Below are 72089 nucleotides of genomic sequence, written 5' to 3'. Positions count from 1 at the left end.
CCAGACTTTGATCTGCCTAACCAGGAGCCAAGAATCTTGAGATGCTAGCACCAGCAGTCGTATACAACTCAATTCCTCCACAGAATCATCTTCATAAAATACCATCTGGTCCAAATTTCCTTCCACCAGTGGCCCCAGCAGGGTATAGCGGGCACAGCCTTTGGAATCCTCCATGGGATCATAGCCTAGTTCTACTTGCCCCTGCTGCAGTTGGTACATCCCTTCTTTATGAAAGCCTGTCAGCACTACTATCCGGGTGACTTTTTGTGGCCTTTCCAAAATCACTGTCAGGTGGTTGCCTTTCAAAGGATCTAAGGTAGCATAGTACTCCTCATTCAGAATATAGGCATATTGTGGAAAAAAATTCCCTACTGTCATCATATCAGTGATGACACTGGCAAGAGGGTTGTCTGGTTCATCAAAGACCTTTTCCTTATCCACAGGAAAGCATGTGTCCTCTACCACAGAATAATTGTGCATGTGATGGAAGATGGAGGGACTGAAACGAATTGGAATGTCTTGGGCCAAAAGAAAGCGGAATTTGGAGAGAAGCAAGTCAGTAGGCGTGTCCTTAGGGAAGAGGAAGAAGAATGAGGTCAGGCGGGAGAGGTCACTTGTGTGGAAAACTTTCCCAGAGAAGCTCAAGCTGGAGAATTCCAGGATCACCCAATGTATTTCTTTCCAGGCTGATAGTGCCCAATAGATGGCGTAAACAAATTTGGGAGCAAAATGAACATCATCTCCTATCATCAGAAAGTAATCAGAGAGGTTGCTAGCAAAGTTCATGAGGAGGGCATAATCTGCTTTCTGCCTGAAATAAAGTGCTTCACAGGATGAGAAGTGATTGGTGTTATTCAGATCTTCTGGGAGAGAAGGATCATTGAGAAAACCATGGATCACGAGCAGTTTCTGGGCCTCAATATGTTGTTTGAAGAGACTTGAAATATTGGCCACTGTTTGGCTGAGCCATTCAGGGTCAGGATCTGACAGATGGACCAGCACTGTGATATACTTCAGCTCAGGTTCTGAGGATGCATGGAACAGAGACTGCAGGGTGCTCAAGAGGTCACTTCCACGAGGACGGTGCACTGAGGAAATCCCCACCGTAAGCAGTTCTGAGGGGAGATATGGGGACCTTTAGTGCTTCAGGGTGGTGAAGAGTTCCTAGATTAGAATTGTCCTTCCAGGACTTCTCTTTAATACTAATGCCTGTGACAAATTCCTATTTCCTCCCCTGGAGAGCATATGGTCCAGATAACAGGATAATGTCTGATCAGAAGTTGTGAGTCAGTTTTATTTGATCAATACTTTGGAAGTCTGTGGGAGGTGGGGTAGAGTTGACTTTATGGAGGGCAAAGCTCTCTTTGATGTGGAAAGCTGCCCCATATCAAAGGCAAATTATCTTAGCCTGGCTTGGCAAATGATCTTAGCCTGGCCTTGACCTCCAAAATTATCTCAGATATCATCAACCAGACCTGGATGAGAGGATCTCCAGGGATGTTTGTAAACCCAACCATCTTTGCAGTCTGGTACACTGGGACACAATGCCCACACTGCCCTCCTTTGCCTCTACCCAGTTCTTTTTCTAATGACTCCCTCTGACTCTTTTCCATCTTGTCTTCCTCTCTCTGGGATCCTGCCATGAAGAAGCTTCACTGGGGGATGGCTCCTTTACAGGGTCCCTATGGACTGCTCCTCCCTTTTAGTCATTCAAAGTGGAGGAAGATGGGAGGAAAATGCACTCAGGATTTTATCCAGCACCAAATTCGGTAGCATGGCTTTTCCTTGGATATCAGTGCCTTGTCCCTTTTTACCCACCTTCCCTTTCCATCATTAGAAGACCCTGTCCGGCCTTCTCCCAGTCTGACCACTCTCTCCCTTGTACTCACTCTTTTCCTGGGGAATAGTTCCAGCCAGGAATTTGTAGTTGGTGTGTTGGAGTAAAGGATAGTTTTTCCGCATTTTCTTGAAGGTCTCCAGATGTTTCTTGTTTTCAGATTTGATTTCCTCCTGAAGTAGCTGCCACACAGTTCTTCTCTTTTCCTCCTGAGGATAGGATAAGTGTTAGCTCTGAGGTTCATGTTCAAATTCTCTGTAGACAATTGCAGGGCACATTCCCCTTTTAGAACTGGCTGGGCCAAGTCCCAGGAGGCCAGTCACCAGGAAGGCAGAGTGTCTATGCTCAGTTCCCTGCTGTTCCTACCACATGTTGAGAACACTCAGTAGCTTCTAGCACAGCCCATGGGCCCTGCATTGAGGGAAGGGGGCCCCTTCAGTTTTGCATGGGATGCCTGTAGGAATGTCCTGTGCTTATGTATGATACGAATTTCCCTGCCCACATCACTTCTAATATCTCCTACCAGTATCAGGTTGGTAAGTCTTCTAATTCAGATTAGGGCTCTGCTAGTTGCTGTGATAGAAGCTGAAAATCATTGTCTGGTTCCTGTCCTCAAGGAATTTACACATGGTGCCTCAATTCTAAAGTCCTGTCTTTTACTGAATTGTATCCACCCACCCATTTCTGGATCACTTCCCCCTAGCCACCATGTGCTTTAATCTAGGTGGTCTGAAGCATTTTAGGAAAAAAGTACACTCCAAAGCCTCAGCATAAGTGGATCAAGTTGTACTTCTCTACTTGCAGCTGTTGTACACTTCAAGGAAGTTATTTCAGAGCTCTGATTCTCAGTTGCTTCATGCATGAAATGGGAAGAACATCTCCCATGTCAGGCTGTGTTGAGGGATGTGGCCAGCATCCAGGAAGTCCTCATCACATTCTGGTCAGCATAAGCCTCTAAAGATGACCTTTCCATACTTTAGATGCCCTCTCTTCTTCCTACCCCCATTCAAATCCTATCCCTATTTCAAGGTCTGTTCAATATTTATCTTTTCCCTGACATTCTCCCAATTCTTCAAGTGCCCTTTTCTCAAAATTACAGTCATTCTAGAGTGTTTCACCTAACTGGAAAAAATTCCCACCTAATGAAGAGTTGAAAAGTGGTCCAGCTCTCAAGCTCGGGTACTTACCATTGATAGACTGTACTCAACATGCTCTTGGTTATTCTCTTGGAAGATGAAGCCCAGGAAGACTAAGGATACAGCAACTATGATATATCTCCATAGAAAATGGTTCATAATGCTGGGGCCAGGAGCAGTTCTGCAAAGTAATGAGCCAGATATGGATCCTGAGTTCCTCCTACACAGAAAAGCCCAGGATGTTTTCCTCTTGCCTTGAATTCTCCCACTTCCTTTCCTTCATCCCTCCTCCTGATCATGACTACGTAATTATCTCCATAACATTTTTCCCACCTAGATTGACCCTCCCCACTACTTGTAGCCATCTATGGAAAGACAAAGGTCAAGGAGTTTCATTCCTTCACCTGCCTGGGTTTCCAGGTGAAATTGGATGATCTTCCTTCATTTCTCCACTCTTAGAGAAGAGACCCAACCGAGAGCATTTATTGCCAAGAACAGGAAATCAAGGGCTTAAGTGTTAAATATACCTTTCCCAAAGCTTCAGTCTCCAGCCACGTTCTCCTCTTGGGTTTTATTGATATATCCTTTCTTTTAACCCCCACTTACTTTTGTGCCTGAGCCTTTCCAGGATTATGTTTGGTTGATATAAGTAGTTTTGAATCAAGTCGGAGGTACAAAGAAAATGCTTGTTGGCAAGTCTGTGCCATGCCTTACTGGTAAGAAGGATGTGCATCTGAAAGTGACCAGAAGTTCTAACCATGTGGAAATCTTTACTGTATTTGAAGTGCCATATCTGTTGGAGTCTTCTTTTTCTAACAGAAAATGAGGCTTGAGTGTTTCTTAGAGAGCAGGGATTTCTCTGAAACTAAGAAAACCTTGAATGTTGAAGTATGGGTTCCCAAAGTAGCTCCTCTGAGGTAGCTGAACCTGGTCAGCCCCCCCAGGAGACCCCGCCTGACAACCATTGTTCATCCTGAATGGGGTGTGCTCACCATTGTAGCCTCACATCAAGCACCAGTTTCTGGGTGAGGTGGGGAGAAAGTTTTAAAACCAACTTTCCAGACTTTTATCTCAAATCCAGAAATTTTGAAATCAACTGTAATTTTGAATCAAGGTGACAAGGCTGGATTTTGAATAATTCTTTTCCCTATTAGAGGCCCCCATGGATGGATCCTGGAGGAGGCATTGCCTCCCTCTCCAGGCTTGTGCTGCCTGGTGTCTTAGACACCACAAATCAGTTCTCAAATCTCCCGTTTTCTCTTGGACCAGAACTTCCCAGTGTGCTCTGAAGTTTCCTGTTCTTCTGTTTTTCTGTCCTTCTTCTCCTCCCCTCTTTGAAATCTGTTCTTCCAGTTCTCTTCTTTCTTTTCTCTTTCTCTTCTAAAAAAAAATCATCACAAAGATTTAGATAGAATATATATGATTTGCAACAATTTTATCTCATTGTGTAGGTTGTCCTTTTACTTTTTTGTATTTTTCCTTTGATGCATGAAAGTTTTTAATTTTTATAAAATAAAATTTATCTGTTGCTTCTTTTATTGTTTGTGCTTTTGGGGTCATATCTAAGAATCCATTGCTAAATCCCAGGTCATGAAGATGTGTCCCTACGTTGTCTTCTAAGAGTTTTATAATTTTAGCTCTTATATTTAGGTTGTTGAACCATTTTGAGTTAATTTTTGTATATGGCATAAAGTGGGGGTCTAAGTCTAACTTCATTATTTTGCATGTGGGTATCCAGTTTTCCCAGCACTATATGTTGGAGACAGTCTCATTTGTTAAAGAGACTATTCTTTCCCCACTGCATGTACTTAGCAACATTTCAAAAATTAATTGGCCTGAAACAAGGCCATGAGGGAACACAAAGAAATGAAAATAGTTATTTAGCAAAGTGAGAATGTAAGTCTTTAAACACTAAAGTTGTTTTCTTTTGTAATGACCATATTCAGTTTTTAGGTTTATCTTGTTTGTTTTTCCAGCTGCTACTTATATGGTATCATATTACATAATTATTTTTGGATCAGAAGATTACTTTACAAAGGATAAATGTTGAATATTCTTGCCAGGTGTGAAATATAGAGAATTACTAATTCACAAATCCTAACGCAGTTGTTTTAATTTGCAGTGAAGGGAATTTGGCTACAAAGCAGGTTCTATTCCTTCAGAGGCCAGTTATGCGGAATTCAGCTGTTTAAACACCAGAGCTCCTGGCAATCAAAGAAAGCTCTGTCATGATACTCTGAGTCTAAATTCCAATGACAACACATAATTAAATATGAAAATTCCAGATCAACAGAAGATTACAAAACACACAAAGAAACAAAGTGGTGGTCCAGCAAAGGAGAAGATTGAAGTATTAGAAGCCATCAGTGAGGAGGATCAGACTGGGACATAACAGACAAAGACTAAAAAATAGTCCTAAATATGCTCAAAGAGCTAAAGGAAGCATGAACAAACAAATAAAGAAAATCAGGAAAATGATAGAGGAACACATAGAGATCATCATAGAGTGATGTAAATTATGAAAAGGAACCAGCGAGAGTGGAAGACCACAGTAACATGAATTAAAAATTTCCTAGAGGGGTTCAACAGCAGATTGGAGTGGCAGAAAAAGGAATTAGTGAACTTGAAGATAAGACAATTGAAATCATCTAGATTGGGGATTAGAAAGAGGAAAGAATGAAGTGAGCAGAACCTGAGGAATCTGTGGGACACCATCAAATGTACCAGTATTTGTACTGTGGGTGTACCCAAAGGAAAAAAAAGAGGAAGGGACAGAGAGAATATTCAAAGACTATTCCATTAACCCCATCCCTCCATTAACTTTTAGACAAGTTGATTGAACACATACACTTAACAATGCAGTTTTACAAAGACTGCTAAGAGGACTTTTCTTCATATTTTACAGAAAGGCTTAAAACTATGGAACTTCTGTTAATATTCATATCATATCACAGTCAAATCTAAACTAAATAGGTAAGTTGCAAACATGATTGGAGTTTAAAGCCTTAATGGCAATAATCAGGGCAGGAATAGAGTATTTTAAATTTACTTTACGTAACTGACTGAAGAATACATTTAAGAAATAGTAAATAAAAATTTAACATGGTATCATATGCTGGGAAGGAGGTGGTGTTCTATTTGGAGGGGTGATTGCTATGTTCAAGTAATCTCCTGTCTGGAACTTCTGTAACTGCTGTGTTCTGGATTCATCAGTTTCTGCCAGACATGGTGCTACCAATCTCTTTACTGAATACCAGGTGTCTTAAGACCAGTATAAACAATTTTGCAATTGAAAAAAAAAAAAAACAGTTGGCCTTAGATGTGTGGGTCTATTTCTGCACATTCAATTCTGTTACATTAATCTATTTTTCTGTCTTTATTAAGTTAAGATGGTTAGAGAATATCAAGAACAATTTTTTTAGCTTTAAAATGTTACATGTAATTTTGATGATGCTCAATTTATCTTTTTTTTTTCTTTTATGGTCTGATTTTTTAAATTCTGTTTAAGAAATCTTTGTATACTACAATGTTGCAAGGGTATTCTCTTATTTCCTTCTATAAGCCTTATAGAATATATAGTGTTAATTTTTACCTTTACATCTGTGATTCTTCTCAAATTAATGTTTGTGTATGAAGTGGTGCAGGGGTAGAGGTTCATTTTTTCCCACTGGTATCCAGTTGTTCCAGAACCATTTGTTCAAAAGTCTTCCTTTTACCCATTGAATTACTTTGGTACTTTGTCAGAATGAATTAACTGTGTAAGTGTGGGGCTATTTTTATTTTATTCTATTTCACTGATCTTTTTTATTACCTTTATAATGTAAAATAGTATTGTGTCTTGTTTTCCTACTCTGTGGTCATAATGATGATCTTCTATGTATTCTTCTTGCAGTTAGGTAGAGTGGAATTGAAAAAATGTTATTGTGGTTACACACACACACACATACACACACATATAATTTCCAAGTATACTACTCAGTGGTATTAGTTAAATTCATATTATTGTGCTTACATCCCACCATCCATTAATGAATCCTTTCCATCACCCCAAACAAACTCTGTACCCAGTGAGCATCATCCCATTCCCCACCACTCTGACCCTGGTGAACTGGAATCTAATATCTGTCTTTATCCATTTGTATATCCTAGTTATTTCATACAGGTGAAATCATACATTTGTCCTTTTTGTCTCCCTTATTTCACACAACATATAGTCTTCACAGTTCATCCATATAGCATGCTTCAGAACTTCATTCCTTTTTACAGATGAATAATATTCCATTGTGTATACGTACCATATTTTGTTTATCCATCCATCAGTTGATGGGCACTTTTGTTTCTACCTTTTGGAAATTGTGAATAATACTGCTATAAACATAAGTATATAAGTATGTATTTGAGTAAATTGCTTTTGCTTTATTTGGGTATATACCTAGAAGTGGGATTGCCTAGTCTTCTGGCAATTTTATACTTAGCTTTCTGAGGAACTGCCAAACTATTTTCCACAGTGACTGCACCATTCCCACCAACAATTTATGAGGGTTCAGATTTCCCTGCATCCTCGCCAAAATTTGTTATTTTCTATTTTTTCTTTCTTTTAAATAATAGCCATTCTAGTGGGTTTGAGGAGGTATCTCATGGTGTATTTGATTTGCATTTCCCTAGTGGCTAATGATGCTGAGCATCTTTTCATGTTTGTTTGGGCCACGTTTCTTTGGAGAAACATCTATTCAAATCTTTTGCCCAGTTTTGTTCCCATGGGTTGTTTGACTTTGTGTTGCTCAGTTGTAGAGGTTCTTTATTTATACCATATATTAAATCCTTATCAAAGTTATGGTTTCCAAATATTTTCTCCCATTCTGTAAGTTGTCTTTTCACTGTCTTGATAATGTTCTTTGATGCAAAAAGTTAATTTTGATGTAGTCCAGTTTATATTTTTTCTTATTCCTCATGATTTTGATGTAAAGTTTAAGAATCCATTGCCTAATACAAGGCACTGAACATATTCCTTTATGTGTTCTTTTAAGAGTTTATAGTATGTTTCTTATGTTTAGGTCATTGATTCATTTTGAGTTAGTTTTTGTATATGGTATGAGGTAGGGGTCCTCCTTCATTCTTTTGCATATGGATATCCAGTTTTCCCAGCACCATTTGAAGAGACTATTCTTTACCCATTGAAGGGATTTGCCACTCTTGTCAAAAGTCAGTTGACCATAGATGTGAGCATTTATTTCTGAACTCTCAATTCTGTTTCATTGATGTGTACTTTTGTCCTTACACTCTATTTTGTACCACTATTTTAATTAATGTAGCTTTATAATAAGTTTTGAAATTGGAAAGTGTGAGTCCTCCAACATTGTTCTTTTTCAGATGGATTGGTTATACGCAGCCCCTTGCTCTTCTTTATAAATTTGATGATTTTCTTTCCATTTCTGCAAAGAGGGATATTGGAATTTTATTGGAATTTTGTTGAACCTATAAATCACTTGGCTGGTATCGACATCTAACACTATTAAGTCTTCTAATCCATGAACACTGGATGTCTTTCTATTTGTTTAGGTCTTCTTTAATTTCTTTCACCAGTGTTTTGTAGGTTTCTGTGTACAAGTCCTTTACATTCTTGGTTAAATTTATTCCTAATATTTTACTCCTTTATTTGCCTGTGTAGATGGAATTTTCTTGATTTCCTTATTGGATTGTTCAAGCTGGTATGTAGAAACACTACTGATTTTTGTGTAGTGATCTTGTATCCGGTCACTTTACTGAATTAGTTTATTAGCTCTAGTAGCTTTTTTTTTCTTTGTAGCTTCTGTGGAATTTTCTCTATATAGGATCATGTCATCTGTGATTAAGGAAAGTTTTGATTCTTCCTTTCCAATGTAGATGCCTTTAATTTCTTTTCTCACCTAATACCTCTGGCTAAAACTTCCACTATAAAGTGAATAGCATTGGTGAAAGGGGCATTCTTATCCTGTTTCTTTTCTTTCATTTAAATTCAATTTTATTGAGATATATTCATATACCATACAGTCATCCAAAGTGTACAGTTATTCACAGTACCATTATGTAATTGTGCATTCATCACCTCAATTGATTTTTTTTAATCTTCATTTTATTGAGATATATTCATATACCACGCAGTCATACAAAACAAATCGTACTTTCGATTGTTCACAGTACGATTACATAGTTGTACATTCATCACCCAAATCAGTCCCTGACACCTTCATTAGCACACACACAAGAATAACAAGAATAATAATTAGAGTGAAAAAGAGCAATTGAAGTAAAAAAGAACACTGGGTACCTTTGTCTGTTTGTTTCCTTCCCCTATTTTTCTACTCATCCATCCATAAACTAGACGAAGTGGAGTGTGGTCCTTATGGCTTTCCCAATCCCATTGTCAGCCCTCATAAGCTACATTTTTATACAACTGTCTTCGAGATTCATGGGTTCTAGGTTGTAGTTTGATAGTTTCAGGTATCCACCACCAGCTACCCCAATTCTTTAGAACCTAAAAAGGGTTGTCTAAAGTGTGCGTAAGAGTGCCCACCAGAGTGACCTCTCGGCTCCTTTTGGATTCTCTCTGCCACTGAAGCTCATTTCATTTCCTTTCATATCCCCCTTTTGGTCAAGAAGATGTTCTCCGTCCCACGATGCCAGGTCTACATTCCTCCCCGGGAGTCATATTCCACGTTGCCAGGGAGATTCACTCCCCTGGGTGTCTGATCCCACGTAGGGGGGAGGGCAGGGATTTCACCTTTCAAGTTGGCTTAGCTAGAGAGACAGGGCCACATCTGAGCAACAAAGAGGCATTCGGGAGGAGGCTCTTAGGCACAACCATAGGGAGGCCTAGCCTCTCCTTTGCAGCAACCGTCTTCCCAAGGGTAAAACCTGTGGTAGAGGGCCCAACCCATCAAACCACCAGTCCCCTATGTCCGTGGTCATGTTAGCAACCATGGAGGTGGGGTAGGCGAATACCCCTGCATTCTCCACAGGCTCCTCAAGGGGGCACTACATCTTTTTTTTTTCTTGGTTTTTTTTTTTTTTTTAACTTTCCCTTCTTTTTTAAATCAACTGTATGAAAAAAAAGTTAAAAAGAAAACAAACATACAATAAAAGAACATTTCAAAGAGACCATAACAAGGGAGTAAGAAAAAGACAACTAACCCAAGATATCTGCTTAACTTCCAACATGTTCCTACTTTACCCCAAGAAAGTTACCTAATATAGCAACATTTCTGTGAACTTGCTCCTACTATATCCATCAGAAATTAACAGACCATAGTCATTCCTGGGCATCCCCAGAACGTTAAATAGCTTATCTGTTCTTGGATTATTGTTCCCCCTTCCTTAATTGCTCTCTACTGCTAGTTCCCCTACATTCTACATTATAAGCCATTTGTTTTACATTTTTCAAAGTTAACATTAGTGGTAGCATATAATATTTCTCTTTTTGTGCCTGGCTTATTTCGCTTAGCATTATGTCCCCAAGGTTCATCCATGTTGTCATATGTTTCACGAGATCGTTCCTTCTTACTGCCGCGTAGTATTCCATCGTGTGTATATACCACATTTTATTTATCCACTCATCTGTTGAAGGACATTTGGGTTGTTTCCATCTTTTGGCAATTGTGAATAATGCTGCTATGAACATTGGCGTGCCGATATGTGTTCGTGTCACTGCTTTCCGATCTTCCGGGTATATACCGAGAAGTGCAATCGCTGGATCGAATGGTAACTCTATATCTAGTTTTCTAAGGAACTGCCAGACTGACTTCCAGAGTGGCTGAACCATTATACAGTCCCACCAACAGTGAATAAGAGTTCCAATTTCTCCACATCCCCTCCAGCATTTGTAGTTTCCTGTTTGTTTAATGGCAGCCATTCTAACTGGTGTTAGATGGTATCTCATTGTGGTCTTAATTTGCATCTCTCTAATAGCTAGTGAAGCTGAACATTTTTTCATGTGTTTCTTGGCCATTTGTATTTCCTCTTCAGAGAACTGTCTTTTCATATCTTTTGCCCATTTTATAATTGGGCCAACTGTACTATCGTCATTGAGTTGTAGGATTTCTTTATATATGCAAGATATCAGTCTTTTGTCAGATACATGGTTTCCAAAAATTTTTTCCCATTGAGTTGGCTGCCTCTTTACCTTTTTGAGAAATTCCTTTGAGGTGCAGAAACTTCTAAGCTTGAGGAGTTCCCATTTATCTATTTTCTCTTTTGTTGCTTGTGCTTTGGGTGTAAAGTCTAGGAAGTGGCCGCCTAATACAAGGTCTTGAAGATGTTTTCCTACATTATCTTCTAGGAGTTTTATGGTACTTTCTTTTATATTGAGATCTTTGGTCCATTTTGAGTTAATTTTTGTGTAGGGGGTGAGGTAGGGGTCCTCTTTCATTCTTTTGGATATGGATATCCAACTCTCCCAGCCCCATTTGTTGAAAAGACCATTCTGACTCAGTTCAGTGACTTTGGGGGCCTTATCAAAGATCAGTCGGCCATAGATCTGAGGGTCTGTCTCCGAATTCTCAATTTGATTCCATTGATCTATATGTCTCCCTTTGTGCCAGTACCATGCTGTTTTGGCAACTGTGGCTTTATAATAAGCTTCAAAGTCAGGGAGTGTAAGTCCTCCCACTTCGTTTTTCTTTTTTAGAGTGTCTTTAGCAATTCGAGGCATCTTCCCTTTCCAAATAAATTTGATAACTAGCTTTTCCAAGTCTGCAAAGTAGGTTGTTGGAATTTTGATTGGGATTGCATTGAATCTGTAGATGAGTTTGGGTAGAATTGACATCTTAATGACATTTAGTCTTCCTATCCATGAACATGGAATATTTTTCCATCTTTTAAGGTCCCCTTCTATTTCTTTTAGTAGAGTTATGTAGTTTTCTTTGTATAGGTCTTTTACATCTTTGGTTAAGTTTATTCCTAGGTACTTGATTTTTTTAGTTGCTATTGAAAACGGTATCTTTTTCTTGAGTGTCTCTTCAGTTTGTTCATTTCTAGCATATAGAAACATTACTGACTTATGTGCATTAACCTTGTATCCCGCTACTTTGCTAAATTTGTTTATTAGCTCTAGTAGCTGTATCGTCGATTTCTCAGGGTTTTCTAGATATAAGATCATATCATCTGCAAACAATGACAGTTTCACTTCTTCTTTTCCAATTTGGATGCCTTTTATTTCTTTGTCTTGCCGGATTGCCCTGGCTAGCACTTCCAGCACAATGTTGAATAACAGTGGTGACAGCGGGCATCCTTGTCTTGTTCCTGATCTTAGAGGGAAGGCTTTCAGTCTCTCACCATTGAGTACTATGCTGGCTGTGGGTTTTTCATATATGCTCTTTATCATGTTGAGGAAGTTTCCTTCAATTCCTACCTTTTGAAGTGTTTTTATCAAAAAGGGATGTTGGATTTTGTCAAATGCTTTTCAGCATCTATTGAGATGATCAATTGATTTTTCCCTTTCGAGTTTTTAATGTGTTGTAATACATTGATTGTTTTTCTTATGTTGAACCATCCTTGCATGCCTGGAATGAACCCCACTTGGTCATGGTGTATGATTTTTTTAATGTGTCTTTGGATTCGATTTGCAAGTATTTTGTTGAGGATTTTTGCATCTATATTCATTAGGGAGATTGGCCGGTAGTTTTCCTTTTTTGTAGCATCTTTGCCTGGTTTTGGTATTAGATTGATGTTAGCTTCATAAAATGAGTTAGGTAGTGTTCCATTTTTTTCAATGTTTTGAAAGAGTTTGAGTAAGATTGGTGTCAGTTCTTTCTGGAAAGTTTGGTAGAATTCCCCTGTGAAGCCATCTGGCCCTGGGCATTTATTTGTGGGAAGATTTTTGATGACTGATTGGATCTCTTTGCTTGTGATGGGTTGGTTGAGGTCTTCTATTTCTTCTCTGGTCAGTCTAGGTTGTTCATATGTTTCCAGGAAATTGTCCATTTCTTCTACATTACCCAGTTTGTTGCCATACAGTTGTTCATAATATCCTCTTATAATTTTTTTAATTTCTTCAGGATCTGCAGTTATGTCACCTTTTTCATTCATTATTTTGTTTATATGGGTCTTCTCTCTTTTTGATTTTGTCAGTCTAGCTAGGGGCTTGTCAATCTTGTTGATCTTCTCAAAGAACCAACTTTTGGTGATATTTATCCTCTCTATTGTTTTTTTGTTCTCTATGTCATTTATTTCTGCTTTAATCCTTGTTATTTCTTTTCTTGTACTTGGTTTAGGATTGGTTTGCTGTTCATTTTCTAGCTTCTTCAGTTGATCCATTAGTTCTTTGATTTTGGCTCTTTCTTCCTTTTTAATATATGCGTTTAGTGCTATAAATTTCCCCCTTAGCACTGCTTTTGCTGCATCCCATAGGTTTTGGTATGTTGTGTTCTCATTTTCATTCGTCTCTATATATTTAGCAATTTCTCTTGCTATTTCTTCTTTAACCCACTGATTGTTTAGGAGTGTGTTGTTTAACCTCCAGGTATTTGTGAATTTTCTAAGTCTCTGATGGTTATTGACTTCTAATTGTATTCCATTGTGGTCAGAGAATGTGCTTTGAATAATTTCAATCTTTTTAAATTTATTGAGGCTTGTTTTATGTCCCAGCATATGATCTATTCTGGAGAAAGTTCCATGAGCACTAGAAAAGTATGTGTATCCTGGTGATTTGGGATGTAATGTCCTGTATATGTCTGTTAAATCTAATTCATTTATCAGATTGTTTAGGTTTTCAATTTCTTTATTGGTCTTCTGTCTGGTTGATCTATCTATAGGAGAGAGTGATGTGTTGAAGTCTCCCAGAATTATTGTGGAAACATCAATTGCTTCCTTTAGTTTTTCCAGTGTTTCTCTCATGTATTTTGTGGCACCTTGATTGGGTGCATAGACATTTACGATTGTTATTTCTACTTGCTGAATTGCCCCTTTTATTAGTATGTAGTGGCCTTCTTTGTCTCTCAAAACATCCCTGCATTTGAAGTCTATTTTATCTGAGATTAATATTGCTACACCTGCTTTCTTTTGGCTGTGGCTTGCATGAAATATTTTTTTCCATCCTTTCACTTTCAGTTTCTTTGTGTCCCTGTGTCTAAGGTGAGTCTCTTGTATGCAACATATTGATGGTTCATTTTTTTTGATCCATTCTGCGAATCTATATCTTTTAATTGGGGAGTTTAATCCATTTACATTCAACGTTAAAACCGTGAAGGCATTTCTTGAATCGGCCATCTTATCCTTTGGTTTATGTTTGCCATATTTTTCCCTCTCTCTATTAATATCCTTTATTGTACCCATACCGAATCTCTTTAGTACTGAACCTTTCTCCAAGTCTCTCTGTCCTTTCTTTGTTTCTCTGTCTGTAGGGCTCCCTTTAGTATCTCCAGTAGGGCAGGTCTCTTGTTAGCAAATTCTCTCAGCATTTGTTTGTCTGTGAAAAATTTAAGCTCTCCCTCAAATTTGAAGGAGAGCTTTGCTGGATAAAGTATTCTTGGCTGGAAATTTTTCTCACTCAGAATTTTAAATATATCGTGCCACTGCCTTCTCGCCTCCATGGTGGCTGCTGAGTAGTCACTACTTAGTCTTATGGTGTTTCCTTTGTATGTGGTGAATTGCTTTTCTCTTGCTGCTTTCAGAACTTGCTCCTTCTCTTCTGTGTTTGACAGTGTGATCAGTATATGTCTCGGAGTGGGTTTATTTGGATTTATTCTATTTGGAGTTCGCTGAGCATTTATGATTTGTGTATTTATGTTGTTTAGAAGATTTGGGAAGTTTTCCCCAACAATTTCTTTGAATACTCTTCCTAGACCTTTACCCTTTTCTTCCCCTTCTGGGACACCAATGAGTCTTATATTTGGACGTTTCATATTATCTATCATATCCCTGAGGTCCATTTTGATTTTTTCAATTTTTTTCCCCATTCTTTCTTTATGCTTTCATTTTCCATTCTGTCATCTTCCAGGTCACTGATTCGTTGTTCAACTTCCTCTAGTCTTGTACTATGAGTGTCCAGAATCTTTTTAATTTGGTCAACAGTTTCTTTAATTTCCATAAGATCATCCATTTTTTTATTTAGTCTTGCAATGTCTTCTTTATGCTCTTCTAGAGTCTTCTTGAATTCCTTCATATCCCGTACTATGGTCTCATTGTTCATCTTTAGTTCTTTGAGTAGCTGCTCTAGGTGCTGTGTCTCTTCTGGTCTTTTGATTTGGGTGCTTGGGCTTGGGTTATCCATATCGTCTGGTTTTTTCATATGCTTTATAATTTTCTGTTGTTTTTGGCCTCGTGGCATTTGCTGAACTTGATAGGGTTCTTTTAGGGTTTGTAGACCTATTGAAGTCCTTATCTCTAATTTATCAGATCTACAGCTTCGTGGAGTACACTTTCTCTAACTAACCAGCAGGTGGCGTCCACGAGCCACCTGTTCTCCACAAGCCAGCTCTCCCCTGCTTAGCCTTTTGGTTTGGTGAGTGGGGGAGTGAGTCTTGTGGGGCGAAATTGGTGTACCAAGCTTGCGTGTGTAGTTGGTGTTGCCTGCCCTGTATGTGGGGCGTGTTTCTGGGCAGTCGGGAAGGGGGGGTGGCCCTAACAATCAAATCTCCCTGATGATCCTAGAGTTTTAAAGCTGCTTCAATAGTCTAATCCTTCAGTTCAGTCCTGCCACAGTTTGTCTCTGCCACTCACCCACAAGTCTTTGTTATTGGCGTATGGCTCCTGAGACTTGCAAGTGGGCCCCTCTTCCAGGCCGTGCACCCCGGGTCCTCTGTTGAGGGATGACTGTGCTATGTCACAGGTGAGTGCCATCCCCCCAGGGCAGTTCTGGGCTGCTGGGCTGTGTAGGGAGGCTCCCAGTCTGCTCCAATGATGGCTGAATGGGGCTTTGTTAATTCACACTGCTCCACCTTCCCAGCTCTGGGACAATCAGCTGAGGTTGCAGGGAAGGCTAATGTCCACGCCCAGTTTTGTGGTGTGTGCCTGTTATTTGAAGCACTTCCGTCACACTGGGTTGTCTGGGGCAGCTCTGGGCTATGGGGCTGGCGATGGGCAGGAGTGTTTCCTGTCCACCAGGATGGTGGCTGTGAGCGGACACCCCCCTTTTCTTGGGAAGTTGTGGTGTTTAGTGAATTTTCTCAGCCACTGGATTATTGCCTTTTGTCTCAGAGCTCTCTTAGTTCTGCTCTTGACTTGACGTGCCCAAATTGCAATTCTTTGAAACTTTCTGTATTGGGCTTCTTAGAGTAATTGCTTTAGAAAAGAAAAAAGGATTAAAAAAAAAAAAAAAAAAAAAAAGGGGCCCTCCTCAGAGATCTAATGGGTTATTGAAATGCTAATAGACAAAGCAACCAGGGCCATTAAGGAAAGGTCCACAGGGCAGAGAGATCAGCTTTTCTTCGGGATTTGCATATGCACCTCAAGGCCTGAGCTCTGCCCTTCCCCTTTCTGTGTTCACCAGAACTCCAAAAATCCTCTGCTTTTATTTTGGAGTTTTTCGTGTTATTTTTTTTTTTTTCTATGCCTGTCTCCTCTCTGCTGGGCTGGCAGCTCTCAGATTCTCTGTTGTCTTGTCTCAGTCTATCTATGGTTGGAATTTGAATCAGTAGAATGAGTTTCCGAGAAGGGCAGCCACTGCAGTTCTCCCTTCTCCTTCCCGGAGCTGACGGCCCCTCCTCCCACAGGACTGAGCCTGGCAGGGAGGGGCGCGGGTCCCCTGGCCGCAAAAACTTACAGATTTCGCTGATCTCAGCAGTTCGACATTTTCATGAGTGTTGTATGAAGTATGCCCAAAGACAGATTGCTCTGTGGTGTCCAGTCCACGCAGTTCCTGGCTTTTTACCTACTTTCCTGGAGGAGTAACTAAAACTTACAGCTCACCAGTCTGCCATCTTGCCCCGCCTCGCAGTGTCTTCTTTATGCTCTTCTAGGGTCTTCTTGATTTCCTTTATCTCCTGTACTATGGTCTCATTGTTCATCTTTAGTTCTTTGAGTAGTTGCTCTAGGTGCTGTGTCTCTTCTGGTATTTTGATTTGGGTGCTTGGGCTTGGGTTATCCATATTGTCTGGTTTTTTCATATGCTTTATAATTTTCTGTTGTTTTTGGCCTCGTGGCATTTGCTGAACTTGATAGGGTTCTTTTAGGATTTGTAGACCAATTGAAGTCCTTATCTCTAATTTATCAGATCTACAGCTTCGTGGAGTACACTTTCTCTAACTAACCAGCAGGTGGCGTCCACGAGCCACCTGTTCTCCACAAGCCAGTTCTCCCATGCTTAGCCTTTTTGGTGAGTGGGGGAGTGAGTCTTGTGGGGTCCAATTGGTGTACCAAGCTTGCGTGTGTAGTTGGTGTTGCCCGCCCTGTATATGGGGCGTGCCTCTGGGCAGCCAGGGAGGGGGGGGGGTGGCTCTAACAATCAAATCTCCCTGGTGATCCCAGAGTTTCAAAGCTGCTGCAATAGTCCAATCCTTCAGTTCAGTCCTGCCACAGTTCGTCTCTGCCACTGACCCACAAGTCCTTGGTATTGGCGTATGGCTCCTGAGACTTGCAAGTGGGCCCCTCTTCCAGGCCGTGCACCCTGGGTCCTCTGTTGAGGGATGACTGTGCTATGTCACAGGTGAGCGCCGTCCCCCCAGGGCAGTTCTGGGCCTCCGGGCCGTGCAGGGAGGCCCCCAGCCCGCTGAAATGATGGCTGAATGGGGCTTTGTTAATTCACACTGCTCTACCCTCCCAACTCTGGGACAATCAGCTGAGGCTGCAGGGAAGGCTAATGTCCACGCCCAGTTTTGTGGTGTGTGCCTGTTATTTGAAGCACTTCCGTCACACTGGGTTGTCTGGGGCAGTTCTGGGCTATCGGGCTGGAGATGGGCAGGAGTGTTTCCTGTCCACCAGGATGATGGCTGTGAGCGGACACCCCCCTTTTCTTGGGAAGTTGTGGTGTTTAGTGAATTTTCTCAGCCACTGGATTATTGCGTTTTGTCTCAGAGCTCTCCTAGTTCTGCTCTTGACTTGACCTGCCCAAATAGCAAGTCTTTGAAGCTTTCTGTATTGGGCTTCTTAGAGTAATTGTTTTAGAAAAAGAAAAAAGGATTAAAAACAAACAAACAAACAAACAAACAAACAAACAAAAGGGCCCTCCTCAGAGATCTAATGGGTTATTGAAATGCTAAGAGACAAAGCAACCAGGGCCATTAAGGAAAGGTCCACAGGGCAGAGAGATCAGCTTTTCTTCAGGATTTGCATATGCGCCTCAGGGCCCTTCCCCTTTCTATGTTCACCAGAACTCCAAAAATCCTCCGCTTTTATTTTGGAGTTTTTCGTGTTGTTTTTTTTCTATGCCTATCTCCTCTCTGCTGGGCTGGCTGCTCTCAGATTCTCTGGTGTCTGGTCTCAGTCTATCTATGGTTGGAGTTTGAATCAGTAGAATGAGTTTCCGATAAGGGCTGCCACTGCAGTTCTCCCTTCTCCTTCCCGGAGCTGACAGCCCCTCCTCCCCCGGGACTGAGCCTGGCAGGGAGGGGCGCGGGTCCCCTGGCCGCAAAAACTTACAGATTTCGCTGATCTCAGCAGTTCCACGTTTTCATGAGTGTTGTATGAAGTATGCCCAAAGTCAGATTGCTCTGTGGTGTCCAGTCCCCGCAGTTCCTGGCTTTCTACCTACTTTCCTGGAGGAGTAACTAAAACATACAGCTCACCAGTCTGCCATCTTGCCCCGCCTCCCACCTCAATTGATTTTTGAATATTTTCATTACCACAAAAAAAGAATAAGAATAAAAATTACAGTAAAAAAGAATTCCTGAAACATCCCACCCCCCATCCCTCCCTATTATTCATTTACATTTTGTCCCCATTTTTCTACTCATCTCTCCATACACTGGATAAAGGGAGTGAGCCACAAGGTGTTCACCCTCACATGGTCACACAGTGTAAACTATATAGTTATGAAATCGTCTTTGAGAATCAAGGCTACTGGTTTGCAGTTTAACAGTTTCAGATATTTCCTTCTAGCTATTCCAATACACTAAAAACTAAAAAGGGACATCTACATAATACCTAAGAATAACCTCCAGCATTCCTCTTGACTCCATTTGAAATCTCTCAGCCACTAAAACTTTATTTTGTTTTATTTCTCTTCCCCCTTTTGGTCAAGACAGCTTTCTCAATCCCTCAATGCCAGGTCTAGGTTCATCCCTGGGAGTCATGTCCCACGTAGCGGGGAGGGTAGCGAGTTTACCTGCTGAGTTGGCTTAGAGAGAGAGGCCACATCTGAGCAACAAGAGAAGTTCTCTGGGGGTGACTCTTAGGCACAATTATAAGTAGGCCTAGCCTCTGATTTGCAGTAACAAGCTTCATAAGGGCAAGCCCCAAGATTGAGGGCTCAGCCTTCTAAATTGGCAGACCCAGTGCTTGTGAGAATATCAGTAGTTCCTCAGGTGGGGAAGTTAAAAATTTCCACGTTTTCCCCCAATCCCTCAAGGAGGCTTTGAAAATATATTTTTATTCTCTGCCCAAATTACTCTGGGATGCATCAGGGCTTCACACTAACCCGTACAAACTAAACAGATCTCACTCCATATTCAAAGTTCCATGTAATTATGGCGTTTGAATAAACTGACCATACAAGTTAAATAGTGTGTTACAGAAAATATAGATTTTGCACCAAATAAACATCTCTTCCTTTGATCTCACACAGAAGTTGAAGTTTTAAGACACTCAATATCGTCCTTTACACTTTAGTCTGATTTACCTTAGTTCAGCTGACCTAGTACTCCAGCTGTCCCTAAGGGAAGGAAACGGCCTCTGGCTGCTGCTTCCTTTAAGCATTGGGGAAGGGCTTTCAGACCCCGGGCTGGAAACACAGTCTCTGTCCACGTTTTCTCAGTCTCTTTGTACCTCACTGACCTGGGCCTTGAGATGTCCTCTCCTGTCCCTGGGTCTTCACACAGTGGGGGCATGTCTCACTGCTGTGAGAGATTTGATAGTCTGTGTCTGTGGTAGGAGGGGTCCCATCTGCAGATTCTGTGCCTTTCCCACACTGAAACAAGTGATGGGGGAGAGGGGCGGCTGGTCTGGGATGGATGATTCCTACCTGATATTTCTTTTCTTCCTTCAATTCAGCATTTGCAGGGTCCTTCTCCAGTCTATATCCTCCTTCAGAGTTTCAAATAATTCAGAATTGTCCTTTTTTCCATTGAATCTCTAGAGAGAAGTTTTCAGTCACTGTTTATGTTGCCATATTGATCTCTTATCTTGTTTCTGATCTTATAGGGAAGGATTTCTGTCTTTCATCATTAAGTATGATGTTATCTGTGGGTTTTTCAAAGTGGCCTTTATCATGGTGAGGGAGTTCTCTTCTATTCCTAGTTTTCTAATTGTTCTTTTTATGAAGAAGTGATGCTGAGTTTTGTCAAATGCCTTTTCTGATTCAGTTGAGAATATCTGGTGTTTTTTTTCCCTTCTTTCTATTAATGTGATTTATTACATTAACTGATTTACTTATTTTGAGCCACCCTTGCATTCTTGGGACAAATTCCATTAGGTCAAAGTGTATAACTCTTTTAATTTTTTTATTAGAGAAGTTTTTGGTTTACAGAAATATCATGCAGAAAGTACAGAATTCTCATATATCCCGCTCAAACATACACTTCTCTGTTATTAACACTTTGCATTAGTGTGTTATTTTGTTACAATTGGAGTAACAATATCATAATTATACCATTAATTGTAGTCCATAGTTTACATTAAGATTCACTGTTTGTGTTGGACAGTCCTATGGTTTTTTTTTTAAACTTATTCTGGAAACATATACAACCTAAACTTTCCCCCTTTAAACACACTCAAGTATATAATTCAGTGCTGTTAATTACATTTACAGTGCTGTGCTATCATCACTGCTATCCATTACCAAAACTTCCATCACTCCAAACAGAAACTCTGTACCAGTTAAGCATTAACTCCCCGTTCTCTACCCCCAAATTGGTCCCTGGTAACCTGTATTCTAGTTTTTTTACAACAATTTGGATATTCTAATTATTTCATATCTGTGAGATCATACAATATTTGTCCTTTTGTGTCTAGATTATTTCATTCAATATGATGTCTTCACAGTTCATTCATCTTGTTGCATGTATCAAACTCAATTCCTTTTTATGGCTAAATAATATTCCTTTGTACGTTTATACCACAGTTTATCCATTCATTATTTGATGGACACTTGGGTTGCTTCTGTCTTTTGGCAAATGTAACTAATGCCTCTATGAACATCAGTGTGCAAATATCTTTTTGAGTCCCTGCTTTCAATTCTTTTGGGATTATACCTAGAAGTGGGATTGTAATTCTATACTTAACTTTATGGAGGACACCAAACTGTTTTCCACAGTGGCCACACCATTTATAGTCCCACTGACAATGAAAGAGTGTTCCTATTTCTCCACATCCTCTCCAACATTTGTTATATTCTATTTTTTAATAGAAGCCATTGTAGTAGGTATAAAGTTGTATCTCATTGAGGTTTTGATTTGTATTTCCCTAATGACTAATGATGTTGAACAGCTTTTTGTGTGCTTTATGGCCATTTATATATGTTGAATTGTCTGTTCAAGATTTTTGCACATTTTTAAATTGGGTTGTTTATTGTTTTATTATTGAGTTGTAGAATTTTCTTGTATATTCTTGATATTAAACCCTTATTGGATACGAGGTTTCCAAATATTTCTCCCATTCTGTAAGTTATAATTTTATCTCTGTGATAAAGTCCTTGATGCACAAAAGGTTTTAATTTTGATGGTATCCAATTTATCTATTTTTTCTTTTGTTGCTTTTGGTTTAAAGTCTAAGGAAACATTTCCTACCCAAAGTCCTGAAGATGTATACCTATGTTTTCACCTACGAGGTTAAAGCTTTGGCTCTTATATTGAGGTCTCTGACACATTTTGAGTTGATTTTTGTACATGGTGTGAGGTAGGGTTCCACCTTCATTCTTTTGCATATGGATATCCAGTTTTTCCAGCAGCATTTATTGGAGAGACTATTATTTCCCAGTTCAGTGTACTTGGCACCCTGTCAAAAATCAATTGACCATAGATGTGAGGGTCCATTTAAGAATTCTCAATTTGATTCCATTTGTATTTCTGTCCTTGTGCCAGTACCATTCTGTTTTGATTATTGTGACTTTGTAATAAATTTTAAAATTGAGAAGTGTGAGTCCTCCAACTTTGCTTTTCTTTTTCAAGATGGTTTTGACTATTCAGGGCCCCTTAACCTTCCAAATAAATTTGATGGTTGGATTTTCCATTTCCACAAAGAAGGCTGTTGGAATTTTGATTGCCATTGCGTTGAATATGTAAATCACTTCTAATAGGTAGTCTTCCAAGGTGTAAACACAGAATGTCCTTCCATTTATTTATATCTTCTTTATTTTCTCTTAGCTATGTTTTGTAGTTTTCTATGTACAAGCCCTTTACAACACTGATTAGATTTATTCCCAATATTTTATTCTTTTAGTTGCTGTTTTCAATTGAAATTTTTCCTTGATTTCCTCTTCAGATTGTTCATTACTAGTATATAGAAACACTAATGACTTTTGCATTTGGTCTTATACCCTGCCTCTTTGCTGAATTTCTTTATTAATTCTAGTAGCTTTGTTGTGGATTTTTGAGGATTTTCTGTATATAACATGTCATCTGAAAATAGGGGAAGTGTTACTTCTTCTTTTCCAATTTGGAGGCCTTTTATTTTTTCTTGCCCAAGTGCTCTGATTAGAAATTCCAGTACAGTGTTGAATAACAGTGGTGAGAAATAGATATCGTTGTCTTGTTCCTGATCTTACAGGGAAAACTTTTAGTCTTTCACCATTTAGTATTTTGTTAATGGTAGGTATTTCATATATGCTCGTTATCATGTTGAAATTTCATCTATTCCTAATTTTCTAAGTGTTTTTATCAAGAGAAAGTGGTGGATTTTGTCAAATGCTTTTCTGCATCAATTGAGATGATTTTGTGTGTTTGCTCCCTTTGTTCTACTAATGTGGTATATTACATTTATTATTTTTCTTACATGTTGAACCATCCTTGCATACCTGGGTTAAATCTCACTTGATCATATTTTATAATTATTTTAATCTGCTGTTGGATTCCATTTGCTAGTATTTTGTTGAATATTTTTGCATTCATATTCATAAGGGATATTGGTCTGTAATTTTCTTTTCTTGTGGTGTCTTTATCTGGCTTTTGTATTAGGGTAATGTTGGCTTCATAGAGTGAGGTAGAAAGTGTCCCCTTCTCTTCAATTTTTTGGAAGAGTTTGAGCAGGATTGGTGGTAATTCCTTCTAAAATTTTTGATAACATTCACCTGTGAAGGCATCTGGTCTAGGGCTTCTTTGTTGGGAGGTATTTGACTTCTGATTCAATCTCTTTATTTGTTATATTTCTGCTGAAGTCTTCATTTCTTTTTGAGTCAGTGTATGTAGTTTGTGTGTTTCTAGGAATTAATCCATTTAATTTAGGTTATCTAATTTTTTAGCATACAGTTGTTCATAGTATCCTCTTATAATCTTTTTATTTCTGTGAGGTCAGTGGTAATGTCCACCTTTCATTTCTGATTTTAATTTTTTGTGTCCTCTCTCTTTTTTTTTTCTTTGTCAGTCTAGCTAAAGGTTTATTGATTTTATTGATTTTTTCAAAGAACTAACTTTTGGTTTGTTAATTCTCTCTACTGTTATATGACTCTCTATTTCATTTATCTCCATGGTAATCTTTGTTATTTCCTTCCTTCTGTTTGCTTTGGGTTTAGCTTGCTCTCCTTTTCCTGGTTATTACAGTTTTTAGGTTAGGTCAATGATTTGAAGTCTTTCTTCTTTTTTAACATAAGCATTTAGAGCTATATATTTCCTTCTCAGCACTGCCTTTGCTGCATCCCTTAAGTTTTGGTATGTTGTATTTTCATTTTCATTTTCCTCAAGATATTTCCTAATTTCCCTTGTGATTTCCTCTTTAACCCATTGGTTAAGAGTATGTTTTAAAATTTCCACATATTTGTGATTTTTCCCTTTCTCTCTCTGTTACTGATTTCTAGCTTCATTTCATTCTGGTTGGAGAAGATACATTGTGTGATTTCAACATTTTGAATTTATTGAGCTAAGATATGGTCTATTCTGGAGAATGATCCAAGTACACTCAAGAAGAATGTGTGTTCTGTTGTTGGGTTAATTTTCTATATATTTCTGTGGTCTGGTTTGCTAAAGCTGCTGTTATGCAAAATACCAGAAATGGGTTGACTTTTATAAAGGGGATTCATTAGGTTGTGAATTTAAAGTTCTGAGGCTATAAAAGTGTCCAAAGTAAGGCATCAACAAAGGGATACCTTCACTGAAGAAAAGCTGATGGTGTGTGGAAAACCTCTGTCAGCTGGGAAGGCACGTTGTGGCTGGCGTCTGCTGGTTCTTTGCTTCCAGGTTCTGGTTTCAAAATGATTTTCTTCAAAATGTATCTGGACTTCTGTCTATCTTAGTTTCTCTCTCTCAGCTCCTGTACATCCTTGCTTGTTCTACCAGGGCATTTCTCTCTAAGCATCTGGGGGTCCTCTCTTAGCTTCTCCAGGGCAAACTCTTGGCTTCATCTCTGAGCTTAGTATCTCCAGGTGTCTCTCTGTCTGCATCTCCCAGTGTCTCCAAGCATCTGAGTCTGTGTTGGCTCTTAGCTTCTCCCCAAAATGTCTCTTTTAAAGAACTCCAGTGATCTAATTAGGACCCATACTGAATGGGCAGGGTAATACCTCCACCTACAGTTAGGTGGGTCACATCTCCATGGAAATAACCTAATCAAAAGGTCCCATCATAATCAAAAGACTAATAAGTCTGCCTCCACAAGATTGCATTAAAGAACATGGCTTTTGTGGGGGACATAATAGATTTAAAGCAGCAAAGTCTGTTAGGTCTAATTGGTTTAGAGTATCATTCAAATCTTGTCATTCCTTACTGATCTTCTGTCTAGATGTTCTATCCATTATTGAAAATAGTATATTACATTTTCCTATTATTAATGTAAGATCATCAATTTTTCCCTTCAATTCTGTCAGTATTTGTTTCATATATTTTGGGGCTCTGCTGTTAAGTATATATATGTTATGTCTTCTTGTTGAATTGACCTCTGTATCAGTATATAGTGACCTTCATTATCTCTTGTAGCAGTTTTTGACTTAACATCTATTTTATCTGATATTTACACTGCTACCTCAGCATGCACGCACTCTCTCTCTTTTTGCATGGTACATATTTTTTTCCCATTGTTGGTATATTTTTTCCCATCCTTTGCCTTTCAATTTACCTTGTCTTTGAATTTAAGGTGAGTCTCTTATAAACAGCGTATACTTGGGTCATGGTTTTTAATCCATTCTGCCAATCTCTGCCTTTTTATTGGAGGGTTTAATCCATTTACATTTTTAATACAATTTTATTGATATAGATTAACATACCATACAGTCATCCAAAGTATACAATCAGTTGTTCACATATCATCACATAGTTGTGCGTTCATCACCACAATCAATTTTTTGAACATTTTCATTACTCCAAAAAATAAGAATAAAAATAAAAATAAAAGTGAAAAAGAGCACCCAAAACATCTCATACTCTCCCCCCCCATTATTCATTTACTTTTTGTCCTTCTTTTCTCTACTCATTTGTCCATACGCTGGATAAAGGGAGTGTGAGCATGAAGTTTTCAAAATCACACTGTCACATTGTATAAGCTTTATAGTTATATGATCATCTTCAAGAATCAAGGATACTGGATTGCAATTCAACAGTTTCAGGTATTTCCTTCTAGCTATTCTAGTACACTAAAAACTAAAAAGGGATATCTATGTAATGGATAAGAATAATCTCATGAATAATGTGTTGACTCCATTTGAGATCTCTCAGCCACTGAAACTTTATTTTGTTAAATTTCTCTTCTCCCTTTTGGTCAGGAAGGCTTTCTCATTCCCACAATGCCAGGCCCAGGTTCATCCCTGGGAGTCATGTCCCACATTGCCAGGGAGATTTACACCCCTTGGAGTCATGTCCCAAGTAGCGGAGAAGGCAGTGAGTTTACCAACCATGTAGGCTTAGAGAGAGAGACAGGCCACATCTGAACAACAAGAGGTTCTCTGGGGGTGACTCTTAGGGACCATTAAAAGTAGGCTTAGGGAAACTAAGATGACAGCTAGGTGAGAGGGCAAAAAAACACCTCTGTGAAAAACACTAGATAAAAACCAGAAAGTGACCCAGAATACCGGTTACAGCGATGCACCAGCTGTACGAGGTCTGCTAGTATCACAGGGGCTGTATACTTGGTGAAACCAGGAGTCTGCATTCTGAAACGAGTGAGTAAGCTGGCTGGAAGACCTGCAGCTGTGTGGCAGTGTGGGGAAGCCAGGGCTTGGTGTTTGGAGACCGACCGACTGGCTCTTTTGAAAAAAAAAAAAGGGAAAAACCCAGTAGCGGCCGCAGTTGTGGGAGTGGGAACCCCGCAGTAAAACACAGCAAGAGGGGCTGGGCCGGCCTCTCGGTGTCTGGCCTGGAGGATAGTCCGCTGCAGATACCCTCAGGCCAGGGGAACGGAGGGGAGAGCCGGAAGCTGAAAGAAACCCCACGGCTCGCAGCTGGCTCCCCGGAGAGCTGGATAAACTCCTGCCTGGGGCCATGCTCACAGCCCAGAGCCCCACCAGTTGTCCCAGAGCTGGGAAGGAGGAACTATGCGAGGAAGGGAGGGTTGAGATGCCCGTGCAGCCATCTTTGCATCAGGCTGGGAGTGCCCCTGCACGGCCCAGCAGCCCGGGGCATCCGTTGAGGGACGGTACACACTGGTGACATAGTATGGCATTCCCTTGGCAGAGGCCCTGGAGGATCGCGGCTGGGAGGGGGGACCCACTTGGAGAACCCAGGAACACTACGCCAAGTCCAGTGGTTTGTGGGACAGTGAGAGAGAGGGTCTGGGGCTGAAATGAAATGAAGGCTTAGACTCTTGAGGCAGCCTTGAATCTCCGGGAACCTGGGGGATTTGAATATTAAAGCTGCCCTTCCTCCCTGGCCATCCATACACACACCCCACATTCAGGGAAGATGGCTCCAGAAACACACCCAAACTGAGTTCTCCAACAGAACCCAACAAGAATCATTTCCCCACACACCGCGGAACAAGGTGGAGAACTGACTTGAGGGGTATAAGTGACTTCACAGACGCCATCTGCTGGTAGTTAAAGAAATTGTACATCACCAAACTGGGATCTTTTTTTTTTTTTACAACTTGGAAGAACCCTATCAAGCAAAGCAAATGCCAAGAGGCCAAAAACAACAGAAAATCTTAATGCATGTGATAAAACCAGACAATATGGAGAATCCAACTCCAAACACACAAATCAAGATATCAGAAGAGACTCAGTACTTGGCAGAATTAATCAAAGAACTACAACCGAGGAATGAAAACATGGCAAAGGATTTAAAGGACATCAAGAAGACCATGGCCCAGGATATAAGTGACATAAAGAAGACCCTAGAAGAGCATAAAGAAGACATTGCAAGAGTAAATAAAAAAATAGAAGATCTTATGGAAATAAAAGAAACTGTTGGCCAAATTAAAAAGACTCTGGATATTCACAATACAAGATTAGAGGAAGCTGAACAACGTCTCAGTGTCCTAGAAGTCCACAGAACAGAAAATGAAAGAACAAAAGAAAGAATGGAGAAAAAAAATCAAAGAAATCGAAATGGATCTCAGGGATACGATAGATAAAATAAAATGTCCAAACTTAAGACTCATTAGTGTCCCAGAAGGGGAAGAGAAGGGTAAAGGTCTAGAAAGAGTATTCAAAGAAATTGTTGGGGAAAACTTCCCAAACCTTCTACACAATATAAATACACAAAGCATAAATGCCCAGCGAACTCCAAATAGAATAAATCCAAATAAACCCACTCCAAGACATATTCTGATCGGGCTCTCAAATACTGAAGAGAAGGAGCAAGTTCTGAAAGCAGCAAGAGAAAAGCAATTCACCACATACAAAGGAATCAACATAAGACTAAGTTGTGGCTACTCAGCGGCCACCATGGAGGCGAGAAGGCAGTGGCATGACATATTTAAAACTCTGAGAGAGAAAAATTTCCAACCAAGAATACTTTATCCAGCAAAACTCTCCTTCAAATTTGAGGGAGAGCTTAAATTTTTCACAGACAAATAAATGCTGAGAGACTTTGCCCATAAAAGACCTGCCCTACTTCAGATTCTAAAGGGAGCCCTACCGACAGAGAAACAAAGAAAGGAGAAAGAGATACAGAGAATTTTAACAGACATATATAGTACCTTACATCCCAAATCACCAGAACACTCATTTTTCTCTAGTGATCATGGATCTTTCTCCTGAAGGGCCCATAAGCTGGGACATAAAACAAGCCTCAATAAATTAAAAAAAAAAAAATTGAATATACCCAAAGCACATTCTCCAACCACAATGGAATACAAATAGAAGTCAATAATTTTTGAACTGTTACTCCACTATTTACTTCCTAGATGATATAAAATACACAGACTCTAATGACAAATCAGTGGTTTTGAACTCAATGTAAAATATGTAATTTTAGACAACTATGTAAAGGTGGGGGAATGGAGGAGCACAGGAACATAGTTTATATGTCCTACTGAAATGAAGGTGGTATCAAAGGAAAACAAGATTGTTATGGATTTAAGAGGTTAATTTTAAGCCCCACAGTAAATACAAAGAAATTATCAGAGAATATAACCACAGAGATGAAAAGTAGAGTATGGGTTAAGAGAAATGGGGGAAGGGGCAATGGGGAGTTAAGAAATGAGTGTAGGGTGGCTGTTTGAGGTGAAGTGAAATTTCTAGTAATGGATGGTGGGAAAGAGCATTACAACATTCTAAATGTGATTAATCCCACTAATGGAAGGCTAGGGAGGGGGTGCAATGGGAAGATTTAGGCTGTATATATATTTCCACAATTGAAAAAAAAAAAGAGTCTAAATAGATGACAATTGAATGCCAAGGATGAACCTGGATGGGATTGGAGGATGGAGGACAGGAGGCTCAAAGGGACACAGTTGAGACATAAGGAAAAGGAAATATAGAATGTAAGCTTTGTATCATTGTTGAATCTCTTGTACTTCTTAGCTGCGCTTAATGGGATTGCATAAAAGAATATTCTTATTCATGGAAAGTGTATATGTGAATTATAGTGTTTGTTCAAGGATGTGTGCAGCTAGCTCTCATATGTTCAGAAGACTGAGCAATAGATGATGGATGATAGATAGGGAGGGAGGGAAAGAAATAGCGATGTGCCAGCATGTTAAAGTTGGTGGATTGGGCTATTGGGGGAGGGGGGTCAGGGTATGATGGAATTCTGTGTATGGGGTTAGTATTGTTTTTGCAACTATTCCTATAACTTTGAATTTATTTCAAAAAAAAAAAAAAAAAAGAGAATAGGGACTTTCAGGTTGAGGCTATTAAAAAAAAAAAAAAAAAGTAGGCTTAGCCTCTCCTTTGTAGTAACAAGCTTCATAAGGGCAAGCCCTAAGATTGAGGACTTGGCCTACTACAATGGTAGTCCCCAGTGCTTGTGAGAATATCAGAAATTCCCTAGTTGGGGATGTTTAGTGTTTCCACATTTTCCCCCAGGCCCTCAAGGGGGATTTGCAAATACAGTTTTATTCTCTGCCCAAATTACTCTGAGGTGTATCAGGGTTTCACACTAACCTGCACAACCAGATCTCACCCCCTATTCAAGGTTCAGTGTAATTACGGTATTCAAATAAACTGACCATACAAGTTAAACTATATAGCATGCTATAGAAAGCATAGATTTTGTACCAAATAAACATCTCTTCCTTTGGTCTCACACAGAAGTTGAGGTTTTAAAACACAGTCAATGTAGTGAATCTCCCTGGCAACATGGAATATGACTCCCGGAGAGGAATGTAGACCCGGCATCGTGGGACGGAGAACATCTTCTTGACCAAAAGGGGGATGTGAAAGGAAATGAAATAAGCTTCAGTGGCAGAGAGATTCCAAAAGGAGCCAAGAGGTCACTCTGGTGGGCACTCTTATGTACAATATAGACAACGCTTTTTAGGTTCTAAAGAATTGGGGTAGCTGGTGGTGGATACCTGAAACTATCAAACTACAACCCAGAACCCATGAATCTTGAAGACAATTGTATAAAAATGTGGCTTATGAGGGGGGACGGTGGGATTGGGGGGCCATGGGGATCACACTCCCCTTTGTCTAGTTTGTAGATGGATGAGTGGAAAGGTGGGGGAAGGAAACAAACAAACAGACAAGGGCGCCCAGTGTTCTTTTTTACTTTAGTTGCTCTTTTTCACTTTAATTATTATTCTGGTTATTTTTGTGTGTGTGGTAATGAGGGTGTCGGGGATTGATTTAGGTGATGAATGTATAACTATGTAATGGTACTGTGAACAATTGAATGTACAATTTGTTTTGTATGACTGCGTGGTATGTGAATATATCTCAATAAAATGAATATTAAAAAAAGTGATTACAAAAAAAAACACAGTCAGTATCACCCTTTCCCTTTAGTTTGGTTTATTTTAGTTTTAATCAAGTCCATTTTGTTCATATCTGTAATTTGAGTTTGATCTCTTTTTTCAGCTCTTTTTTTTAACATTTGCTGTATAAGGTAATGCTGACATTCATAGTTGACAAGCTTTGGCTCTGACTCTTAGGTGTCACACAGATACCCGAAGTTCCAGGGACCAACCAGTTTATATACAAGAGCTTGGCCTCTCAGAATTTAGAAATAGCCATTACAACTTGAGAATAGATGTAACTGCTATAAGAGCTTACAATCTAGGAACCTTTACCAGAAGCCTTCCCCTGATAACTGATAACCTTTGCTCTCAGACTCAATTCTCAGAGTTTGCCCATTATAGTTAATCCATATTAGTGAGGTGCTGTAATGTTTGTCTTTGATTCTGGCTTATTTCACTCACATACTGTCCTTAAGGTCCATTCACCTAGGTGCAGCTGTTCCGTATCCTATTGTATGTATACACCACAGTTCCCCATTCTATCAGTCAGTGTACCCTTAGGCCACTTCCACCCATTGCATATCATGAATATGGCTGCCAAAAACACCAGTGTGCAATGTCCACTCATGTCCTTGCTCTCAGTTCTTTCAAGTATATACCCAAAATGGGGTTGCAGGACCATATGGCAACCCCGTAGTTAACTTCCTGTGGAACCACCACACTGCCCTCCAGCTGGGCTGCACCATTCTACTTCCCTACCAACAGGAAATAGGCACGTCTCTCTCTCCACATTTTCTCCAGCACTTGTATCCCTCTGTTTATTTTTTGACAGTTTTATTCGCAGACCATACAATCCATTCTAAGTAAACAATTAATAATTCCCAGTATAATCACATAATTATGCATTCACCACCACAATCTATATGAGAACATTTCCATCTTTTCCCCCAAAGAAAGAGGAAAAGGAGAAAAAAACGAAGAATAAAATAGAAGAGATAGAAGAAAAATAAAAATAAAATACAATGAAAAGCTCAGACAACATCACCACCACCAAGAATCCCAGATCACTTCCTTATATCCCCCTCTTATAGACATTTAGCTTTGGTATATTGCCATTGTTACAATTAATGTAAGCATCTTACAATGTTACTGTTAACTATAGACTCTAGTTTGCATCGATTGTATTTTTTCCCCTATAGCATCCAATTTTAAACACCTTGCGATGCTGACATTCATTTGTCCTCCCTCTCTTAAATTTGTACATTTCTTATATTTGTACATTTAATCACCATCATTGACCACTCTAGGTTTCACTAAGTTATACAATCACAGTCTTTATTTTCTATCTTTCAGCCTGATGCCTTTTTTTTTTTTAACATTTTTTTTATTGTGAAATATAACATATACAGGAAAGTGATAACTTTCATAGTACAGTTTAAGAAACAGTTATGGAGCAGATTTCAAAGTATGGTGTGGGTTATAGTTCCACAATTTGTTCTTTTCTCCTAGCTGTTCGAATACACTAGAAGCTAAAAAGAAATATCTATATAATGATTCAGTAGTCATAATCCATTGGTAAATCCTATCTTGTCTGTTGCTACTCTTCCCTCTCATTTGTTCACTGTCTCAATTTTCAGGGAATCTAGGCAATGACCACTCTAACTTGCTCATATTGAAGAGGGGTACCGACATTATAGGGAAGGGAGATGCAGCTGCCTTCACAACTTTGATGAACATTTGGGTTGTTTCACCTTTTGATCAAATTAAATATAGATGCTGTTCTAATTTGCTAATGCCGCCAGAATGCAAAATACCAGAGATGGATTGGCTTTCATAAAAGGGGGGTTATTTGGTTACACAGTTACAGTCTTAAGGCCATAAATTGTCCAAGATAACACATCAGCAATCGGGTACCTTCACTGGAGGATGGCCAATGGTGTCTAGAAAACTTCTGCTAGCTGGGAAGGCACATGGCTGGCATCTGCTTTCTCCTAGGTTGCATTTCAAAATAGCTTTCTCCCAGGATGTTCTTCTCTAGGCTGCGGTTCCTCAAAAGTGTCACTCTTAGTTGCGCTTGGAGTGTTTGTCTTCTCTTAGCTTCTCTGGAGCAAAAGTCTGCTTTCAATGGCTGTCTTCAAACTGTCTCTCATCTGCAGCTACTCTCTCATTCTCTGTGCATTCTTCAAAGTGTCCCTCTTGGCTGTAGCAAGCTTGCTCCTTCTGTCTGAGCTTATATAGTGCTCCAGTGAACTAATTCAGACCCACCCTGAATGGGTGAGGTCACACCTCCATGGAAACTATCCAACCAAAGGTCTTGTCCACAGTTGATTGAATCACATCTCCATGGAAACACCCAAAGGATTCCAAAATCGAATCAATACTAATATGTCTGCCCACACAAGATTGCATCAGAGATAATGGCATTTTGGGGGACATAATATATCAAACTGGCACAGGTGGTATGAAAATGGGTATGTCTTTGTGTGGACATATGCTTTCATTTTTCTTGGATGAACATTAAAGAGTGGAATGGCTAGTATACCATTCAGGGTTCTCCAGACACACACACACACACACACACACACACACACACATGCAAGCAAAGAGATTTATTTTAAGGAATGATGAGAATGGAGTATATTTCCCTGCATTTACAGACTTAGTCAACCCTGCTCTTCCTAACTACTTCTATTGTTGCTTCTGGAGAAATTACATGGGTTTATAGCCCAAGCTCTCAGCTCCATGATGCAGCTCTGATCCAACTTTGAGACCCACAAGTATGCCTTTTAAGGGCAGGCTGAAAAGGTGGAGTTTTTCTTGATCCTCTTAATGGGAATTTGAAAGGATAGGTCATCCTAAATTTCCAGTAACCCAGGAAGAACATGACACCAATCCTTGTTGCCCTTCATGAAGCCACATACCAAGATGCCTGAACTGCTCCACTGTTTCTTGCTTCTATCATAGAAGGAGTACTGCTGTTGTTGTTTTTTTTTTTAAGGTACAATTTCAAGAAAAGCTTTCAGGGACATTGCCCTAAGGGCCAGACCAGTTTATTGAACTGGGGAGCCTCATGGAGCTGGCAGATTATTTGTCAGATGTTGGGCACTGCTGGCTACATCTCCTCTCTTGCTTGGCTCAGCCCAGGGCAGGGGTCCATATATAATAGGGAATTGATTAAGACAAGGGGTGGGGTCAAGGTAAGAAACCAGTGCCATGGCTGGATCAATCTGTGATGAATAAGACACCTGGTGGGGGCGGAGGTCAGCCAGGTCTGGAACATGCCTGGCCGCTGAGGACCCTCAGGAAGTGCTCAGGGGCAGGCTTGGGGCCAGCTTGTGGTTCTTCTACTGACACTAGTAGCCCAGCTGATTATATTGCTGAAAGTTAATCTCGCTAGCTTTACTTCCTTCTCTGTGTTTCTTCTGATTCAACCAAGGTCTAGAAATGGAATAAAGTTCAATAATAGATGTCCTCTTTTCCTTGAGGGATCAGTTTGTGTCTCTGAAGAATACCCATAGAGTATTCCTGATATTGGGTGATTGCCAGTTCATTAGACAACTACCACACTCAGGAATTGTCCCTTCTGGAATGATAAAATCAAATGCAAGCCCTTTGAAAACCAGGACGTCCAACCTTGCAAAGTCCAGAGTTGCAGGGATGAGAAGTACAAATCCCCAGTTTACCATTGGGCGTGATAACAAATGGAGCCAGTCCTGCTTCCGCTCTTGGGTTCCTAGACCCATATATTCTTCCTTTTTGATCTACGAAGAGATATCTCGTTTAATGCATATATTGTATCCTAAAGGATGGTATCCAGTTCTTTCATCTGTACCTTTAGAAAGCCGTTACAGTGTTCTGTGAAGTCAGCTGCTCCTGGATGGTATGTTCTGTGCTATGAGAAGTGGATCCTGTGGTCAAGAGCTCGCTTTTACAACTCCTTTGCTGTGAAGTGGATCCCTTGGTTAGAGGCTATATTGTATGGGATTTCATACCTGAGGATCAGGCATTTCATAAGCTCCTGGATAGCTGATTGAGACTCTACCGGCAAGAAAAGACAACCTATACTCAGAATAGGTATCTATTCCCATGTGAATGAACCACTGGCTCTTCCAGGATATAAGGGGCCCAAATGAGGTCAACTTGCCACCATGTGTCTGGATGGCCTTCTCAAGGAATGGAGCCATACTGGGGACCTAACATTGGTCCCTATTGCTGACAGGTTGGATGTTCAGAGGCAGCAGTATTTGGTCAGTCTTGGTAAGTGGGAGTCCATGCTGTTGGACCCATAGGTAGCTCCATCTTTGCCACCATGGCCATTTCATTCATATGTCCATTGTGCTACTTCCAGGCTGGCTATATTAACTGGCTGAGTCATTTGTCTTCTTGGTTATTCAGAACCTCCTCCATGGGGATGCCTTCTGGTGGGCATTAACATGTGATACAAAAATCTTCACACTTTGTGCCCGCTCTCATATTTCTACCAACATTTCTCCATCCCAGTCCTTCTTATCTCTAGTCTTCAAGTTCTTTTCATTCCAGACCCCTGACCAGGTGGCCGAGACATTGTCCATTGGCCAGAATCTGTGAATTACCAGGTAGACTTCTCACAGCTCTGCCCTTTGGGATGATTTTCCTTCTCTGCTGTCTTTCAAGGTTACCCCTGAAGGTGGCTATCATGTAGTCACCTTCCATTTTCATCTTATACACACACATTAAGCAGATGCAACCATAAACTAAGTTTGGGCCTTTTGTCTATCTTTCAGCTGGTCATATGGGACTCTCCATATGGCCATAGGTGCAAGCTGGCAGAGGGGTTTGGGACAACTGTGCTAAATGACATGGGAGTGTGGTCTAGCTGCTACTGCAGCTTCCTCATGCTGCCTGGCCCTGTTTGGGCTTGATGCCAGATATACCACCTTCATCTTTTGATGAACTGCCGCTGGGCCTATCTGACTTTATGACTTGGCAGGTCTGACAGAACTCAGCTCATATTGGGAAGTTTTGGACAAATGGTCACTAGGTGCTCTATGGTCAAGCGTTTTGGATCTACTAGGGACCAGGAGCTGTTTCTCAAAAGGCATATAATCCTCTGTTGCAGATGGCATGGCTTTACCTCCAGAATCCCAGGCCCTGCGTTGTGATTTTCCTGCTGGAACTTGCAATAAACTACACTGCATCTATTCTTATCACTCCAGCTTCCCTCACCACAGGATCTGCTGAATTGTATGGTCAGGTGGCAGAGCCTTGTAGCCCAGAACTGAAGTAGAACCTTTCTTGCTCCAAGACCCCAAACTTCCAGCTTTGAGTATCACCCAGTAATCAAAGTGGAATGGTATTCCTAGGTATGGAAGGTGTTGCCTTCAGAACCCAAAGAGGTCCACAGGCACTGGATTTCCTCTTTTGTGGAAGAGGATGCAAAGTACAGCAATTTGTCTTTTACTTTGGAGGGAATATCCTGGCACTCCCTTGACCACTGGACTCCTAAAACTTCAGTCAAGTGGCAAGTTCCTGAATCTTTGTAGGATTTATCTTCCTCCTTTTAACAAGGCCTCCAGCATGCTAGCCACTTCTTCCTTGTCCTGACTAGTCAGTATGATATCATCAATGTAATGGATGAATATGATGTTTCTATGGGATATCCAGGCTGTCCACTTCTCTCTGGACTATATTATAACAGAGTGCAGGAGAGTTAACATAGTCCTGAGGCAAAAATTTAAATAAGTAGTGTCCGTCTCACATGAATGCAAATTGTTTCTAATCCTCTTTTCTAATCAGAATGAAAAATAATGCATTCACCAATCAATGGCTTCATAACAATATTATCCAAGGGCTTATTAATCTGCTTTAGCAATGATACCATGACTGGCACACAACTGTAATCAGGGCTACTAATTGGAGAGCTTATGGTATATTATAGTCATTTTTCAGGATGTATCTGGTTTCTGCAGGGGCCAGGCTAGTGAATGAACAGAGATAGAATAGGGAACACCACCCGCTGTATCAGTTAGGTCTCTAATGGCAGCAATCTCTCCTCCTCCATCTACCCCTCACATCCACCCCCCAGAGATATATTACTGTTTTTTATTTCCTATCTTGTCCAGGAGTGGGGGCAATTTCAGAGGTTTACACTTGGCTTTCCCCATTATGATAGCTCTTACTCCCTAGGTCAAGGGCCCACTGTGGGGTTACTACAACTGCCAAATATATCAATTCCAATAATTCACTCAGGGATCTGTGGACCCACGTAAGCAAGACTTTGGTAAGGATTCCCTTTATAACCCAGCCTTCTTAAGCTCCCACTCTAATAGGGGCTGTGATCATGCTTTGCATCTCTGGATATCAGCATCAGCTCAGAATTTCTGTCCAATAATCATCAAAATGTCTGAGTATTTCCCTTTCCCCAGTTTTACAGTCACTCAAGTAAATGACTATAGGTCCTTCTCAGGGAGGACTGGGGAAATCATTGCAGTATATACTTGTTACAAAGTTGCAGGGTCCTTCATTCAGTAGGTCTGGATCTGAAAATTGGCTCAGGTCAAGGAACTGAGCAGGAATGTGACTCTTAATTGGACTGACAGTGCTCAGCCTCCTGTTTCTCCATTTTTGCCTTCTCTTGGTTGTAGATGTGAAGTAGCAGTCTTATTGGATGCCTGTCCATTTTGCCTATGGGGATGCTGTGCTCTACTAAAAATTTCCACAACTCCTTGAGGGTCATAAGCATCCTAAATACTTACCTCACTATCCATTTTCTCAGTCCACTCTTAGTACCACTTTCATTAGTTCACATCTGCCAAGAAGCTGACACAAAAACAGGATTAGACATACAAGAGCTTTATTAGTGGGAGGAACAAGAGAAAGTGGTAGACCTTGATGAAAGTCTGGAAACTCTAGAAGGTGATAGAGAAGGAAGGATTGAGTGGGACCTGTCTAGGACTGCAGTGTGGTTCTAGGAAAGTTTTCAAGCTAAAGTCACCTGTTGCAGGAGTTCTCCATCTTGAAAGAATGGGCCTGGCTAAGTACCCCTGTTGCAGTCAGCCATTGGCTAGGAGCAGTCTGTGGGAAGTTTGGCCTTGGCACCAGCACTGTGGTGGATCCAGAGGGGCATCGGTGGAGTTGTCAGTCAACCATGCTGCCCGCAGAAGGAGATCTGAACAGTGCATTTTCATGGCTGCCATATGCATTTTCCTTATTTCTCAACATTTGATGTTCCTAAAGCTTCTACCTCCCACCTTGGTCTGGTTCCCTCCCTGTCCCCCTGGTTTCCACCCTATTTCCAAAGTCTCCAGCTCATTTGGGCATTCTTCCACGCTATTGATTTGAGTTCTTCCCAAGTATTCCGCTTAAATTATTCCTTTCCTTTGTCTCTCCCCTGGCTTCATAAGTTATAGTTCTTTTTGCTGGTGAAAAACCTCTCTACCCACTGCACATTAGTTGAGCTGAGAATTCAGTGATCACATTTTTCTGGGACTAAACATCTCATAGCCAAACTCAGCTAAAGACAATAGTAAAATATCTAAAGTTTTTCTCATCAAAAATATCCAAGGTACTTTATAATCTCAGAGATAAGACTATGCTGGAGACAGGAGCTACCAGAAATAAAAGAAAATATTTTTAATAAATTTAATGCTACTTATAAAAGAATCCTCTGGTATATTGGGTGGTGTTGTAGAAGAGGACTCAGCCTAACCATAAAAGTTACTTGTAGTGGGTTGAATAGTGCACCCTCATTCATATGTACTTGGAACCTCAAATTGTGACCTTATTTGGAAACAGTCTTTGCAGATGTATTTAGTTAAGAAGTCTGAGATGAAATCATCTGGTATCCTTATAAACAGAGGAGAGGACAGAGAGACACACAGAGAGAAGAGCAAGTGAAGATGGAGAGATTGGAGTTATGCTGCCATAATGCTGGGAATGCTTGGGTGACCAGAAACTGGAAGAGGCGAGGAAGGATTGTCCCTTAGAGCCTTCAGAGGAAGCAAGGCCCTGCTGACACATTGATTTCAGACTTCTGCCTCCAGAGGAAGAATAAATTTCTGTTATCCTAAACCACCAAGTGTTTTGGTAATTTGTTATGGCAGCCCTAGGAAGCTAATACAGTATTCAATAAATGTTTATGAAATGAGTGAATGCCTTATAATGGAAAAATGAGAATACAGTCATGTTTCTGGCCAACCTAGTTTTTCTTGTCATACAGAAAGTTCAGCCTTTAATGAATTCATTTCTTGGCTGGTGAAAGGATCCTCTCATACATTGCTACAGTCTTGGGATATAAGCCATCAGTCGGTCCTACTCACATGTTTCAGTTGTTTCTAGAAGTCCGATATTCTTGCCCCAAGGAAAGAATTTTGGAAGGTAGACCCTTACGGAAAGAAAATCAGGGAAGAGTTTACCAATCCCCTGCCTCTGTGGCTCTCTGGGACCAGGAGGTATTACTTCCACCCTGCCTTTCAGCATGCTGTATCTTCTGTATTAAAAACCCTGAAAAGACGCAGCAATGAGATGTCTCTGCTAATTTAAAGACTTTAATGTTCTGTCACCTCTCTAGACTCTCACCTCCAACCTGACTCCTTCAAGAAGCCCCAAAGTAGTCCCCATATCTCACTTAAACTTCACTTAATCCAGACGTTGATGTGCCTGATTGCTATCCCAGAGGGATGAGTGGCTGTCACAAGCAATCTCACACATTTTACCTTCTTTCCAGACTTTTCAGAGAATACTTGCTTATTCAGGCTGCCATTTACCAGTAGCCCCAGCAGAGTATAGTTATCACAGTCATTACTCCCATAAGTAGACTCATAGCCCAGTTCTACTTGCCCCTCTTTCAACTGATTCTCCTCTTTTAAGTCAGAGCCCGTCAGTACTTGAACTCGGAACACTTTGGCTGGTATGTCCAAAACCACAGTCAGATGGTTGCCAGCCTCAGCCCCCTTTGTGTAAAAGAAATTTTTATCCAGGCTATAGGCATTCATGGGAACAGAGTCACTGGTAACCTGCAGGTTAGTGTAGATGGAGGCAGCAGGGTTGCTGGGAGAGCCAGTATCATTTTCCTCAAGCTCCTTATCTTTGAGGCTATTTAATTTTCCTTCAAAGGAAGAGTAATCGTCCATATGATGGAAGAGGGAGGGGAAGAATTGGATCGATTTCTTTTGCAAGAGGTCAAGAAAATGGGAGAGGAGATAGTCACAGGGCATTTCTTGGTAAAAGAGGAGAAGGAAATGAACAAAGCGGGGGAGGTCCCTGGTACGAAAGAGTTTTCCAGTGAAGTTCAGCTGAGAGAACTCCAGAATCACCCAAGGTTTGTCTTCCCAGGCAGACAGTATGGTAGCAATCTGGGTGACAAATCCAGGAGCACATTTCACATCATCTTCGATCATTAAGAAATAGTCAGAGTGGTTGGTAGCAAAGTTCATGAGGAAAGCATAATCCATGTTCTGCTTGGAGTGGAAGGCTACATCGGCAGGGGTGTCGTTTAATTTCTTCTTAAGGTTCTTCAAGGAAAGATAGCTTTTAAGAGGGGTATTGATCACTACTAGTTGTCTGGCCTTGATATATGGTTCAAAAAGGCTCGAGATGCTGGAGATCATTTGATTAAGCCACTTGGGGTCAGGATCTGCCAGGTGTACCAGAACAATGAAGTGTTTCTGCTCTGATGGAGAGGAAGCAAAGAAGAGGAACTTCAAGGTGTCCAAGAGGTAGCTCCCTTGGGGATGCTGCACCGAGGAAATCCCTATGGTCAGCAGTTCTAGGAAGGAGAAGAAAAGGGGACCTTTATCAATTTAGGGCTATGAGAAAAGTAAGCTATGGGTTATGATATTCTTCTAGGTTTTCCCATAAGCCATCGCCATATGTGCCTACGATTACATTTTCTCTCCCCAGGACTGAGTATGGACTAGATTAGGTGTTAGCATCTCGTCACAAGTTTTTTTTTTTTCCTTTTTTTTTTTTAAACATTACCTTTGAAAAACTGTTGTGGGAAGATTGGATAAAGATGACAAGCTAAACATTTATATCTGTGCCTGCCTCCTTCCTAAAATACCACTAAAAACCCAGAAAGTTTGCCATAAAAGAACAACAATATTTGAAGAAATCCTAGAAGGTAGGGAGAAGATGGGACAGGAATGGTGGAGAAATCTAAATGAAGAAATTCATAGCCCAAAGGACACGCAAGAGAAAGCAACTGCATGAGTGCATCTTTTGATCAAAAACCTCGGAGAAATTATAAGTTCAGAGACATTAAATACAAATAAGAGGAGTGGGTGCTGATGTGGTCATCTAGATAATTAATTATAGAACTGTTTCAAAACCTCTGGGCCAGTGACCACCAAGGGGCTGGTGGTGGCAATATCCATTTCCAGTCTAAAGTCCTTAGGACTTCTGTGTAAATGAAGGGACTGTCTGTCAGAGGAAAGTTCATGGTTTGAGATCTGGGGTTGGAGAGAACATCAGAACTAAAGCCAAGAACTCTAGGCAACAGAGAGGGAAAAGGAAATACATCTTACCATGACCTTTTCCTCTTGGATAAAGCTCTGTGTATAGCTTTCTGAAGTAGAAGTTCAGAAATATATAGGCTGCCAGAATTTGTCTACGGCAGATAAATGGGGAAGTACCCCTGAAGATTTAAGCCTCTGCTATTAGAGATAGGAGGATTCATTACCCAAAAGACCTATTATCCACATCCCTTACTGGCTTCATGTTCCACTCCTCTCCTACAATCTAATGAGGCAGGATTCCATAACCACAGCCCATTTTGACAGAGAGGCAAATAGGGATGGTCATTTAGAGTGAAGAATTACATTGTTGATTCAAAATCCTCAAATACAAATCTGAAATAAGAATCACCAAACATTTGAGGAATACCAACATAATGGAAGAGAAACAACTCAATCAGAAAGAGAATTAATTCCAGAAACAGAGTTAACAGAGGAAACAGTAAATTGAGGAATCTTTCAAATAAGTTAAATCAGTCCTTAGAGAGATTGGAGAGGAAATCACATCCTTTGGAAAAAGAACAAGTTGATACAATTCAGAAAGAATTTGTAGAAAAAATGGATATGGATACTTGATCAAGTTCAAATTAGATACTTTGGCAAGAATACTTCATGGGTTGGTGGTGTGTTCTTCCCTCAGAAGGCACATAATAGCAGAGTGTTTATTATGTTTTTATTGTATTAGCAGCTTTTGTTGCTCAATGCCTGGATCCATTAGTTCATTAGGGGTAGCAAAAAGGTGATATCTAAGTCAATTATTCCTTCTTTAGTTATTATCCGGAATGCTCCTATAAAGAGAAAATTCCCCCCATCTACTCTTTGGTTACCAAGTGGTATGATTTATATAGGAAAGTAGGATAGAAGTTTGATTCTTTCCCTTTATTTTCCAGTTTTCAAGATAATGGGTTGGCTTCCTAGCATCTTTCAATGGTGAATAAGTTTGCCAGTTTTATTTTTGTGTTATTATGAACTTATGGATTTTATATGTTTCAAACCATTGGAATTTTATTTTACTGTTGCTTAATTTGTCCCGTCTTTGGCAAATAGTAGGGACTGATTCCTTTTGATACAACTTTAGTCAATTTTGAAGGCTTCCTTGCTATCTGGTATGACATCTCCTGTCTTAGACCTGGAATCAGTCATTTTTACAAGGAGTTCTGGATCATTTTAGTGGAAAATGGTATTTAAAGTTCGCAGTCTGGGCACTAGGGGTGCTCACTGATATATGAGTTGGTCATTCTAGGCCTTAGTGGACAGAACTAAAAGCATTTTTAAAAAGATGAAACATATTTACCAATTCAAAATATATTGAAATTTAAAGAAAAAGGTAGTTTTTTTTTTCATTGACAGTTCTTTGTGTTAAGGCCAACAAACTTAAGCATTCCTTAAATTCATCTTATTTTATTAATAAATAGATAAGCCATGTCCTTTGAATTCTTAAAGTATTGGGGTCAGAAAAAGCTTATTCTGCATCAAAGTTTCTTTTTTCTTATCAAAGACCATCACAACCTATAGGGATAAAATAGGTGTCATAATAGAACTTCAGGAGAGTACACAGTGCCAAAGTGAAGTTGGTTCAGCAAGGAAGACCACAAAGTCCTGGTTGAACTGACAGAGAAAAGACTACCTGTTTTTCAGCCACTGACTTCAGTAATAGATTCCAGCAGGTTACCAGTGACAGAGGAAAAGGGCCACCATTGCTGAAGAGTTCACTGTGGACCACAGATAGATCCAGGTTCGAGCTATAATTTTGGGCATACTTAGCAAACAGATGGTGATTACGGCTGTGAGACAGAGTGCAGTCACTGAGACAGTGAATCTGGACAAAGCCTGAGCTCTTGGTATGTTAACATTTAGAGGTTGGGGAGAGAAGATAAAGAAGCAAAGGAAACTGAGGATCTATCAGTGAGGTTGGAGGAAAACCAGAAATCCTGGAAGCAATTGATGAAAATGTTGAAAGAAAAGATTGATCTACTTACTGTGTCAAAAACTGTGATAGGTCAAGTAAGTTGAAGACAGGAAATTGATCAGTGTTCAAGCAATGTGGAAGTCATCGTTTTTTTTTTTCTCTCTATTGTTTTTTTTTCTTCATTTTTTTATTGTGAAATATATATACAGAAAAGTGATGAATTTCAAAATACAGTTTAACAGGCAGTTATAGAGCAAATTTCAAAGTATAGTATGAGTTACAGTTCCACAATTTCAGGTATTTCCTTCTGGCTGTTATAATACATTAGAAACTAAAAAGAAATATCTATATAATGATTCAGTAGTCATAATCATTTGTTAAATCCTAACTTCTCTGTTACAACTCCTCTCTTTCATTTGATCATTTTCTCAGCCTTCAGGGATATTTGGGCAATGACCATTCTAAATTCTTCGTGTTGAAAAGGGGTGTTGACATTATGGGGTAGGGGACTGCAATTGGTTGGTGTTCTGGGAGAGACTGGTACTTCTAAGTTTCTGGACTTATCTGGCATAGGAACAATCTGGAGGTTTTAAGTTTCTGGAAAATAGACTTAATAAATACAACTTTTATGGAGTCTTAGATAGAGCCCTAGGTTTTCTTTAGGGTTTTCAGGAATACTGTTGGTTGGGGCTTGCCATACCATAATATCTGGCTGAAGCTTGCATAAGAGTAACCTCAAGAATGACCTCTTGACTCTATTTGAAATCTCTTAGCCACTGAAACCTTATTTTGTTACATTTCTTTTCCCCCTTTTGGTCAAGAAGGCATTGTCAATCCCATGATGCCAGGGCCAGGCTCATTCCTGGGAGTCATGTCCCACATTGCCAGGTGACTTATATCCCTGAAAGTCATGTCCCATGTAGAGGGGAGGGTAATGAGTTTATTTTTCAGAGTTTGGTTTAGAGAGAGAGAGGCCACATCTGAGCAACAAAAGAGGTTCTTTGGGGGAGACTCTTAGGCATGTTTATAATTAGGCTTAGCTTCACCATTACAGAAAAATAACAGATATACACAGCCACACATAAAAGAAAACCCAAAACACACCATATCCCTTATTCCCCCCAATTATGTACCTCTCATACTGGTGTGGCACTAATAAGGTATTGGTGTTAAATACCTTAGTCCATAGCATGCAATTCTCTATTGTTTTTTAATTCTCTGTTTCACTTATATCTGCTCCAATGTTTGCATTGTCTCCCTTCTGCTCACTTTGGGTTTAGTTTGCTCTTCTTTTTCTAGATCCTGCAGTTGTGAGATTAGGTCTCTGATTTGAGATTTTCTTTTTTAATATAAGTGTTTAGAACTATAAATTTCCCTCTCAGCAGTGCCTTTTCAGCATCCCATAAATTTTGGTATGTTGCACTTTAAGCATTTTCATTCACCTCAAGATATTTCCTAAATTCCTTTGTGAGTTTTTTTTCTTTGACCCATTGATTACCAGCCTTTTCCTCCAGCTCTTCCTTGGATGCTGCACAGTGTTCCACAGACTTCAGAGAAATATGGCCTGCCAATATCTTGATTTGGACCTTTAGACTCTGTGCCAGTTTGAATGTATTATGTCCCCCAAAACACCATTATCTTTGATGTGATCTTGTGTGGGCAGATGTATCAGTGTTGATTAGGTTGTAATTCTTTGAGTGTTTCCATGGAGATGTGCCCCACCCAACTGTGGGTGATGACTCCGATTGGATAATTTCCATGGAGGTGTTACCCCACCCATTCAAGGTGGATCTAAATTAAATCACTGGAGCCATAAATAAGCTGGCAAACAGAAGGAACTCAGTGCAGCTGAGAGTGACATTTTGAAGAGGAGCTACAGCCAAAAGGGACACTTTGAAGAACGCACTGGAACTGAGAGAGAAGCTTCGGCTTACAGAGACAATTTGGAGACTGTCTTTGAAAGCAGACTTTTGCTCCGGAGAAGCTAAGAGAGGACAAATGCCCCAAGAGCAACTAAGAGTGACATTTTTGAGGAGCTGGAGCCTAGAGAGGCACATCTTGGGAGAAAGCCATTTTGAAACCAGAACTTGGAGCAGATGCCAGCCATGTGCCTTCCCAGCTAACAGAGGTTTTCCAGACACCACTGGCCATCTTCCAGTGAAGGTACCTGATTGTCGATGTGTTACCTTGGACACTTTATGGCCTTACGACTGTAACTTGTAACCAAATAAGCCCCTTTTTATAAAAGCCAATCCATTTCTGGTGTTTTGCATTCCGGCAGCATTAGCAAACTAGAACAGCCTCCCAAAATGTGAGACAATGAATAGCTGTTGTCTAAGCCAGTCACTCTGTGGTATTAGTTATAGCAGCCCTAGCAATGGAAGATAAATGCCCAATAAACACTTGATAAAATTCAATACCTTTTCTTGATACACTTCTTAGCTAGCTAGGAATAGATGGTAGCATCCTTACTTAGCTAACAATATAGAAATAGATTAATCAAGACCCCTCCTATGATAAATGAGAAATAGAAATATGAATCTCCCTTAAAAAATTCATTCAAAGTAAACTGTGAAGCAAGTCTCTTGGATATAAAGGTTTTTTTTGTTAGATATTGGCTATAAAATGTTTTAGTCTGTACTATTAAGTAGTTAAATTTACAACCTACTGAAGAAAATGAAGAGCTCTGAATTGCTCATAATCAGGTTGAGTAAAGGTCTCAATTGAGTTTAAAGCTTTTTGAGCTCCATTTTCTAAAATATGTAACAGATTTCACTTATGTGCTTTCCTTTTATTCAGGGTAAACAGATATGAACCCTTATCAAATTGTTTTATTGTAAGAGCTTTTCTCTTTACTCATCTGAAATGAAAACCTTTATATTTTTACGGTCCTGAAAGGTTTGGGAGGCATGTTTTAAATAATACAGATAGTAGTAATGTATAGTTAAAATAGGAGATAATGATACCTCATAAATTATACCTATTGCTAGTCCATTTTAAATGTTTACAGAACTTAACATGGGGTTGTGCATAAATTAAAAATTATATTAGAATGGATTAGATTGTATTTTACTGTATTGAAATAGTTTACATTAAGAATGTGTTCATTTACTACAAATGTAGTTTAAAAAGACTGTCAGAGGCAACTACATCAAAGATGGAAGGTCAGGGCCTCAATCATATGGGGGAGTATAAAAAGAACTGAAAACTATTTTTGCTGATTGAAAACTTGCCATAGTCTTAGCTTTGCTGTCCAGAATCATCAGCTGTACTACAGATCTACTAAAGCAGTACTTCTAAAGCTTTAATATGCATAACAATCGCTTGGGAGTCTGGTTAAAAGGAAAATTCTGATTCTGTAGGTCTGGGGTGGATGTAAGATTCTGCATTTCTAATAAGCTCCCAGATGTTGCCAGTGCTGTTGGTCCATGGGCCACCCTTTGAGTAACAAGGCACAAAAACTCAAGGAGTCTGCCCACTCAAGACACTGCATGGCCACCTCCCAACTTCTTTACCTTTTATCCAGTCCCCCTTCTTGTGGTTTCCTCCTGTATTCCCATCACATCTTCTCCTCCCTAATTTTATACAGGGAGAGGATGGGAGATTAGTGGACTCTGGATTACTATTTGTTGCAGTATAAACTCCATAGGCATGATCCATCTTCTCAGCATCTCTGTCTTCTTCAGCAGGTACCTACTCCTTTTTCCTTTCCACCCACCTTCCCTCTCTTACCCTTGCTTGATCTGTCTTTGAATGGTTGACACCCATTATGGGCACTCACTTTTCTTCATGGGAGGATCTCCAATCAAGATACGGGGGTTCACATTTTTGAGTGGTTCTGAGTTTTTCTGCGTATCTTTGAAGATTTCCAAGTGGTTTGTTCTGCCAGGGTTGGTCTGTATCCAGGCTCTCTGCCAAGCTATCATCTTCTTTTCCTCCTGAGAAAAAGGTACATTACAGCTCCATGATTCATCCCCTTTTTAGAACATAATGAAATAATCTTCAGAATACCGGGCAGGTTGCACAGGGCTCAATTCACTACTGTGTCCACCTTATCTTCTGAAAAAATTCTACCCTAGGGGTTCTTGTATACGTCCTGGGGTGAAGGGAGTTGGGATTTCTCTAGCTCTCTTGCTTTACATGTAGAGAATGAGAGAATGTCAGTATATACCATTCCTTAGCCACTGCTATCCCAACAATTACAGCCTGTTATGTCACCTAATTCCATGAAGGGCACAGCATGTGTTAGGCATGGATAGAGAATAGGTAATTACCACCTCAGTGACCCAGTCTAAGTTCTTTCCCCTTGGTGGCACTTCAGCTTCCAAATTCATTCCGCACCCTCCCTTCTTTTTGTTGGTTTCTCTGGGTTCTGGTGGAATTTTCTCTACTCATCAGAGTTTTTTTGGCTTAAAGAAATGACTTAACCTCTCTGGGGTATAGGATCCTGATGTATAAAGTGGGGGTGCAATGGAATGGGGAGATACGTAACTTTGAAAACCAAGGGAAACTTTCTAAAATGGGAAAATTAAAAAAAAGGAGAAAATTTTCTACCTCTTCAATTGCTGTATGAAAAGGGCTAACTCTGCGGAAGCATTCAGTAAGTGTTGTTTCTTCCCAGCCCTAATTCTTACTTTTTTAGAGTTCTACCATCCTTTATTATTGCCTCCATCAAAGGAAAATGATAATTTGATTTCTCAAGCTTTCCTGTCTTTCCTGTTCTTTGAATGCCTACAGTGTTAGTGATTTCATGCGTATAGAAAGTTAGATAATGTTTTCTTATTTTCAGTCAAGGAGTTTTACCTTTGCTCCACCCGTAGTTTCTAATACTCACCAAAGACAGGAAACTTGTAGTATCAAAGGGATTTTCTTTAATAAAAAAAGAAGATCGGGAGCACCACTGCTGTTGCAATAATGATGAATTTCCATGGGAAATATTTCATGGTGCCCAGCTTGGGAGATAGTTCTTGTAGGGCTGTTTCTCAAACTGCAATTCTTGGGTGTATACCTGGATGTCTGCAATTTATACACTATTGAAAATAGTTTTCATGTGATGGTAATATTAAAGAAAACTTTTATAGTTAACAAGAAAAATACTTTTCTTGTACAATTAATTACCATGGAAGATATTATTTTTAAATAAATGTTTCTAAAGCCAGTGATTCTGAAACTGGGGTTCTTAAATATATTCTTAGGGATCCTCAACATTTTTTTCCTTAAAAAAGAGACTAAATATTTCTCATGTCTGGGAAACACAGCTGTATAGAGATGTGTGCAAGGTGCTCTCAATCTCACAGCCTAGGGCTTACCTCCTCTTGCTTGGAAGTCTCCCTTTCCTTTCCTTCAGTTCCATTGTTTTAGACACCACTCTTTAATTGTATCCAGAATTCCACCTTGATTGCCACCCCACGCCCCCTGACTTGATTTTCATCCAAAGTAAGGTGAAGGGCAGGAAGCTTGATTCCATTCCCCTCTGCCGTCAGCATGTCCCATAGGAGTTTCCAGCTGCATTGTGGGGAGCTGCTCTCATTCAGACATTGGAACCAGGCAGCAATCCTTGAGGGAGCCAGGAAGGAGTGATGAGGGAATGGGTCAGGGATTGAGGAGGGGTGACCTTTAGTGGATAATTGTGGTACAAGAATGATGGAAGAGCCTAGTGACTCCTTAACCCTATTGACTCGCTGGAGCCAGGAAGACATTCTGTAGATTTGGCTCCTGTTTGTATATCCTACGTTAAGTAGTGTAGGATGTTCTAGAATGAAGTACACTTGACTAATCCTGAGGCATTTAATTCTCTCTCTCTTCTAAGCTCTGTCCCTTCCAGCTCACTGCCCACTCTAACTACTACTAATTCTTAGGCTCGATACAGATTTTCTTTTGGCTCATGAGGAGCTAGGAGTTCTGAGAGGTGGAAGTCTTTAGTCAAGTACCAGTTTACTCTCCTCCTGACCTCTTGTACAGTCCTTAGTGGGATCAGAGCACAATTTAAGCACAAAGGCTATCGCCCCAAGATAAAACAGTGGAAAAGGTCATTTTGCTCTTTACAAACTTCAACCTCAAGCAAGCATTTTCTCTTTTCCATGTTTGATAGGCTTTCCTGCCTAATTCCAGAAACTGTCTTGGGGCTTGGTTGTCAGGGGCTCTGGGAGCTACGTCAGGTTCTTCAGATATGCTCTTGCCTCTATGACCTGAAGTTTAGACTCTTTTGGGTTATGCATTTCTCATTCCTAACTCTCTTTCATACCTTATTATATGTATAGTTTTCCTTTAGGATGAGCCACTGAACAAAATGTAAACATGAGCATTTCTTAAAGATTAGGTAAGTGTCATCTATGGGATCAAGTCAAAGAGTCAAGAGATAATCTCCCTTTCTGGCAGGAACTTCCCACTCCCTCAGGGCTTTTGAAGAGGCAGTAAGTAAGGAGATAGAAAAAAGTGGTATTTTGTTTTGTTTTCAAATTTTCAACCACATTGCATGAAAGCCCTCACCTTGATTGGAGCTGTGGTTCTATATGAGGCTTTTTTTCTGGGTGCACAGGAACTGAGTTTGGTACTTCTTGAGTGCTCAGGGCTTTCCCCAAAGTCAAGAAGATGAAAATGTAATGTTTGGGGGGCTGGGATGGGGCCAAATGTGCATCCCCTGAGACAAGCCAAAGTTGATCACTGCTCTCAGATGACACCCCCGACAACCATTGTTTTCCCTGAATGGGGGCGGTTTACCACCCCAGCCTCACTTCACCCTAGCCTCTGAGTGCGAGTCCCCAGGGAGACAGTGAGGGAGTCCTGATACCAACTTCCAAGAATTCTGACCTGCATCTGGTATGTGGATTATAACTGGGCCACATTTTCCCCCAAATAAAAAGAGTTTATTAATTTTTTCCCAATTACAAATAAAATGCATGTTCAATGTAAAACATTCAATGAATTACAAAAAAAGAGTAAAAATTGCTCAAAGTTACAATGATGAAAGATAACTTCTTGATAACTTTTGGTAAACATCTTAAATCAAAATGAGGTGGGTAGAAATACGGGTTTATGGCAACATAGGTCTAGTCATTCAGAAGTGCCTGGTGTCATTTGGGCAATAGAATTTGCCAAGTGCAGGTTTCAGATGATCCTTCGGTGACTACAAGATTCTCTTAGGCAATTTTTCAGAGAGTTCAGGGAAGGGTTAAGTCCATCTTCACAAATCTACCATCTTCAGTTTCCTTGAACAACTTTCAGTTCCCACTTAATCCCAGACCTATTGTCCCTTTCCCTAAAAATCTCCTTCATTCCTTTTTATCTTTTCATCTTCCTTCTCTTCTTTAGTAATTAATTTCTTAAGTCTGTCTTTCTACTTCCCTGCCATCCTTCTTCTAATGCTCTGGACACAATATAGACTTAGTCACTATCTAAGGTAAAAATGATGGCAATTTAATACTATCACTTTTATAAGTCCGGGAATGTAGGACTCACTTTTGAAAAATTACTTAAAAATTTTTATTGTGCTAATATATATGCAACAATAAAATTTCCCATTTTAACAACTTTCAGATATACAATTTAATGGTATTTACATTCACAATGTGCTACTATCACCACCTTCCAATACCAAAACTTCTCTATCACCCCAAACAGAAACTCTGAACCCATTAAGCATTAACTCCCCATTCTCCACCTCAGCCCCTGCTCCTGTTAACCTGCCATTTACTTTTGGTCTCTACAAATTTGCATATTCTAGTTATTTCATATAAGTGAAATCTACAATATTTGTCCTTTTGTGTCTGGCTTATTTCACTCAACATAATGTCTTCAAGGTTCAGCCATGTTGTAGCATGTATCAATACTTCATTCCTTTTTATGGCTGAAAAAATATTCCATTGTATGTATATACCACAGTTTATCCATTCATCAGTTGATGGAAACTAGGGTTGCTTCCAACTTTTGGCAATTGTGAGTAATACCTCTATGAACATCCATGTGTAAGTATCTGTTCAAGTCCCTGCTTTCAATTCTTTTGGGTATGTACCTGGAAGTGGGATTGCCAAGTCATATGGTAATTCTATACTTAACTTTCTGAAGAACTGTTAAACTGTTTTCCACAGTGGCTGCACCAATTTGCATTCTCACCAACACTGAATGAGTGTTCTTATTTCTCCACATCCTATCCAACATTTGTAATTTTCCTTTTTTTTTAGGAGTAGCCATTCTGGTGGTGTGAAGTAGTATCTCATTATAGTTTTGATTTGCATTTCCCTGATGGCTAATGATATTGAGCCATCAGTATCTTATATCTAGGTCATTGATCCATTTTGAATTGATGTTTGCAAGTGGTGTTAGGTAGGGGTCTATCTTCATTTCTTTGCATATGGAGATCCAGTTTTTCCAGCACCATTTGTTGAAGAAACTATTCTTTTCCAGTTGAGTGGACTTGGCACACTGTAGAAATCAGTTGGCTATGTATGTGAAGGTTTATTTCTGAACTCTCAATTTGATTTCATTGATCTATATGTCTGTCCTTATGCCAATACCATGCTGTTTTGATCACGGTAGCTTTGTAATAGGTTTTTAGATTGGAAAATATGAGTCCTCCAACTTGTTCTTTTTCAAGAGGGATTTGGCTATTCAGGACCTTTACCCTTCTATATAAATTTGATGATTGGCTTTTCCATTCTTGCAAAGAAGGCTGTTGGAATTTTGATTGGGATTGCACTGAATCTGTAAATCACTTTGGGTAGAATTGACATCTTAATATTTAGTGTTCCAATCCATGAACATTGAGTGTCCTTCCGTTTAGTAAGGCCATCTTTCATTTCTTTCAGCAGTGTTTTGTAGTTTTCTGAGTACAAGTCCTTTGCATCCTTGGTTAGATATATTCCTAGATATTTGATTCTTTTAGTTGCTATTGTAAATGAAATTTTTCCCTTGACTTCTTCTTTAGATTGTTCGTTACTAGTGTATATATAGAAACACTGCTGATTTGGGGGTGTTGATCATGCCTTCCACCACTTTGCTGAATTAGTTTATTAGTTCTAGTAGCTTTGTTGTGGATTTTTCAGGATTTTTGGTATATAGGATCATGTCATCTGCAAATAGGGAAAGTTTTACTTCTTTCTTTCCAATTTGGATGCCTTTTATTTCTTTTTCTTGCCTAAATGCTCTGGCAAGGACTTCCAGTACAATGTCGAATTATATTGGTGACAATGGGCATCCTTGTCTTGTTCCTGATCTTAGAGGGAAAGCTTCCAGTCTTTCCCTATGGAGTATGATGTTAGCAGTGGGTTTTTCATCTATGTCCTTATTGTATTGAGGAACTTTCCTTCTATTCCTAGTTTTCTAAGTTCAGTGAATAACTTTTTTTTTTTTTTTTTTGGCATGAATAGTTTTTTTTTTTTTTTTAAATCAAATTGTGGTATTTGTTTTGAAGTGAGTGGTAGATTATATATATGTCAATATACAATATATTTAGGATATACATGCACCTATATCAGATAAATTAGATAATTCTAAAGTTCATTTTACCCATTCCCTGGACCTTCTAAAAGTATATAAAATTTATAAAATTCAGAACAAATTAGAACACAAACTCCCAGTAGAAGTGCAATAAGAAAGTATAAAGAGCACATGGGATGAATGTACTTAATATTAAAACTATAGGTCCAAGCCATGTGAGCTGGTGTACACAGTAACTTTCCCCTTATTTATGGGAATTCCTTTGAGTAGGGACAAATAGAGCAAGTACACATTGTCTGTAACAAATTTTAGAGTGATTACTGAAAAATCTCTTCCCTTTGCTAAAAGAAAACCAAATGTTGCTAGTGCTGAATTAGTTTGCTTCTATAACAAACTTTTGCCAATAAGTGACTTTTTAAAAATTTTAGCTGTTTTGAGCTAGGTGTGTAATTACAATATCCCATCAGATTAGGAAAAAGTCCAGTTGTTTTACAAACATCATTTGAAATTACTTGGGGAAATACAATTCAGAATATATATTGAATATCTGATATAAAAAAGACTGTACAAAAATATTAGATTTTATTGTACATTAAAAAATCTTCTAAAAGTATATTTCTTGAAGCCTTGTCAGAAAATACCTATTTTGAGAAAATGAAAAAAATAAATCCTCTTCCCCCACATGTATGATCATCACAAAAAAAGACAAGTTCTTCAAATCTGATTCTAAAGGGAAATGCTGCATGATTTTTATTTGTATGCCACATGATTAACAGTATCTGTGATATGAGAATTAGCCAATTCACTTACATTACAGAATCACTACATGTACTAAGCAGTTTTTGCACATTAGTTATAACTTAATGCCCAGCTCTCATGTTAATTGAAGAAATTGGTTAAAAAGTATAATATGGTTCCAGTTTCAAATCTTTATGTATTATTAAGTAATGTAGAAGAATAAAATCTTGTGAAAGAAGAGTAAGTCAAACATGCTAAAGAAAAAGAAGGTTTGTTTGAATATTTGAAGTAACAGTTTGAATGCTAAGAGATTGTTGTCAAAACCAACATATTTTCAGTTTATTAATTCAGGTGGCAGAGGTTTTGCAGTACACTAGCTCTTAGGGTCTGTCAGCATTTATAAAATGCAAATTTTAAATACTTGTGGTTCCTAGATATAACTTCAAAATTAACTCACATGTCTTTACCGCATAAGATTTTATGTGACGTAGGATGTTACATGCAACCTGCTGCCCTTTTCCCAAGGAGAAAGGTGATGTAAATTTACCATCCCTAGATTGTGGAGCCTGAGAACTCTTGAAATTAAATACAAAGTGATCATTGCAGACATGACAAAAACTAGACTGGCTTTAGGGATTCTGTTCAAGGTAACAGTTTCAGTCCCTTGTTAACACTTTTTACAATTTAAAAAGGGAGAAGGACTAACTACTAACTTCATTACCATAATTACAAAAGCACTTTTCACATAGGTAGAAGAATGCGTAGTGGAATTGGGCAGACTTAATATCTTTCCTTTTAAAGAAGCAGTTTTCTTAATTTCTTAATGATTTTTTTAAAGAATAAATTGGGATCTGAGAAAGATAACCCCAAATCTAATCCCATCATCACCAAATCATTTTTAGAAGGGATTACAAGGAGGAGAACAGATCACGAACAGAAAGAAACCCATGAGTGGCCTTCTTTAAGCAAAAAGAGAGCTTATTAAAAGTTGATGCCCAAATGTCTGCATTAATGGAAAAGTACAGAAGTTGAGTCATCTAAAAATCATTAAATCCACATGACTTCTATTTGGCATTGGAACGTGCTTTGGTCTGACCTTTGGGCATGGGTGTGTTGTTGTGGAAATTCCTATGAAAACATGACTTAAAAGGAAGTACAAGCCTGTCTGACATCCTTAAGTCTGTCATTACCTTTACCTCTAGCCTACACTTTGACCTAGACTGCTAAAACAGTTTAGCACTTCACTACCAGACCAACAACCAGCTTAAGTAAAACCACCTCCTCATGTTGACAGATTTCATCTAAGTGAGGTAACAACTTTATAAACAAAAGATTTAATGAAACAGAAAGCTTGCTAACTCTCAAAAAGGTCTTAAAAGCAGCAAGACTTGCCATGACTAATCAAATACTGACCACAGAATAAATTTCAATGAAAGAAACGATGCACAAACTATTGTGAACGCATTCCCTTTAGTAATCACAAAATAAACTTTTTTTTTGAAAAAGTATTCCATATATTTCCATCTTTTTACTATATGTTTTCAAAGAGTATTAATTTATCAGTACTTCCATTTGGCACATGTATAAAAAGATGTTTTTGTTTTTTTTTTTTTTTTAATCTTCATTTTATTGAGATATATTCACATACCATGCAGTCATACAAAACAAATCGTACTTTCGATTGTTTACAGTACCATTACATAGTGGTACATTCATCACCCAAATCAATCCCTGGCACCTTCATTAGCACACACACAAAAATAACAAGAATAATAATTAGAGTGAAAAAGAGCAATTGGAGTAAAAAAGAATACTGGGTACCTTTGTCTGTTTGTTTCCTTCCCCTATTTTTCTACTCATCCATCCATAAACTAGACAAAGTGGAGTGTGGTCCTTATGGCTTTCCCAATCCCATTGTCACCCCTCATAAGCTACATTTTTATACAACTGTCTTCGAGATTCATGGGTTCTGGGTTGTAGTTTGATAGTTTCAGGTATCCACCACCAGCTACCCCAATTCTTTAGAACCTAAAAAGGGTTGTCTAAAGTGTGCATAAGAGTGCCCACCAGAGTGACCTCTCGGCTCGTTTTGGAATCTCTCTGCCACTGAAGCTTATTTCATTTCCTTTCACATCCCCCTTTTGGTCAAGAAGATGTTCTCTGTCCCACGATGCCAGGTCTACATTCCTCCCCGGGAGTCGTATTCCACGTTGCCAGGGAGATTCACTCCCCTGGGGGTCTGATCCCACATAGGGGGGAGGGCAGTGATTTCACCTTTCAAGTTGGCTTAGCTAGAGAGACAGGGCCACATCTGAGCAACAAAGAGGCATTCAGGAGGAGGCTCTTAGGCACAACCATAGGGAGGCCTAGCCTCTCCTTTGCAGCAACCGTCTTCCCAAGGGTAAAACCTGTGGTAGAGGGCTCAGCCCATCAAACCACCAGTCCCCTATGTCTGTGGTCATGTTAGCAACCGTGGAGGTGGGGTAGGCGAATACCCCTGCATTCTCCACAGGCTCCTCAAGGGGGCACTACATCTTTTTTTTTTTTTTTTAACTTTCCCTTCTTTTTTAAATCAACTGTATGAAAAAAAAAGTTAAAAAGAAAACAAACATACAATAAAAGAACATTTCAAAGAGACCATAACAAGGGAGTAAGAAAAAGACAACTAACCTAAGATAACTGCTTAACTTCCAACATGTTCCTACTTTACCCCAAGAAAGTTACCTAATATAGCAACATTTCTGTGAACTTGCTCCTACTATATCCATCAGAAATTAACAGACCATAGTCATTCCTGGGCATCCCCAGAACGTTAAATAGCTTATCTGTTCTTTTTGGATTATTGTTCCCCCTTCCTTAATTGCTCTCTATTGCTAGTTCCCCTACATTCTACATTATAAACCATTTGTTTTACATTTTTCAAAGTTCACATTAGTGGTAGCATATAATATTTCTCTTTTTGTGCCTGGCTTATTTCGCTCAGCATTATGTCTTCAAGGTTCATCCATGTTGTCATATGTTTCACGAGATTGTTCCTTCTTACTGACGCGTAGTATTCCATCGTGTGTATATACCACATTTTATTTATCCACTCATCTGTTGAAGGACATTTGGGTTGTTTCCATCTCTTGGCAATTGTGAATAATGCTGCTATGAACATTGGCGTGCAGATATCTGTTCGTGTCACTGCTTTCCGATCTTCCGGGTATATACCGAGAAGTGCAATCGCTGGATCGAATGGTAGCTCTATATCTAGTTTTCTAAGGAACTGCCAGACTGACTTCCAGAGTGGCTGAACCATTATACAGTCCCACCAACAATGAATAAGAGTTCCAATTTCTCCACATCCCCTCCAGCATTTGTAGTTTCCTGTTTGTTTAATGGCAGCCATTCTAATCTGTGTCAGATGGTATCTCATTGTGGTCTTAATTTGCATCTCTCTAATAGCTAGTGAAGCTGAACATTTTTCATGTGTTTCTTGGCCATTTGTATTTCCTCTTCAGAGAACTGTCTTTTCATATCTTTTGCCCATTTTAGAATTGGGCTGTCTGTACTATTGTCATTGAGTTGTAGGATTTCTTTATATATGCAAGATATCAGTCTTTTGTCAGATACATGGTTTCCAAAAATTTTTTCCCATTGAGTTGGCTGCCTCTTTACCTTTTTGAGAAATTCCTTTGAGGTGCAGAAACTTCTAAGCTTGAGGAGTTCCCATTTATCTATTTTCTCTTTTGTTGCTTGTGCTTTGGGTGTAAAGTCTAGGAAGTGGCCACCTAATACAAGGTCTTGAAGATGTTTTCCTACATTATCTTCTAGGAGTTTTATGGTACTTTCTTTTATATTGAGATCTTTGGTCCATTTTGAGTTAATTTTTGTGTAGGGGGTGAGGTAGGGGTCCTCTTTCATTCTTTTGGATATGGATATCCAACTCTCCCAGCCCCATTTGTTGAAAAGACCATTATGGCTCAGTTCAGTGACTTTGGCGGCCTTATCAAAGATCAGTCGGCCATAGATCTGAGGGTCTGTCTCTGAATTCTCAATTCGATTCCATTGATCTATATGTCTATCTTTGTGCCAGTACCATGCTGTTTTGGCAACTGTGGCTTTATAATAAGCTTCAAAGTCAGGGAGTGTAAGTCCTCCCACTTCGTTTTTCTTTTTTAGAGTGTCTTTAGCAATTCGAGGCATCTTCCCTTTCCAAATAAATTTGATAACTAGCTTTTCCAAGTCTGCAAAGTAGGTTGTTGGAATTTTGATTGGGATTGCATTGAATCTGTAGATGAGTTTGGGTAGAATTGACATCTTAATGACATTTAGCCTTCCTATCCATGAACATGGAATATTTTTCCATCTTTTAAGGTCCCCTTCTATTTCTTTTAGTAGAGTTATGTAGTTTTCTTTGTATAGGTCTTTTACATCTTTGGTTAAGTTTATTCCTAGGTACTTGATTTTTTTAGTTGCTTTTGAAAATGGTATCTTTTTCTTGAGTGTCTCTTCAGTTTGTTCATTTCTAGCATATAGAAACATTACTGACTTATGTGCATTAACTTTGTATCCCGCTACTTTGCTAAATTTGTTTATTAGCTCTAGTAGCTGTGTCGTCGATTTCTCAGGGTTTTCTAGATATAAGATCATATCATCTGCAAACAATGACAGTTTTACTTCTTCTTTTCCAATTTGGATGCCTTTTATTTCTTTGTCTTGCCGGATTGCCCTGGCTAGCACTTCCAGCACAATGTTGAATAACAGTGGTGACAGCGGGCATCCTTGTCTTGTTCCTGATCTTAGAGGGAAGGCTTTCAGTCTCTCACCATTGAGTACTATGCTGGCTGTGGGTTTTTCATATATGCTCTTTATCATGTTGAGGAAATTTCCTTCAATTCCTACCTTTTGGAGTGTTTTTATCAAAAAGGGATGTTGGATTTTGTCAAATGCTTTTTCAGCATCTATTGAGATGATCAATTGATTTTTCCCTTTTGACTTGTTAATGTGTTGTAATACATTGATTGATTTTCTTATGTTGAACCATCCTTGCATGCCTGGAATAAACCCCACTTGGTCATGGTGTATGATTTTTTTAATGTGTCTTTGGATTCGATTTGCAAGTATTTTGTTGAGGATTTTTGCATCTATATTCATTAGGGAGATTGGCCAGTAGTTTTCCTTTTTTGTAGCATCTTTGCCTGGTTTTGGTATTAGATTGATGTTAGCTTCATAGAATGAGTTAGGTAGTGTTCCATTTTCTTCAATGTTTTGAAAGAGTTTGAGTAAGATTGGTGTCAGTTCTTTCTGGAAAGTTTGGTAGAATTCCCCTGTGAAGCCATCTGGCCCTGGGCATTTATTTGTGGGAAGATTTTTGATGACTGATTGGATCTCTTTGCTTGTGATGGGTTGGTTGAGGTCTTCTATTTCTTCTCTGGTCAGTCTAGGTTGTTCATATGTTTCCAGGAAATTGTCCATTTCCTCTACATTATCCAGTTTGTTGCCATACAGTTGTTCATAGTATCTGCTTATAATTTTTTTAATTTCTTCAGGATCTGCAGTTATGTCACCTTTTTCATTCATTATTTTGTTTACATGGGTCTTCTCTCTTTTTGATTTTGTCAGTCTAGCTAGGGGCTTGTCAATCTTGTTGATCTTCTCAAAGAACCAACTTTTGGTGATATTTATCCTCTCTATTGTTTTTTTGTTTTCTATGTCATTTATTTCTGCTTTAATCCTTGTTATTTCTTTTCTTCTACTTGGTTTAGGATTGGTTTGCTGTTCATTTTCTAGCTTCTTCAGTTGATCCATTAGTTCTTTGATTTTGGCTCTTTCTTCCTTTTTAATATATGCATTTAGTGCTATAAATTTCCCCCTCAGCACTGCTTTTGCTGCATCCCATAGGTTTTGGTATGTTGTGTTCTCATTTTCATTCGTCTCTCTATATTTAGCAATTTCTCTTGCTATTTCTTCTTTAACCCACTGATTGTTTAGGAGTGTGTTGTTTAACCTCCAGGTATTTGTGAATTTTCTAAGTCTCTGATGGTTATTGACTTCTAATTGTATTCCATTGTGGTCAGGGAATGTGCTTTGAATAATTTCGATCTTTTTAAATTTATTGAGGCTTGTTTTATGTCCCAGCATATGATCTATTCTGGAGAAAGTTCCATGAGCACTAGAAAAGTATGTGTATCCTGGTGATTTGGGATGTAATGTCCTGTATATGTCTGTTAAATCTAATTCATTTATCAGATTGTTTAGGTTTTCAATTTCCTTACTGGTCTTCTGTCTGGTTGATCTATCTATAGGAGAGAGTGATGTGTTGAAGTCTCCCACAATTATTGTGGAAACATCAATTGCTTCCTTTAGTTTTGCCAGTGTTTCTCTCATGTATTTTGTGGCACCTTGATTGGGTGCATAGACATTTACAATTGTTATTTCTTCTTGCTGAATTGCCCCTTTTATTAGTATGTAGTGGCCTTCTTTGTCTCTCAAAACGTCCCTGCATTTGAAGTCTATTTTATCTGAGATTAATATTGCTACACCTGCTTTCTTTTGGCTGTAGCTTGCATGAAATATTTTTTTCCATCCTTTCACTTTCAGTTTCTTTGTGTCCCTGTGTCTAAGATGAGTCTCTTGTATGCAACATATTGATGGTTCATTTTTTTTGATCCATTCTGCGAATCTATATCTTTTAATTGGGGAGTTTAATCCATTTACATTCAATGTTATAACCGTGAAGGCATTTCTTGAATCAGCCATCTTATCCTTTGGTATATGTTTGTCATATTTTCCCCCTCTGTCTATTAATATCCTTTATTGTACCCATACCGAATCTCTTTAGTACTGAACCTTTCTCCAAGTCTCTCTGTCCTTTCTTTGTTTCTCTGTCTGTAGGGCTCCCTTTAGTATCTCCAGTAGGGCAGGTCTCTTGTTAGCAAATTCTCTCAGCATTTGTTTGTCTGTGAAAAATTTAAGCTCTCCGTCAAATCTGAAAGAAAAGATGTTTTTTTAATTTAATTTTAATTAATTTTATTTAAATTATTTATAATTATCATCTATCCCATTTCTGCAGAAATGTTTTACAGTGTAAAACAGCCAGTCTATATTGTGAGGACTAAAATAGATCCCATTTAAAATTCATAACTAAGAAGAAAAAACTATGTCAAAGAACAAAAGGGTTTCCCCCATGTCAAATTAATCTTGAAAATTCGTAAATGTTTGTGTAAAATATTTTACTCAATGTATGTAACTTGTCTACATATACTTTTCCACATGAAACACATGAACATAGTTTCTATCAGCAATGTTAAAAATTTGATTTAAAAAAAAATCAAGTTTTAACACAGGAGATATGGGCAGTAGAGAGATGTCATTTTAATCTTTGTACCAGACTAAAATCCTTCTTTAGTTAAATCTCCTACAGAATACCAGACATTCAATTTCTTTTCAATATTTCATAGTGAACCTTTTACTCATTTAAAGAGACATCTTTATAATAATTAGTGCAAATTATTCCATTTCCATACATTACTTATTTGCCTTTGTGGATACAGTGGTGATTCAGTATTTTATTAAAACATGAGAGTATCAGTTTGAAATTTAAAGTATTACATTTTCTAAACTCTGGAAATTTTTTCTTTAAGAAAGAAACATAATTGTTATAGAAATTCTTTTGAAATGTTACTTGACTTTCAATAAAAATTATTTCATGCAATGCAGAAAATACTATGTATTTACCTGTAACAATAACTTTACCCCTAACTCCTAATCTAAAATGTATCTGAAAAAACAAACAAAAAAATTCCCTTTAATAAATTCCAAAACTTATTTTAACCATTACTGCTCTGCAGCAATAATTCAAGTCCCAACCTGAGAACTAAGAATGTGATAATAAAATATCCATCTTGAACTGAAGACACTTAAGCTTCTTTCCCACAATCCAAGAAAGCGCCCTTAAATCAACAGTAGCACCTGTCACAGTTGGAAACCTTAAGTCCTAAATCTCTGTTCTAATTATTTTATAAAAGTTTTATTGCACATTTACTATTGTTAAAATATTTGAAACTTGTGGAATTCTGTACATACAAAGTTTAAGCCTTTTCAGTCCAAAACTTCCTCCTTGCCAGCAAAATATTCCTAAAGAAACAAGAAGGAGCATACCCACAAAATCCGAAGCCGAAGAATAAATGAATAAATGTTCATAGCCTATGACAAAGCAAGATAAAAAGTTTACAATTTGAAGGAAAAAACCCTTGAGCAAGTTATACCTCAGCAGTCTACTTCAGGGAGATGAGCAGGTTTCTTTTTAGACATGGGGAATTTGACGTTACTGCATATTATGTTATTTTAAGGGAAAAAAGAGAGCAATAAGTGCAAACCTAAATCACAGGTTCAATCCTATTTTTTAAAAATGAAGCTAAAAGAAACAAGCATATAGAAAGCTTAGTCTCCTTGATATTTCAACATAGTTGTTACCTTGTGCCATTTCACCACAGAAATTGTCAATAAATTCCAAGGGGAAAGGGAGGGTAATTGTCAGCCAAAAAATCAAGGATAAGTTTATGCTTCTGAATCTCTCTTCTTTCCTTCTCTCAAATCACTCTCTTCTGACTGGCTACTCCTCAAGACAACCAAACGCCCTTCACTACCGGCTTGGTTTGGTCTACTGGAAGCAGCTATCAACCGACTTTGTTCTTCTAAGTCCTTTTCGATCTGTTTTTGTTTACTGAGTTCTTTCTGTTGTTTCTGTTTCACTCTTTCAATTTCTTTTTGTTTTTCTGATGCCCTACGATCCAGTTCAGCATGCAAAGCTATCTGTTTTGCTAGTCCAACAGAATCACAAATCTCCCCCCCATTGTTTGATTCAAATATATAGCAGACTGATGACAGATGACTCTCACTTCTCCCTCCTGATGCCCAAAGCACAAATCCAAAAAAGCTACTTATTTTCCTGGTGTGTAGCATACAAAACTACACTGGGTAATGGAAACATGAGTCTTGTAACTTGTGTCTGTGGATCAATTAACTTTAAGCAGTCACAAGTGACTAATAAATGTGATTCTGTCATATGAAAGATGTTAAGGATGGCCCGAGCAGCTAAGATCTGGCACATTGTTTCATAAGCAACATCTGGACTGTTGTCTGATTTCATCTCCATAGAACCAAGAAACCAGACAATAAATAACTGATGAAGAATCTTGAGGCTGTTCTTGTGAAATTTATGGCTGTAAAGGGAAGGCTAAGCCCTCCTATAATTATGCCTAAGAGGCAATCAGATGTGGCCTTTCTCTGTAAGCTCAACTCAGCATGTAACTTCATTAACCTCCTCCCATCCCCCATGACGGACATGATTCCCAGGGGAGTGCATCTTCCTGGCAACATGGGACACAACTCCCAGGAATGAGCCTGGCCCTGGCAGCAAGGGGTTGAGAATGCCTTCTTGACCAAAAGGGGGGAAAGAAAGGGAATAAATAAAGTTACAAGGCAAAGAGATTTCAGATAGAGTTGAAAGGCTATCCTGGAGGTTACTCTTATGCAAGCTGCAGTTAGATATCCCAAATGGCCACAGTATGCCAAGCCCTAACCAACAGTAGTCCCGAAATACCTAGATCCCTATCTAAGATTCTATAAAAGTTTCACTTAGTAAGTTTATCTCTCAGAAACTTAAATTCACCAGAGTGTTCCTATGCCACAAAAGTCCTAAAACCCAGAGGTAACAGCCTCTTGTCTGTTGTATCCCCCTTCCCCATAATGTTGATACCCCTTTACGATATGAACAAGTTAGGGTGATCACTGCCTAGACACTCCTGAAGATCAAGAAAGTAATTAAACAAGAGGAAGGGGTAGCAACAGACAAGGTAGGATTTAACAAAGGATTATGAATACTGAATCTTCATTTATTTTTTATTTTTTTAGTCGCTAGGGTATTAGAATAGCTAGAAGGAAATAAATGAAATGGTTGAACTGTAACCCATAATATTCTTTGAAATTTGCTCTACAGCTACCTTTTAAAATTGTACTTTGAAAGTTATCACCTTTCTGTATATATATTATATCTCACCATAAGGAAATAACTGAAATTGTGGAACTCTAACCCATAACATTCTTTGAAATTTGCTAATTACTTGTTAATTTGTACTTTGAAAGTTGATCACTGTTATGTATATATGTTAAATTTCGCAATAAAAAAATGTATTTAAAAAAAAACTGATGAAGAATAGAATCTTCAGCTTCAGATTTTGTGCCTCCTCCAGATTCTCCTAATGGATTTGTATGCCTGCCTCCCTGGCCAGAGGCTTTCACCTAGCTAGGCTGATCTTTACACACAGGAGAAATGAGGTCAAATTATATTGGAGTGTCTGGGGCAGCAAGGGAATCTAGAGAGAGGGCAGCCAAACTTGTGGCCTCAGACCCTAAGGATCTCGAACTGCTGGTCATGCTGTTGTTGGCCAGGATATCCTGCTGGCCATAGGCTCTCGTGCCTCTGTTGGAATGACGGGGAAGGAGTGACCGCTTCCAGAGCTGATTGATTTACTCGTGCAGCAAGTTCCTCTGGATTTTCACTTAAGTATATTTGCTTAGATATTTATTTTACAGATCTACTCTTCATGATCTTTTTTACTTTCTGCTTGCAGAATTTAAGATTTTTTTTCAATCAAAGGAGGTGATCTGAAAACAATATGGCCTGTCTTCACAGTCTATAGTCATTGCTGAACAGTCATCTATGTCCATGGCCAGGGTTCCTGCTACCTCTTCTCGGGCCTGAGTCATTAAATTTCCACCCTGCGTGAAGTAAAGCTGTCTGTCTCAGGTAGACGACACCAAACCTGTTTTATTCCTAGCATTAAGGAATCTAGCCTTTCGAATTAAGTTTCAATTAACAGGAAATTTGTTGGGGTCTGGGTCAGGCACATATAACAGGTCACTTGCTGCTTGTGAATCTTCTGTGGTCTGCTGCATGGTCTCTACATCTCTGTCTATTTCCCTGTGAATATTCTGTACACTTGTTCCAATATTAGTTAAAAATTCTTCCAGTTGTTCATTGATATTTTATGAACCCATCTTAAAGAAACTTATCTGAGCTTGCATGTACCCAAGAAGTGGTTCTAATAATGCTATTTTCTTCTTGTACTGAAGAGTACTGAATGCATAAAAATAATGCATCATGATCTGATTTTTTTTTTTTTTTGGAAGTATACACATCTGCTGTTACTTCATACTTCACCTTGTCATTTTCTTTTCTTTTTTTTTTTGACAGTTGGCTATATCTGTTAATGGCAGCAACAATGATCTTCACTAGCAATTTGAAACACTTCCTTTAATGTGAGTATTTCACATCTCTTTTGTTAAAGTGGGTAATGGGGAGCATTATGACATCTGCAACCTGAGTTGAAAGCACTGTGTGACAAGAGCTAAGCTCGACTATAACTTTTGAAAACTGTTGCAAAGTAGAGCTCATGACTTCATCATCACCTCCTAGTGGAAAATGCTGCTTTTCATATTCTTTTAGAAGTTTTGAAGTCAGGTGTGTTGCTGCACTTAATTCATTCTGGGCATCATAAATCCGATGAATAGCTTGATAGAGTTGGTTCATATAGTTGGACATAGCTGCAGCATCTTCTTCAAATACACCCAGTAAAGACCTTGTCTGCGGGCTGTGCTCCAGCGTCTCCTCGGTGGGCAGCTTGTCGATTCCGGCATCGTGGCGGAGGGAGGGCGGCGCAAACCCCTGACCTCAGCCCGCCCTCCCTCAAAGGCGCCTAATTGCCACCCCGTGCTGCCCTCGCCAGACCCTAAGCCGATGCGCCTGAACCAACTTTTGATTTTGTTGATTTTATCTAATGTTGTTCTATTCTATATTTCACTTATTTCTGCTCTGATCTTTATTTTTCCCTTCCTTCTACTTGCTTTGATTTAGTTTCCTCTTCTTTTTTAGTTTCTCATGTTGAGGTACACATACAAGTCTCATGGCTTCTTTTTAAAGTCTGTAGGGTAGAAATGGTACTGGCCAGAGATGGATGAAGCTGAAAGTCAGCTCTTCTGAGGCAGAGCAAAGCTGGCTGGGCCTTCTGAGTGGAAACTGCCTGACATCATTGTTCTCCCTCCGCTAATGAAACTAGTTCATCACTCTCCCTTCCACACAGGCAGCTGTTTTCTTGGTGGGGTTCAGTCAAAAAGCCTGGAAACCCAGGTTCACGGTCTGCTTCAAAGTATAGTTTCTCAAAAACAATTTTAGTAATCTGTGAGGTTTTGAGTGAATGTGGAATTAGGACAAAGAGTGAGCAGGTCATCTGGGCAATTTTCCCTGGTGGAAATAAAGCAAGGAGAGCTATCCCATCTCGATTCTAAGTCTTTCAAATACAGTGTCTCTCTGAGGTGCTAGATGAGCACTGACAGGTCTCCATTGTCCATTCCTTTTTTCAGTACTCCTCGTCCATCACATAATACTGCCTCCTAGTAGACATATGGCAATGCTTAGGAGTGTGGCTCAACTAGCTCATTTCCTTTATAATTGATACCATTCTTTCAAGAGATTTAGGAAGTCAGTGCTGTGTTTTCAGTTACGAATTGCTTCTTGTGTAAGAAAAGCAATATCATGTGGTGATTATGAATGTAGTCTGAAGCCAAACTCCATGAATATTTATATCTTACCTCTGCCATTTACTAGCTCTCATATAACTTGGGATAAATTAGATAAACTCTCTGTGCATCCATTTATTCATCTGTAAAGTGGGAATAATAATTGTAATACATCATAAAGTTATTGCCCCTAGCATTTAGTAAGTGCTGTTATAACACACAAGGAAAGGATTTTAATCTGTCTACTGTGGTATCTCCAGCATCTAGAATAGTATCTGGCACTTAGGAGACATTCAATAAATATTTTACTAAGTGAATGAATGGATGAAGACAAGCATTTCTTAGGATAGTTCTACAAGATGGCACATCCAATTTGTGCACTGCGTAAGTTGGAGCCTAATTCTAAGCTACAGTCTTCTGGAAATCAAACAAATATTAGAACATATTTAAATAATTCTTGCTTATTGATTCATTATATATCTTTTAGGAATATATACCAAAGAAATAATGAGATATGTGGACCAATACTTATATTAAAAGATGTTTCTTGTCCCATTAAGTATTTATTTCCAATAAAAAGGAAAATAATTAAATAAATCATACATTGGAATATTGTATAGTAATTAAAGTTAACATGAAGAAATAATAATGACATTTAAAAACTTTTAATTGCATAATTGTAAGTCCAAAAGAATGGAAGTTTGTATGTAGACTTCTCATTTGAGTTGGTGAACTGAGCCTACACATTTTTTTCCTTTACTCCCTAGAATCCCAACGAAATGCTAGAATATACAATGTGTGTGTGTGTGTGTGTGTGTGTGTGTGTGTGATATATATATCCTTAATAATAGATCAGATACTTTGAGGAATTTCTAGAAGAGAGAAGAAATTGAGATTGACCAACAAAGAATAGAGTGCAGAGAAAATGCAGGTTCAGGACAAAAATGCAGCAGAAAGAGAGTCATTTTTTCAAATGGTCAACAGAAGATCAACAATATCAAAGAGCAGAATTAGGCCATATGACTCTCATCAAGGGATAATTTATAACAAAGGGTCAGAGAATAAATGCACCATATTGTTAGCTTTAAAGCTCAGTGGTGATAGCTATAACATAGCTTTATGAGATGGACAATGCACTAGGGAATGATCCCAGTTGTGCTGATTTGAAGATATGACGTACCCAAGAAAATGCCAAATTCTTTAAATCCATTCCTGTCGGTGCAGACCAATTGTGGGTGGGACCTTTTGGTTAAGATTTTTCAATTTGAGGTGTGGCCCACCCCATTCAAGGTGGGTCTTAATCCTTTTACTGTAGTCCTTTATAAAAGGATAAAGGACAGAAAAAGCTGAGAGAGCTTGGAGAGAAAAGCCCCAGATAAGCTAAGAGAGGATCGACAGGACACAAAGAGAAAGCCACTGGAACTAGAAGCTGAAAGCAACAAAACCCGGGAGCAAAGGACCAGCAGATGCCAGCTTTGTGCCTTGCTATCTGACAGAAGTGTCCCAGATCCAGGCAGCCTTCCTTCCAAGTCCAAGAATCATCCTGTTGATGCCTTAACTTGGACATTTTCATGGCCTAGGAACTTAAATTGTAAGCTAATAAATCCCCATTGTAAAAGCCAACCCATTTCTGGTATATTGCATTCTGGCAGCTTTAGCAAACCAAAACACCAGTGCAGCCTGCCTCCTTTCCCTTAGACCCACAAATAAACCTTGTGGGGACCATGTTAACCTGGCTCCCAGGATGGGATAGCAGATAGGGGCCTTTCTGCCAGCACTTTCCTTCCCCTATTGTCCCTAGCATGTGTAAACATTTACTGGAGACAGTCTGGTTAAACTGGGCATGTTTTATGACAACCAGCCCCACTCCCCCTGCTCTGGAGGTATATCTGTTCTTGGTGGGGAGGGAGCAGGGTCCCTGCACTATAGTGTCCCTCTGTGATGGCACAATCTGCACATACAACAGCTCCTGGTATCAACAGCAGATCGTGCCCCACTTGCTCTGGGGGATCTACGCCCACTAATGAACTGGCCTGGCTCTGTCTCTTCTCCATGTGAGCAAATGTCTTTGTATCAGAGCCTGTGTGAGTCTTGCTTTTGCTGGCAACCCTGATAACTATAACAGAATGGGTTGAAAGCTTTTAGGTGTCTCTTATTCTGACAGATAGTTTTGCATGGCAAGCAGTGTGTTGAGCAGAGTGCTGACATCTGACTGACACAAAACCACCTTTTTTACTCCACCTGCCAAATCTCAGGTGGGAAGAAAGGGAGAACATTTGGAGAGCAAGTTTTAGCCATATTCTTTTGGGCTGAGTGATGGGAATAGATTATTGAATCCTATTTGAGAATTGGGGATCTGAGAGGAGAATGGACTTTGCCAGACCCATCTGGAATTATGAGGTCTCTTGTACCACAGTGGTTTGAAAATAGCAGAGTATAATGGTGAGGAGTGTAGGGGCAGAAGAAATGGCTGCTGATAACCATGCTTCAGAAGAGACAGGATCCTTCCTTGTGCTCAAAGAGAGGATGTGGTAACAGAGAGAGAAATAAATAACTTGAGAGAGGTCTTGTGGCCAAGACTCCGCAGTAGAGGATGTGATGTAGTAAATTTATAGGTTAATTTTAGGAGAATGGACACATTTATGAAATTGAAGTTGCTCATTGTGGCATAGGATAAGTGCATTTTTTAACTTTTAAAATATCTTTCAAAATTTGTTTTAAAAGTTTCTCCGTAAAGATCTTGCACATTTTATTTGATTTGCTCATGGATAGATACCCTATAGTTTTTATTACCATGGCAATGTAGTTTAAAATTATAAATTCTAATAGTTTGTTATTTAGTGTAAGAACACAACTGATTTTTTTTCCGAGTAAGCAGACAGAAAGTTTATTGAGTATATATACGAGAAGGGCACACGGACGTTCTTACAAGAAGACAGAGGTGAGAGGCATGTGACACTGTGGGAACGGTTTGCTTTTATAGATTTTTGTTCCTTTTGTAATTTGTTCCTTTTGTAATTTTAATAATTATTAATTATTTTACTACCATCCCGTTTTTCCTCCTTTGTTGATGCTTGATCATAGATGACTCACTCAGGTGGGGTCAGTTGGCCCCAAGTGCTATTGACTGCCATTCTCAGAGACACCATTCTCCTTGTAGCCTGTCTGCTTCTTGGAATTTGCCCTTTGCTCATCAGCCAGCCACCACCCTTATTCTAACCCTGCCTCAACTTCCACCTCAGAGAGTTCTAGCTCCCCTTAATCTTAAGGGAATTTGGGCAGATGGTCCATCGTCTATGGCTGCTACAAGCTTTCAGTGAGTCGTGGGCCCTACATGTGGGAGCATAGAAGTCTTTGGCTGTGCTGTTAAGGGTGGCTGGTTGAGTGTGGGGAATGGGAGCCTAGCTTCTGGGGAGGAGGAGTTTATTGTGAAAGACTTCGAATCTGGAAGAAACAAACTGGGTGAGAAATTTTAGTATATATGGTCCGAACAGAAGAAGGAGCAAGATGGAGCTCAGAGTATTTCTTAGGGTTTTATTTTCAGGAACACTGTTGGTTGGGGCTTGGCATACTGTGGCAGTTAGCAATATTTGGCTGAAATTTGCATGAGTAACTTCTAGAATAACTTTGACTCTATTTGATATGATTTAAAATCTTTGTCTTCTAGACAGTGTACTCAGATGGTTACGAAAAACTTTTCGTATCTTTTCATTATGAGCAGACTAACAATTTACATTATTTTAACAGAGAGAAAACATATTCACTCAGGTCTTGTCTTACATATTAAAACTAGCCATTTTATTTTAGGGTAAATCATACTCTCTTAGACAAACTTATCAAATTTTAGTCAATATTGATTACAATAAACAAAATTCACTTTCACAAACTTTCTATAACTTTCCATATCCATTCAGGGCTTGTAGTCAGCAATGACTACAACAAACAAAATTCACTTTCATACTAGGAATATGTTAGTTCACCAAGTTAACATATTGTGAGAGTGTGCTCTGAGGCAGTTGGAGGTCTGTAAGGTCTGCTGCTAAGGCATTCTTGAAGATATGAGGACCATTTCAAAACCCTTGGGGCAGCACTGTCCTTATAAGTAAGTCAGGCAGAAATCCTATCCTTAAGTCCCTGCCATTCAAAAGCAGATAGGAATAGAGGACCTAAGATGGTGGCTAGGTAGAGACGGCAAAAAAACACCTCTGTGAAAAATACTAGATAAAACCAGAAAGTGACCCAGAACACCACTGCCAGCGATGCACCAGCCAGACAAGGTCTGCTAAATCCACAGGGAACGTGAATTTGGTGAAACCAGGAGCCTGCATTCTGAAACGAGTGAGTGAGACAGCTGAAAGTCCCGCAGCCATGCTGCGGTGTGGGGAAACGGTGGGCTGGTGTTTGGAGACAGACTAGTTCTTTAAAAAAAAAGCCCGGGAGTGGTTGCAGATACGACAGGGAGAGCCATGCAGTGAAGCACAGCGGGAGCAGGCTGGGCTAACGCCTCGGGCTCTAGCATGGAGTATACCCCTTCCCACACCCACTGCTGATTGTCTCGAGACCAGAGGAGCAGAGGGGAGCCAAAAGGAGAAAAAAAACCGCATTCCTTGCAGCCATCTCCCCAGCGGGTGGGGGACGCTCCTGCCTGGGGCCAGACCCACAGCCCAGAGCTGCGCCAAAAAACCCAGTGTGATGGGGAATCTTTCCCGCAGCACTACACACAAGCCACAATATTGGCCATAGACAGTGGCCTTTAATACACCCATGGCTGATTGTCCTGGAGCTGTGCGAAAAGGGGGAAGTTAACGTGTTTGACAAAGTTAACATCTTTAAAGCGGGCTGGGAGTGCCCCTGCATGGCCCAGCGACCCGGGCTTCCCTGGCGGGCCGGTGCGTACTAGTGACATGGCGCGGCCCTCCCTCAGCAGAGGTCCTGGAAGAGCACAGCTGGAAAGGGGGACCCGCTCGGAAACCCCAGGGACCCTACGTGAATACCAAGGTCTTGTGGGTAAGTGGTAGAGACAATTGGTGGAAAGACTGAAATGAAGGCTTAGTCTCCTGCAACAGCATTAAATCTCTGGGAACACCTGGGAGGTTTGATTATTAAAGCTGCCCTGCCTGCCTAACCACCCAGACACACGCCCCACATTCAGGGTGGACAGCACCAGCAACACACCCAAACTTGGTGCACCAATTGGACCCCACAAGAATCAGACCCCACACACCACAAAGACAAAGTGGGGGAGAACTGACTTGAGGGGAATAGGTGACTCACAGATGCCATCTGCTGGTTAGTTAGAGAAAGTGTATGCCACCAAGCTGCAGCTCTGTCAAATTAGGATCAAGTAAAGCAAATTCCAAGGGGCCAAAAACAACAGAAAATCTTAAAGCATATGATAAAACCAGACGATATGGAGAACCCAAACCAAAACACCCAAATCAAAAGATCAGAAGACACACAGTACTTGGCACAATTAATCAAAGAATTACAGACAGGTAATAAGAGCATGGCTCAGGATATAAAAGACATAAAGAAGACCCTAGAAGAGCATGAAGAAGAAATTGCAAGAGTAAATAAAAAATAGAAGATCTTATGGAAATTAAAGAAACTGTTGGCCAAATTAAAAAGACTCTGGATACTCATAATACAAGATTAGAGGAAGCTGAACAACAACTCGGCCTCCTTGAGGACCACAGAACAGAAAATGAAAGAACAAAAGAAAGAATGGGGAAAAAAAAATAAAAAAAATCGAAATGGATCTCAGGGATATGATAGATAAAATAAAACATCCAAATTTAAGATTCATTGGTGTCCCAGAAGGGAAAGAGTATTCAAAGAAATTGTTGGGGAAAACTTCCCAAACCTTCTACACAAGATAAATACACAAAGCATAAATGCCCAGAGAACTCCAAATAGAATAAATCCAAATAAACCCACCCCAAGACATATTCTGATCAGACTGTCAAATACTGAAGAAAAGGAGCAAGTTCTGAAAGCAGCAACAGAAAAGCAATTCACCACATACAAAGGAAACAACGTAAGACTAAGTAATGACTACTCAGCGGCAACCATGGAGGCAAGAAGGCGGTGGCATGACATATTTAAAACACTGAGAGAGAAAAATTTCCAACCAAGAATACTTTATCCAGCAAAACTCTCCTTCACATTTGAGGGAGAGCTTAAATTTTTCACAGACAAACAAATGCTGAGAGATTTTGCTAATAAAAGACCTGCCCTACTTCAGATACTAAAGGGATCCCTACCGACAGAGAAACAAAGAAAGGATAGAGAGATATAGAGAATTTTAACAGACATATATAGAACATTACATCCCAGGTCACTGGGACACACATTCTTCTCTAGTGATCATAGATCTTTCTCCAGAATGGACCATATGCTGGGACATAAAAACAAGCCTCAATAAATTAAAAAAACAAACA

The 72089-nt window shown here is 39.4% G+C and overlaps 2 protein-coding genes across 2 annotated transcripts in view; both read right to left on the bottom strand.

The window, feature by feature from the left end:
- Window positions 1–3680, bottom strand: part of LOC119511683 (alpha-1,3-mannosyl-glycoprotein 4-beta-N-acetylglucosaminyltransferase-like protein MGAT4E) — a 3707-nt gene extending 27 nt beyond the window's left edge. The window contains exons 1-4 of the mRNA XM_037806193.1: window positions 3580–3680; window positions 3025–3193; window positions 1890–2046; window positions 1–1115 (exon numbers count right to left, since the gene is read on the bottom strand). The exon at window positions 1–1115 is cut by the window's left edge and continues 27 nt beyond it. Of these exons, the coding sequence (XP_037662121.1) occupies window positions 1–1115; window positions 1890–2046; window positions 3025–3193; window positions 3580–3680 (1542 nt within the window). The remainder of the gene's footprint in view (window positions 1116–1889; window positions 2047–3024; window positions 3194–3579) is intronic.
- Window positions 3681–39125: 35445 nt separating this feature from the next.
- Window positions 39126–47855, bottom strand: LOC119515886 (alpha-1,3-mannosyl-glycoprotein 4-beta-N-acetylglucosaminyltransferase C-like). Its single transcript, XM_037812127.1, is given in 4 exon segments — window positions 39126–40258; window positions 46694–46850; window positions 47747–47794; window positions 47796–47855. Coding segments are annotated over 4 exon segments (1398 nt in total).
- Between the last annotated feature and the right edge of the window lie 24234 nt (window positions 47856–72089).

This window comes from Choloepus didactylus, chromosome 2 (assembly GCF_015220235.1).
Source record: "Choloepus didactylus isolate mChoDid1 chromosome 2, mChoDid1.pri, whole genome shotgun sequence".
Lineage (NCBI taxonomy): Eukaryota > Metazoa > Chordata > Mammalia > Pilosa > Megalonychidae > Choloepus > Choloepus didactylus.
The sequence above is the reverse complement of the archived record's forward strand: the minus strand, read 5'-3'. Positions and strand labels throughout refer to the sequence as shown.